At 36.9% G+C, this 72,089-nt stretch overlaps 1 protein-coding gene across 1 annotated transcript; it reads left to right on the top strand.

The window, feature by feature from the left end:
- Positions 17,881–51,449, top strand: USP38 (ubiquitin specific peptidase 38). The gene is made up of 10 exons (XM_021100666.1): positions 17,881–19,140; positions 20,719–20,854; positions 28,020–28,149; positions 29,968–30,069; positions 34,499–34,657; positions 36,511–36,704; positions 39,214–39,307; positions 42,087–42,193; positions 43,564–44,923; positions 50,213–51,449. The coding sequence occupies exons 1-10, from the start codon at positions 18,459–18,461 to the stop codon at positions 50,372–50,374; spliced, it is 3,126 nt and encodes a 1,041-aa protein (XP_020956325.1). The 5' UTR covers positions 17,881–18,458; the 3' UTR covers positions 50,375–51,449.

Here is a 72,089-nt window from a genome sequence, read left to right as displayed (position 1 = left end):
ATCAAATAGGAAGCAATTTTTCCTGCCAAAGAAGGTAGAGCACAGCCTTGCATAAAACAGGGCATGGCAAAGAGAGCAAGGTGCACAGCAGTCATATGAGGAAAAGACCATATTTAAAGTAAGCTCTAAGAATTGCAGATGCATAGGTTAAAAAAAAATCTGCAAATAGTAATAAAAGTTTTGATACAAAAAAGTCACTATTCCATAGAAGATTTGAATGGAACCCTCCAAAGGAAGATCTGGAGGACTTGGAAGAAAATAAGTCTTAGATTGGACCAGAACAGGTAAGAATGCTTACTAAGAAGGAAATGGAAATTGATATCAGTATCCCATTCATGAAGAATTCATATTTAACTTTACATACCTTATGCAAGTCAACTGTTTCTGAAAATGCAAGAGATCCTAGTAGGAAAATTTTCTTTCCCTAAGTGTTATTGGAGATACCACAACTGAGAGTACCTGTTGGAAGAGGCAATCTGCCACAGACAGTTAGCATCCTGCACATTTTTGCAGGGTGTGCCAAGAATGCAAAGCTCTGACCACTCTCTGCCCAAGCCATTTCTCAAAGTTGTGTTTGCAGAGAGCAATGTTGGGAGATAAGGTAATGCACTCATCCCAAATAAAGAGCAGGCTTGCTTACTGCCTACTATAAAAACAGTGGATTCCCAAGTTCAGTTATAACTGACTGCATGTGCAGGCTCCCAGATAGGCCCTCTGTGTGTCCCTACGTGAATGCAGGGCAAGGGGAACCAAGGCAAACATACCAAGGCTCATGCAGTGATGAAAGAATAACAGGCTAACTTACTGGCCTGTAAGCATGGTAAAATCAAATCCCAGAACCTCCAAACCCTGCATGACCTTATAATAAAGACTCCAGGGCCCAGAATAACTTATTGTGTCTGGGTTTGGGAGTTTATTTATTTTCATTTTTAAAAATTTTATCTACATATAGTTGATTTAGATGTGTTTATTGTTTTAGAGAAGTTTTAGGTTTAGAGAAAAATTCTCAAGAAACTTCAAAGGATTTTCATATTCTTCCACGCAATTTTACCCTATTATTAGTAATTTACATTAGTGTGGTACATTTGTTACAATTGATGAAACAATATTGATACACAAGGGGCTTCCTCTTGTGTCCTACATTTTGTGGGTTTAATAACTGCATAAAGTTGTGTGTCCATTATTATAGTATCATGTAAAATAGTTTTACTGCTATAAAAATTCCTTGTGCTCTACCTATTCATTCCTTCTTCCTCCTAACCCCTGGAAACCACTGATTTTTTTTTTCACTCTCTCTTTAGTTTTCCAGAATGTCATATAGTGGGGATCATAAAATATGTAGCCTTTTAAGACTCACTTCTTTCACCTAGCAATATGTATTTTTCTCCATGTCTTTCCATGACTTGATAGCTTCTTTCGTTTTAATTTCATCCCTTTGTGATCAGATATTTGTATGATATCTCATTAAAACTACTGAGACTTAATGTGTTGTCTAACATCATCTATCCTGGAAAATATTCCATGCGACTTGAGAAGAATGTGTGTGCTATTGCTGCTGGGTAAGTGTTCTGTATATATCTATTAGATCTAGTTTGTGTGTTGTTTAAGTCTTCTATTCCTCCACTTATTTGCTGTCTATTTTATCCATTACTGAGAGTGTATTGTTTTTCAAATGTTGTTAAAGAACTGTTTCTCCCTTTATTTTTTTCTGCTTTTATAATTGACACGTCACATTGCATTAGTTTAGGGTATTCGACATAATGATTTGACATATATATTGCCGCAAAGTTATTACTGCAATTAAGTTTAATCCATCACTTCATATATAGTTACAATTTTTCCTTGTGACCAAGATTCACTCTTAGCAACTTTCAAATATACAATATAGTGTTGTTAACCATGCTGTATATTACATCGCCAGAACTTACATTGGAAGTTTGTACCTTCTGACCACCTTTTCCCATTTCCCCTACCCCTTACCTCTGGCAACTACCAGCCCATTCCGTTTCTAGAAGTCTGCTTTTTTTAGATTCCACATATAAATGGAATCATACAGTGTTTGTCTTTCTCAGATTTATTCCACTTAGCATTATGTATAGCTCACTGTAATTCTGTCCAGTTTTGCTTCAAATATTTTAATGATAACATTAAGTTCATAAATGTTTTATCTTCTTGCTGTATTGAAACTTATAAATGTTGTCTCTTACAACCTTTTTTGATTTAATGTCTATTTTGTCTGATGTAAGTATAGCAACCCCTGCTCTTTGGGTTACTATCTTCATAGAATACCTTTTCTCATTCCTTTACTTTCAATCTATTTGTACCCCTGGATCTAAAGTGAACCTCTTAGAGACCGTATAGTTGGATCATGTGTTTTTAATCCATTCCTCTAATATCCTTTGCTTACCATTCACATATAATCACTAATAAGGAGGGAATTCGGTCTTTTTTTCCCCAGCTTTATTGAGATATAACTGACATACATTGTGTAGATTTTAAGGTGTACAATGTGATCGTTTTATAACATATATTGTGAAATATTTACCACAGTAAGATTGTTACAACATTCTTCATCTCACATAATTACCTCTGCTATTTTGTTGTTGTTGTTAGGATCAGAATGCATTAAAACTCTGCTCTCATAGCACTTTGTAGTATATGATACAATAATGTGAGCTATAGTCATCAAGCAGTACCTTAGATCCCCAGAATTTATTCATCTTCCAACTGAAAGTTTGTACTATTTGACCAATACCTCCCCATTTCCCCCAGCCCTCAACCCCTGGCAAATATCATTCTACTTTATGTTTCTGTATATAGAGTTTGATGGGTTTGATATTTTTAGAATCCAAGTGTGAGATATTAAAGCATTTGTCTTTCTCTGTCTGGCTAATTTCACTTAGCAAATTATCTTCAAGATCCATCCATGTTGTCACAAATGGCAGAATTTCCTTCTTTTATATGGATAAATAATATTCCATTCTATAAATATACCTCATTTTCTTTATCCATTCATCTGTCAGTGGACACTTAGGTTATTTCCATGTCTTGACTGTTGTCAAGTATGTTATAGTGAATACAGGAGTACAGATATATCTTTGAGATAGTGATTTTATTTCCTTTTAATATATACCCATAAGTAGGATTACTGAATAGTTGCGTTATTTTTTGAGAAACCTAGATACTTTTCCATTGTGGCTATACCACTTTACATCCCCCCAATAGTGCACCAAGATTTCCTTTTCTACACATCCTTGCCAGCATCTGTTATCAATTTGCATTTCCCTGGATTATTGGTGACATACAGCTCCATCTCATGTACTTGTCAGCCTTTGGTATGTCTTCTTCACAAAAAAATGTCTATCCATTTCCTCTGCCCATTTTTTAACTGGATTTAATTGGATTTTTTTTTTTTTTTTGCTGTTAAGTTCCTTATATATTTTAGATAATTAATTTATCAGATACAAGGTTTGCAAATATTTTCACCCATTCCATAGGTTGCCTTTTCATTTTTTTTTTTTTCTGATGTGCAGAAGAGTTTTAGTTTGACGTAGTAACATTTGCAGATTTTTGCTTTTGCTGCTTGTGTTTTGGGATTCATATCCAAAAAAAAAAAAAAAAAAATCATTGCCAAGGCATATGTGAAGGAGCTTTTTCCCTATGTTTTATTTCTAAAAGCTTTATAGTTTCAGGTCTTATGCTGAGGTCCTTAATTCATTTTGAGTTACATTTTTGGAGTGCTAAGATAGTCTAGTTTCATTCTTTTGTATGTGAATATCTAGTTTTCTCAACATCATTTACTGAAGAAATTATTCTTTCCACATTAAGTGTTCATGGCTCCCTTGTCAAATATCAGTTGGCCATATACGCATGGGTTTATTTCTGGGTTCTCAATTCTGTTTCGGTTTTCTATGTGTATGTTTTATGCCAAGCCATATGAAATAGTAATACTATTTATTACAAAATATTAATAGTAATAGAAATACTATTACTACAGCTTTGTAATATAGTTTGAAATAAGGACGTATGATGCCTCCAGCTACGTAAGATTGCTTTGGCTATTTGAGGTCTTTGTGATTCCATATGAAATTTAGGATAGTTTCTTCTATTTCTTTGAAAAATGCCATTGGAATTTTAATAGAGATGACACTGGCTCCATAGATGACTGAGGTGTTACAGCCATTTTGAGAATATTAACTCTTCAGATCCATGAGCATGGGATATCATTCCATTTACTTACATGTTCTACAGTTTATTTCATTAATGTCTTATAGTTTTCAGTACATAGATCTTTCATTCCCCAGATAAATTTATTCCTAAGTATTTCACTGTTTTTGATGCCATCATAAATAGGATCTCTTTCAGATAGATCGTTATTAGTGTACAGAATCGCAACTAAGTTTTGTATGTTGATTTTGTATTCTGAAACTTTATTGAATTCATTCATTCATTCTAAGTTTTCTGGTGAAGTCTTTTTGATATACAAGATCATGGCACCAGCAAACAGTCAACTTTATTTCTTCCTTCTCAATATGGATTCCTTTTATTTCTTTTTCTTGCCTAATTTCTCTGGCTAGGAGTGTAAATACTATGTTGAATAGGAATTGTGACAGTGGGCAACTTTGTTTTGTTCCTAATTTTAGCGGGAAATTTTTCAGTCTTTCACTATTTATACAATGTAGCTATAGGTTTGTCATATATGGCCTTTATTATGTTGAGGTATGTTCCTTCTATATTCAGAGTTTTTATCATGAAAAAATGAATTTTGTCAAATACTCTTTCTGCATGTATTGGGACATGATTTTTGTCTTTCATTCTATTAATGTGGTGTATTATATTGATTAGTTTGTGGATACTGAGCCATACTTTCATCCCAGAGTTATAAACTACTTGATCATGGTGTATGACCCTTCTAATATGTTAACTCTGTTATTTTTTGAGAACTGTTGCTTTTATAATCTTCAGAAATACTGACATGGAATTTTATTTTTTTTGGCTTTGACATCAGGGTAATGCTGTCCTCATAAAATGAGTTTGGGAGCGTTTGTTCCTGTTCAATTTTCTGCAAGACTTTGAAAAGGACTGGCACTAGTTCCTCTTTAAATATTTGGTAGAATTCATCAGTGAAGCCATCTTGGGCTTTGATCAAGAGGTGATTACTGACTGATTCAATCTCCTTACTAGTCTGTTCAAATTTTCTATTTCTTCATAATTCATATTTGGAAGGTTGTACTTCTGTTGTTATTTGTTTTCTATATATCTTATAGCTTTTGTGTTCCCCATTTCATGTACTACTGTCTTCTTTGTGTTTAGTTGGGGTTTTTTTTTTTAATAGTGAAATGCTCAAGTTCCTTTCCCATTTCCTTTTGTGTATATTCTATACTTATATTATGGTTTACCATGGATATTACATTTAACATCCTAAAGTTATAACCCTCTAATTTGAATTTACATCAACTTAACTTCAATAACATACACAACTCTGCTCCTTTACAACTCCATTCTTATCTCTTTGGGTTACTGTAAAAAATTACTTTTTCATACATTATGTGTCCCAAAACATAAATTAATAGTTCTTTTAAAAGCATTAGTCTGTGAAATTATGTAGAAAACAATATGTGGAATTACAAACCAATGTCTATCTTTTAGACTAATAATCTCAATGTATTGGTTTCTTAAATCATGTAGGAAACAAAAAAAAAATGGATTTACAAACTGTTGTTACAATGATACATTCATAATTATCCATGTATTTACCTTTTTTAAGATTATTATTTCTTCACATGGCTTTGAGTTGCTGTCTAGTATCCTTTTATTTCACTCTGCAGGACTTCCTTGAGCATTTCTTGCAGGGCAGGCCTGGTGGTAATGAACTCCCTCAGTGTTTGTTTTATTTATCTGAGAATGTCTTAATGTATCCTTAACTCAGGGAGTTTTGCCAGATATAAAATTTTTGGTTGACAGGCATTTTGTTTTTCTTTTAGCACTCTGGATATAACAGCCCACTGCCTCCTGGTCCCCAAGATTTCTGATGATAAATAATCTTACTGTACATCTTTGTATGTGACAAGTTGCTTTTCTCTTGCTGCTTTCAAGATTCTCTCATTGTCTTTGGATTTTGAAAGTTTGATTATAATGTGTCTCATTGTAGGCTTATTGAGTTCATCTTACTTTGAGCTCCTTGAGCTTCTTAGATGTTTAATTTCTTTCATCAAAGTTGGGACATTTTTAGCCATTATTTCTTCAAATATTCTGTTTGTTCTCTCTTCTCCAGCTGGTATTCCTACAGTGGCTATGTAATCCACTTGATCATGTCCCACAGGTACCTTAGGTTCTGCTTACTTCTCTTTAATCTTTTTCCTTCTGTTCCTCAGTTACAATAATTGCCACTATTCTGTCTTCAAGTCTGCTGATTATTCTGCCTGCCAAATCTGTCTCTGAATCCCTTTATTGAATTCTTCATTTTAATAATTGTACTTTTCAGGTCCAGAATTTTTCTTTAGGTTTTCTATGTTTTCATTGATTTTTCCATTTTGTTCATATGCCATTTTCCTGATTTTCTCTGTATCTTAGTTATTTAGTTATTTGAACATCCTTAGCTTTGGTTTTTGTTTTTGTTTTTGTTTTTTTCAAGTCTTTGCTTAGTAGATTTGCCATTAGGTACTTTTCAGGGAAGTTTCTGTTGATTTACTTTTTCCTTTGAATGGGTCATATTTTCCTGTTTCTTTGTATGCAGTGTGATTTTTTTATTGTTGAAAACTAAATATTTTAATCTAATAATGTGGTAATTCTTATTGGGGTAAATCCAATTCTCCCCACTCAGGGTTTGCTGTCTCATTGTTATTGTTTTTGTTATCTTAATTATTGCAGGTTGTCTCCATGCCAAGAGTCAGTCTTAAGTGTAAATATAAGGTCTTCCTAAGTCTTTTCTGAACCTGTCCCTGAGCAGACATAGTCATTTACTAACTTTCCCTATATATACAGTTGCTTCTGAATGTTCTAGCTTTTAGTGTCTGGCTTCCAAAAATGTAAAAAGAGATAAATGGGTGGGAAAGAAAAAAGGCATCAGTCCTTTAAATCCTCTGCAAGTCACTTAGAGAAGGAGGAGCTTACAAAAATGGGGGGAGGTAAACAATGACCACTCACCTCTTTTTCTGCACTACTGCAATTAGACCTCCACATATGGAGGACAGAGTCTTTTTTAAACTCATTTTGACTCCCACAAGCTGTATGCAAGGTTCTCCAGGAACATGTGCACAGTTTCCTGCCATGCAGCTGCGCGTGGGGAATAGGTAATTGATACTGGGCTAAGAGCTGAAAATTAACAGCAATTTACCATCTAGTATTTCCCCTAGAAACTGCAAGGCGTCAATAGACTTCAGAGTTCCAAAACAGTTACCAGATAGATTCTTCAAGTACAGCTATTGTCTAGATGGAGAGACAAATTACTGGCACTTCTGACTCCACCATCTTCCCAGAATCCTCAATGTGTATTCAATATTTAATAATTTTATATACTTTCTTCCACAAAAAGGCCTCAAACAATAATACAAAATATATTCAAAATTTAACATTAATGTGTTTGATTTGAATTTTATTACAATATATTTTCTGTACATTAATTTCTCTAACTTTTGAAAGTATACATTTATGTACAAATATAATTACTATCTGGTTCTATAGAATGATGCTGTTTCCATATATCAATAGATGGCCCTTGGTAATAATGCTTTGTTGACTGTATTAGTGATGTATCTTAATAATTAACAGTTTTGTTAAACAAATATAATCTCATGAGACATGAGAAGAAAGATATTTCTGCCATGTAATGAAAACAGTTACTTGGCTCTTTCATACATCACAGTGGTATTGAAAAGTGATGTGAGCAACTTGAGGGTTTTTCTAAAAATTTGTTTTCATAAGATTATACTGATTTTCTTTACAGATTTGGTAGGGTAGGGTTGGCCTTTATTAGTTCCTGGGACACCAAAGTATTTCAGTAGATAGATAACTAAAAAATAGTCACTGAAATAATGAGAGTGATCTTCAAGGTAGAAAATATAAACCCAGAAAGACACAAAGTACCCATGAGGAGGTATTCTCACAGCAAGAATAATGATACCCAATTTTTTCCTGGTAAATGATGTAATCTCTATAAAATACGAATATAGGAAAATAATTTTGATGTTCAATTACTAAAATTATATGATACTTCTGGTCATATAAGTAATTAATAAAGCACTTTTATAATAATTTTAAAGTATGTATGCCAAAGTGAACCACATCATTAAGGTGAGTTTCACTGGTAATTCTTACTGATGTTCACTAAGGCAACACTCCTGAGCTAAAAGAATCAAAGAACATTCTTTTACACACAGTTTAAACAATGTAAGCCTTCTGTTTCTTTATAAAGTATTACTAAATATGTGAATTACTAAAGGGCAAACAGATAATAAGATTGAAGAAAGGAACGGTGTCTGTCTTTTAAGGGAAAGCAATGGACTGATGATATGAGGATGTAATAGATAAAGCAAAACATCACAAAAAGGTGAGAAAGGATGGAAGGAATGAGCATCAAAATTAAAAAGGAGGCAGACATTTTCTTCTCTGAGATTAGAAGTAAACTGGGAAATGTGTGTTAATATACAAAAAAAAAAAATTATTTCCATGCAGAGGGAAATTAAGGGATTTGATGTGATATTCCTAAATTGTTTCAGTGGAGTTGGAATGAAAGATGTTACCAAGTAGAGAGGCAGGGATAGGATACTCGGGTTCTGGAAGGATATGAAATATATAAAGATGAATATGAAACTTGATTAACATGAGTGAGGGCACCACTGTGGGTGGATAACAAGAATTAGCAGTACAATCGAGTGTAGTTTCCTGACTCACTCTTAATAATATTTCAGCAATTGGGGAGCTGGAGTAGGAGAACTAAATTATAGAGTTGACCCAGCATTTGAATCCAACTATAAAAATTTAACTGAATTAGGTAATGTCTGTGGCCTGTGACTACTGATTAGTTGAAACTCGTTCCTTTCTATAAGATGACCTTTTACTAATCTTACCAAAAAAATCTATAGGGAGTTAAAGCTACTGTGTGGTACATATCATTGGTAAAAAAATCAAGAAACACTGGAGTAGAATACATGAATCATTTAAATAACTATAACTTGCATCTGCTATAAGAAAAATTGGATAGATTAGATTGGTTAATTTATCCTTGTGATCTATCACTCCCAGATGATTTGACCAGAATCATAATATGGGACCTAATTATGAAATACATTAAGACAGAAAAAATGAGGTTAAACAAGTACAATAGCACTGACTTTACCCTATAAATGACACTAAAAGAGAACAGGCTTTCTTTAGCTTTGGGACAACATTCTTGTGGATTACATTCCAAGTTATCATTAAAAGTGCCTTGCTATTCTTTCATTACAAACAGATCAATAAACAGCCAAAAACAACTTCTAGCTTTCCCATCAACCCCCACCCCTCTTTTTTTATGGGCTCCTTTGTAATACAGAAACTCTACAAACAGTACTGTATCTATATTATGAGATCAAGAATAATAAATATATTTAATAATCCTTTACCTAGTTTCTTCAATGTTTCTCTTAGATATTTTCTTTCCAATAAACTTACTACAACTCCCCGGTTTTCTGAGCTTTCTAACCCAATACAAGAACCAGACATGGGCAGGTGAAAACGCTTATACCCTCCACTCTCATTTCCTAAAGACCTTCATCATAATTAAATGAAAATTCAAATTACAAACTTTACCTTTTCAGACAGGAAGAAAAAAAAAGGAAAGAAAATAGGAAGGGAAGGAAAGAGGGGCCTAGTTTGAAGTGTCAAAGGATACGGTTCAATAAAACCCTAATGCTGTTTTTTCTCAGCCTAACAACTGTTAAAAAGCAAAAATTTGACCAAATACATGTGAAGATCTGATTAGCTTTCTTAGGCAAGTCAGGAACCAGGCAGCATCCCATCTAGCAGCCAGAAGGCTTCTGAGCACTTGTACAAAATGGAAGGTTTTCATAGGAAGAAGCGTGGGACAAGGGAACTATTAGCAAAAGAAAGGAAAGGATTTTTCAGGCCAGGTTTGTATCATAGACTTTAGCATAAGTGATGCATTAAGGGCCTATGATTGTTCTCTTTAAGACCACCAACTGATAAAGGAAGGATTTGCTGTGTGCCATTATATGTGAGACACCTGGTATAGAGTAGATTATTTAGTTCACAGAACATCCTTTGCAAGAAAGCAATGCCCTTACTTTGCAGATGGAAAAGCTGAGGTCTAACTATATAATTTACCAAAGGCCACAATATAAAAGAAGGGGTACAATCTACTTAGGTCTGTTTTAAAAACTTGTAATACTTCTTCTTCACTAATCTGTAACTAAAAATTAAAAGTAGACAACATATCAAGAAACAGAAAGATTATATGACCTATTTTAAGTCTCTGGTTCTTTGTTTGCCACCACAACAGTCTACTTTTTAGAGCTAAAATGGACACTTCAAATAAACAATGAATTGCTCTTCACATGAAAGTGCTTTATAACTAAAGCTGACTTAAGCACCACTTTCCTAAAATACAAATAATTTCTTCTACATTGAAGCCTGTAACAGACTATCACAACTTGTTTCATCTAAGAAATAAAGCTCCCTGCTGATACATCCTTGAGAAAGAATATGTACAAAGCCTCAGAATGAAATCAATAAAACATTACTTGAAACATTTAAACCAACATGTTGGCAATGTCCCTTCAACAGATATATAAAGATACAGAGATAGATATGAATATAGATAGATAGATTCCAGAATCCCTAAAGATTTATAATACTGGAGTTCCCGTCGTGGCACAGTGGAAACGAACACGACTAGGAACCATGAGGTTGTGGGTTCGATCCTTGGCCCTGCTCAGTGGGTTAAGGATCCAACTTTGCCAGGAGCTGTGGTGTAGATTGCAGATGCGGCTCAGATCTGATGTTGCTGCGGCTGTGGTGTAGGCTGGCGGCTGTAGCTCCGATTAGACCCCTAGCCTGGGAACCTCCATATGCCGTGGGAGCGCCCCAAGAAATGGCAAAAAAGCCAAAAAAGCCAAAAGAAAAAAAAAGATTTATAATACCACTGAAAACTAACATCCAGAATCCCTAAAGATTTAAAATACCACTGAAGAACTTATTTTCTATCAAATTTCTCTTTAAAAATATTGATATATGCCAAAAATAATGATATATACCAAATGACTCAAAAGGATTTTTACTAAAACCCAGATTATTTAATAATTATTGAGTGCTAAGTACTGGGAGAGAGTGCACTGGGTAATGGAGCAGGAAGAAGGATAACCATAATCCCTATTCTCATAGAATTTACCTTCTAGAGTAGAAAAAAGAAACTCAAAAATTAGAGAAAAAATAATTATCATTGTGAGAAGTACTAGAGAGGAATACAGGATGCTCTGAAGATATTTTATAGAATATTTGATCTATATTTTGAAGCTAGGTCAGACCTTCCCTGGAAATGTGATGTTTAAAGTGAGATTTAAAAGAATGAGTTAGTGTTACTTGAGAAAAGGGACCACAGCAAAGAAAATCTATTACGATTAAACACACACAAACACACACACACATGCATGTATAGCCAGCACAACATTAAAGAGCTTATCTAAATAACTAGAGGGTTTTTACAACCAGAAGTCTTTATTTCTGTAAAACATTCCAAAACTATTGACATAATTCCAGAAAACTTTTAAGAAAGGAGATGCAACTGAAGCCAAGCACTGGGCTCTGCTGCCTAAATATTTCACTTATTTTACTCTTTCAACAAAACGACGAGGTGGCTATTTGTAGACTCTGGTTTTATTCTTTCTGTAACTTGTCATGCTGAAGTGCATCTTGCACAGTGATTATCATACAGAAACAAAAGAAAGAACCTAAACAGTAAACGTTTAGGTTTTAACGTTTTGCCTTCTATCTAAATCTTCAAAACCTTTCACAAAGAGTGCATAATTACCCATTCCAGCCCTCTCCCTGTCTTAGCAAACACGAGCTCTCAGACTGTACCAACACCCTAATCACATAAGTAAAACTGCAGCCATGCCATTGCCATCTGCTTTCTTGCTCTCCACCTCATTCCTACTCACAGCATCCTGTGATTACATGGCCCTGCCTGAGTCAGTCAAAGCCGTTGTTGTCTCCAACCAGAAAATGTTTCACCTTTCAACACAGAAAAGTAGCAATGACAGTTCTGAGTTCCTGTTATAAACAGGTAAAGAGACAACACAGGCCTAATTTTAAGAAGATAAGCATGTTGACCAAAACAAGAATTAGACAAAAATTAATATTCCCATCCACTGTTTTTTCCTGTTATCGTATGTTGATTATTTTAGGCAGAATAGGGAGAACTGTTATAGTTTTTTATGTGCCTATAAACATTTATGTTCGTTTTCTAAGTTTAAAATCTCGTCCCGGTTTCTTTATTTCAAATTCATGTTCAGCCAGTTACGACCGTTTTGACCTTTTGAGATTTTTTTAAAAAATCAAATTTCAAGGTTCAAATTTTGTTTGAACGTAATAACAGGTAAAATGTCTATAAATCAATAAGACAACTACTGCTATTCAAACTCCTCTCTGGCTAGAGAGCAGAAACTTACTGCCCAGCTTTTGCAAAAGATCTCTTATGATAATGAAAGTCTCTGAGATAGCAGCAATAATTGCCGTATGAAGAAACTGAAGGTAATGAATAATGAACCTTATCTCTAAAACTTTCAGATTCCTTCATAACCCTGTACACCACCCTGCACCCTTTATAAGGCAGACATTTTGCCCACAGGCATTCTATTCATGACTAATCTAGGCCCACGTTTGACCTTGACTAGGCATTGAAGCTGTACATTTGTTTCATTTTAGCTTCCATTCTGAACTTAAAGCTTTTTTTTTTTTTTTTTTTTTTGCCTTTTCAGGGCCACACCTACAGCATTGGAGGTTCCCAGTCTAGGGGTCAAATCGGAGCTGTAGGCCGCTGGCCTACGTCACAGCACAGCAACACCAGATCCGAGTCTTGTCTGTGACCTACACCACAGCTCACAGCAATGCCAGATCCTTAACCACTGAGCAAGGCCAGGCATCAAACCTGCGTCCTCATGGATGCTAGTCAGATTTGTTTTCCACTGAGCCATGACAGGAACTCCCATTCTGAACTTAAAGCTTTTATCAAATCTTTTATCAAGATGAATTTCATTCTGCCCTTTATGCCTGGTGATTTTAGTTGTCACAAAAAAAGCCAAAGTCAACTCTCAACCTTCAGGACTCTAATTCTGATAAGGCTCTGAACATCTCCTTTCCTGACTCATTTCTTATCCCTGTCTGACACCTGACATCTTTCCACTGGGCCCTCTAAGACTCAGCAAAAACACCTTCATTAAACATTTCCTTCACTTCTTGCTTTAAAATCTGATCAACCTAACAGCCCTCTCCTCTGCAGCCCCACTACAAACTTTCGCACTACTAGACCTGGAGGTGGGGAAGATGACATTCCTGCTCCTTGTTGCTCCTTCCAGGCCACCCTACCCTCCCCTCCCTCCCCCATAACACTGCCCATTTAAATTTCATGACATAAAATGACAGCGCTAACCCCCTTTTCATGTTGATGCTCAAACAATTCCAGTCCTTCTTCACCCCATTTCTTGGGAATTTTAGTTCCTAATTCCCTGACATTGTCCCAAACCCTATTCCTGTCATACTCTCAGTAGATGACCTATCCACTACACTGTCACTCAGTGCCTTGACCTCCTCTCCTCCAAGGATTTTATCCTCTACCCTACTCTGGGGACTTACTCTCAGGGCCATACCTCAATCCTTGTCTTTCCTATTAACTACTTTCAGCCCTTCATATCTTTGGGTTCCACATCCTCGAATTCAACCAACTGTGGATCAAAAAAATTCAGGGAAAAAAAATTCAAAGTTTCAAAAAACAGAACGAATTTACTCTGCACTGGCAACTATTTACATAGCATTTACATTGTACTTACAACAGTTTACAAAACATTTACAGTTAACCCTTGAACATGAATTTGAGCCATGTAGGTCCACTTACACGTGGGTTTTTTTTTTTTTTTTTCTTTTCACTAAGTACTATGGTACTACATGATCCATGGTTGGTTGAATCTGTGAAGGTGGAACCAAAGATACAGAGGGCTGTAAAGTTATACATGGATATTCCACTGCACAAAGGGTCAGTACCCCTAATTTCCACATTGCTTAAGGGTCAACTGTACATTGATTCAAAGCATATAGGAGGCCATGCATAGGATACATGCAAATCATAGGCTATTTTATATGAGGGACTGAGCATCCGTGGATTTTGATTATCTGAGGGGTCCTGAAACCAATCCTTGAAGGTACTAAAGGATGAGTGTATTGCCTCTCATCATCTCAATTTGAGGTATCTCATTTTCTGACTACCATCTCCTATTTTTCCAGCTCACCACCTCTACTGGAAGCTGGACCCCACCAGAACCTGCAAATTCACTGATCCTAACATCTTTTTCTTGTCTCTCACCCTCCATACCTTCCCTGGTGTACAGATGATTTTGGACAATATGCAAGCACCACCCAAAAGTGGAAGGCCATAACACTAGTGCCCTTCATTCTGGGACATCCCTGAAGGACAGTGGTGAAGGAAATCCTTCTGATGAGCAGACTAACAGCAGTAGATGTGGTTGTTCACTTTGATTGGAAGGAGAAATGATGAGACATATGGTTATGTACTGATTCCTGGTCTGTGGCCAATCACTTTACCCCCAGCACCTCCCACCCCGGCATCACTCAGTGTGCTCATGAACAAAGTTGCCATGATGACAGGGACAGAGATTATGTGTGGGTCCAGCAACATGGACTTCCACTCACCAAGGCCAACCTAGCTATGGCCACTGCTGAGAGCCCAACAGCAGGGACCAACACTGAGTCCCTGATGTGGCATCATTCCTCAGGTACTAGCCAGCTACCTGGTGGCAGGTTGATCACACTGGCTGATTCCATCAGAGAAGGGGGTAAGGTTTTGTTCTTACTGAATAAACATTTACTTTGGATATAAATTTGCCTTCCCTGTACACAATGCTTCTGCCAAAACTACCACCTGTGAACTTACAGAATACTTTATTAACCATCTTAGTACTCTACATGACATTGTTTCTGATCAAGGAACTCACTTCACAGCAAATGAAGTGAGGTAGTGGACCTACACTCATGGAACTTACACTGATCTTACCATGTTTCCCGTCACCCTGAAGCAGGTGGCTTAACAGAACGGTAGAACTGCCTTTTGAAGGCTCAGTTACAGTGCTAGCTAGGTGACTAGAACTTGCAGAAGTGGGGCAAAGTGCTCACAATGCTGTGTATGCTCTGAATCAGCATTGATACATAGTGCTGTTTCTCATGGCCAGGATTCATAGGTCTAGAAAACAAGCAGTAGAAATGGGAATGGTACCACTATTTCTACTAGTGACTTATTAGCAAAATGCCTGCTCTCTGTTCCTGTGACCTTACGCTCTGCTAGCTTAGAAGTCTTAGTTCCAAAAGAAAGATGCTACCACGAGGAAATGCAACAATGATTCCACTGAAATGAGAGTTAAGAATGCCACTAGGCCACCGTGGACTCCTCATACCTAGGAATCAACAAGTAAAGAAGGAGTTACTCTGCCGGCAGGGGTGACTCATCTTGACTATCAAGAAGAAATTGGACAGCAACTCCACAATGGAGATAAGGAATTCATTCAGTCTGGAATAGAAGAGATTAATGCATCTCTTAGTATGACCATGCTGTGTTATTAAAGTCAATGGAAATCTACAATAATCAATCCAGGCAGGACTACTAATGGTTGAAACTCTTCAGGAATGAAGGTTTGGGTCACCCCACCATGCAAAGAACCACAACCATCTGAGGCACTTGTTGACAGAAAAGAGAAGACAGAATAGATAGTTGGAAAAGGTTGTTATAAATACCAATTATAACCACATGACTAGTTATAGGAACTGGGCTGCAACTGACATAAGCATTTCCTGCTTATTTCATTATGAATGTGTAATAATTTGCTTAGATTATATATCAATATATATAAAACTAACATTCTGTTTCCTTTCCCTTATCACATAACACAGGATGTAAAGCAGAGTATTTTTCACTTTTACACCTTAGTATATAAGTTACAGGATATCAACAAATCCACAGAGGAATTCATCCATAATACTTTGCTTTCTACCTTATTTTTGTCTTCCAGTATTGGCACCATTCCCAGCAAAGCCAAACTTTTCTCCGTAGTTCTATCTTCCATCTATTGGAAAAGAAAAAGTTCCAAAGCTATTCCTGTGTTGTAGCAAGATTGCTTTTTAGATCCATCAATTATCTTTTATCTTCTATCTCTTTCTGAAAACTCGGTCTCAGGTTTTCTCTACCCAGGTCTTACCTCCTCTAAACTGCTATTCTTTTTAAGATTACCCTAATTGCTGTGTTAAATATACTAGTATAACCATTTTATAAATTGGTAAAAACCAAAACACTATTTAGCAAAGTAAATAGCTTACAATTTGTTCATTTTTCCACTGGATACTTTAAATGAACCATTTTTTAAAGTTTGTCAGTATCACAGGCCACTAATGATTTCACAATTACATTGGTGAAGACTTAACAGGGCTATAATTAGGCAATATTTTCCAAATTAAAGGCCTCTGATTAAAGACTAAATTCTTACTGTGAATCTTTGCAGTTTAACTTGAAAGACTACAAGGAGGATGACTTCATCTGTTCTTCATTATAAACCATCTTCAGTGTTAGCATACATATAAACATTATGAAAATTTAAGCTTGTATTTTATTTTTCAAAATACTCTTTCGTTCTTTCTCACCTATCATTTACCTTACTCTACACCCATTTTCTGGACAACTTACAAATTTTCCATATGCCATAAAAGCTCATTTAAAAGAGATTTGCTGGAGTTCCCCATCTGGCTCAGTGGTAAAGAACCTTTGAACCCGACTGGGCTCCATGAGGATGCAGGTTCCATCCCTGGCCTCTTCAGTGGGTTAAGATACCCCGTTGCAGCGAGCTGTGGTGTAAGTCACAGACATAGCTCAGATCCAACTCAACGCCTAGACTGGGAACTTCCATATGCCACGGGTGTAGCCCTACAAATAAAAAAAAGAGAGAGAGAGAAAGAGATTTGCTAAAAGCTTGCTAAAGCAAACCTCTATTGACAACTGTTTCCAAATGTATACTGCCGCCAACACATCCCTTACCACAATGTAAGAGTAAAGCACTGGCATTTAAGAACCCTAGCTCATTTACTGATGAAAGATCTAAGACCTTAAACGATTTGCCTTCAATCCGAATTCTGAGTTCTTTTCCTTACTTTCTCCCCAAATGCTTTTCTACTCCTGCTTCCAAAACTTTCTCATTAACAAGATTTTACATAAATAAACTTTTATCAGCCTATCACAAGCAACCTGACCGGGACAGAACGGACAGAGATCCAGAGATCGGAAGGTGGGAATCCTAGAATCGCAGCCACTTCTAACACTTCCGCTCCTTGGCCGCTCCTCCAGAAAAGCCGCCTACCACTTACAAAGGATCCCCTGCGATGGGGGCGTCGCCGCGCGACTCCAAGAGAGGCGGCCGCGCTTGCGTAGCACCGAAGGGGCGGGGCGGGCCCCCGAGCGCAGCCCGGGAGTGTGTAAACGAGCTGGGGCGGAGAAGGAGGGTGAAGGGTGGGGCGGAGGGGCGGAGGGGCGGAGGGGCGGAGGGGCGGAGGGGCGGAGGGGCGGAGGGGCGGAGGGCGGAGGGGCGGAGGGGCGGAGGGGCGGAGGGGCGGAGGGGCGGAGGGGCGGGCCTTTCCGAAGTTCCGATTTCCTTCACTTCCTGTTTGCTGCACTTCTGCATCCGGGTCAAGGGTGTCCACCTCCACTTCTCCCCGGCAGATCCGGCACCCTCCGTGACAGCAGCTCTTGACTCTACCCAGGGCGGGTTTTATCCCGCGACCTGTTGGAGTCCGGACTCCCACATCTGCCACGGGTCGCGGAGGCGCACTTCCTCATCTTCCCGCTCTCAGCCCCGGGGCCTGAACGTCCGCCGCCTCCGGGGGGCCCCGCTGGCCTCTCCGCGCTGATGCTGAAGGGGACCGCGGGCCCGGGGCAGCGGCGGAGTGTGGGCCTCTGGCTTCTTAGGCCCACCGCTGACGGTGCCGGTTCTTACGCGCCCCAGGCTTGCCAACTCCCGCCCGGGCTTGGATGGCCCTCTCTGCCCGATAAATGAGGCTACTGAGCAGGCAGTGGCGGTGGTCGGTCCAGCTGCTGCTCTCCAAATTCACCTCCGTCCCGGGTTTCTCCAGGCACACCTCGGGGTTGTGGCTGCCCGCTCCTTACCACCTGGCCCTGGCTTTGCAGCGTGGCGACAATGGACAAGATCCTGGAGGGCCTGGTGAGCTCTTCGCACCCCCTGCCCCTAAAACGGGTGATTGTGAGGAAGGTGGTGGAGTCGGCGGAGAATTGGCTGGACGAGGCGCAGTGCGAGGCCATGTTTGACCTGACGACCCGGCTTATCTTGGAGGGCCAGGACCCCTTTCAGCGGCAAGTGGGCCACCAAGTGCTGGAGGCCTACGCGCGGTACCACCGGCCAGAATTCGAGTCCTTCTTCAATAAGACTTTCGTGCTGGGCCTCCTTCAGCAGGGCTACCACTCGCTGGACAGGAAGGACGTAGCCATCCTGGACTACATTCACAACGGCTTGAAACTGATCATGAGCTGCCCCTCGGTGCTGGACCTCTTCAGCCTGCTGCAGGTGGAGGTGCATCGGATGGTGTGTGAGAGGCCCGAGCCGCACCTGTGCGCCCGACTCAGCGACCTCCTGAGCGACTTCGTGCAGTGCATCCCCAAGGGGAAGTTGTCCATCACTTTTTGTCAACAGCTGGTTCGAACGATAGGCCACTTCCAGTGCGTGTCCACCCAGGAGAAAGAGCTGCGGGAATATGTCTCGCAGGTGACAAAAGTGAGTAACTTGCTGCAGAATATCTGGAAGGGGGAGCCCTCCACCCTGCTGCCTTCCCTGCAAGAAGTTTTTGCAAGCATTTCTTCCACAGGTAAGGGTCCTTCCACCCCAAGAAAATCTCTCTTGGAAATTTAATATGTGCCTCTCATGTACACACCGCGTTTGCTTCCCTGCTCTGAAAACATCTTAATGGGAGAACATTCTTAATACTCTCATCCATATTCCCATCCACTGCCCTATTCTGGCTGTCACGTTGGACCTTAAAAAACAGTCAGTGTTTTTGTTTTAAAGGTTGAGAACGTCAGTCTTAGACCTTTGGAGCAAAACAGGTTGCTTAATTACCCAGCCTTTGCTCAAGTTATGGAATGCTTTGCCAATGACAGCTACTATATAAAGCTCCTATTCATTAGTGACTAATAGCCGCATTAAAAATGTTTACCATATTATTACTGTGCTATGACTCTGTCACCTTGTTGGAATGAGTTGTTCCTTAGTTTCTGAATTCTCTGATTTTTTTTAATTCATGGAGGATGCCATTTGTTTTATTACTGATTATCCTATTTAACTATGTAGTTCTTGCATATTGCCATTTTCTACCTACAGTAGTTTGTGAGAGTGGATACAGGTGGAGTGAGGGAAGGGAAAGTAAGTGAAGGCTTAAATAGGTGTTTTTGAGTTCCAGGTGTAAATAGCCCATCAGCTGTGTCATTAGAAATCCGGGAGGGGTTAAGTACTTAGCAGGAAAGAGCTTTATTGCCAGGAATTTAACATGTGCGTTGACATTCCTTGTTCAGACATGGCACTTCCAGCTCTGTAAGTTGTGAAACAGTAGATCCAAAACTGTGTTCCTCCCCTCCCTCTTTGCTTGGTACAGCTATTCTCTGGCTGTTGTTCAAAACTGAACTTGTAAAGGAAGTATCCTCCTTTTATCTTGAGAATCAGAAACAAGAGTAGAGTTTTAACAGGCTCCATGCTTTTTGATAGATTGAATATTTTAATGAAAGAATTGCCAATTATATATTTGCAGTATCCAAGTTGGTTTATATTTTAATTCTAATTGATCTTGTATTGTCTGTGTTGCTAGAACAGATTTCTCCAGAACCTTTTCAGCTGTAACAGTAAAGGTGCTCACCTTGGATTTCCTTAATCTTTATGTAGTTTAAGCAAAGTCCCCCTAAAATTCACCTCAATTTCTACATCTTTAAGAGATTTTAAAAATTTTTCCCTTAATGTGATGATTATTGTAACTAAGATGTAAATTATTTTGGAAGGTCTAAAATGGGAGTTTAAATGAATTTAAATACCTTGCACTTCTTTTCTGACTACTGCCTTAGAAATGAGTATTTTAGCACGAAAATAATGATATTAAATACTGCAAGAAAGTAAAGTAACTTGTGAGCTAAACATGGTGATAGTGAAGAATAGTTTTTATATTGAAGCATTTGTGTCTGTGGAATGAGCACTGCTCACTCTTAATCTCTCATTTCTGCAGTTTAACATTCCTTGTGTGTTAGAGTTTACCCATGAGGTGGAAAGTAACAGCTGCTTTCTGATTAACACTTTTGCTCCAGTTACATTTTGGGAGGTGGGTGGTAAATTGTTGTTTTCTCTAAACACTTCACTTGAACCTTCTTGCTATTTTCCTTTTCCTTTTTCATTAAAAAAACAGATGCATCATTTGAACCATCTGTAGCGTTGGCAAGCCTTGTGCAGCACATTCCTCTTCAGATGATTACAGTTCTCATCAGGAGCCTTACCACGGATCCAAATGTAAAAGATGCAAGTATGACCCAAGCTCTTTGCAGGTACTTCTTTATAACACCGTAGACAGTAATTGTAGATTGGAGAAGAGGAGAAATTTTCCTGTATTTTGTGGATAATGGAAACCTTGGAGAAACATTTAAATCTGAAATCATGGAATCGAATATAAAGATTTGCTAAATTAGTTGAAAGATTTGTTTACCTTACTATAGGCTTGATAGGCATCCCAGTAGTTCATAAATCTATTTTCAGTTCAGCTTTTTTAATTCCCAAAACATAACAGATATATACACTTTTTGTACAGTCAAGAGTTGGTTGGATTAGCAGTACATTTTACTAGTTGCTTTGCTCATTATTGTTTCCTGCAACCTATCTCTTCCCTCTGGGTCTTTTTTTTCTCCAGCTAAAGTATATACTTTTACTTACTTTCACTTTCTTCAGCCAGGACCTCTGGGGTAATAGTTTCATAGCCTTTGTTTGAAATGTGTATTTTCTTGCTTATTCTCAAATAGATGATTGGCAAGGTACAGAATTCTAATTTGATAGTCATTTTCTTTTAGCATTTTGAATATAATACTGCATTATCGTCTGACATCTATTGTTGTTGATGTGGGTCTGCTATCAATCTGATTATCATTTCTTTGTATAGTAGTTAGGCTCTTCTGGTAATGTTTATGCCTTTTCCTTTATCCTTGATGTTTTACAGTTTTATTATATTTCTAGGTGTAAATTTAATTTTTTTTTGGTCTTTTTGCCATTTCTTGGGCCGCTCCCGCGGCATATGGAGGTTCCCAGGCTAGGGGTCGAATCGGAGCTGTAGCCACCTGCCTACGCCAGAGCCACAGCAACGCGGGATCCGAGCTGAGTCTGCGACCTACACCACAGCTCATGGCAATGCCAGATCCTTAACCCTCTGAGCAAGGCCAGGGTTCAAATCCGCAATCTCATGGTTCCTAGTCGGATTTGTTAACCACTGTGCCACGACGGGAACTCCGTAAATTTAATTTTTTTTGTACTTCTTAAAACTCTCGTGTTTTTATTAATTCAGTCATTCGGTCATTCAGCTATTCAGATCTCACTTATTGGGCACTTACTGTGAGTACCAAGCAGTGTTTAAAAACTCATTGAACAAATGGGTAGAAATAACTTTCCTTGTGGGCTTACTTTCTAGTTGAGAAGGCAGATAGTACCTAATCACATATTTCATTGATTACAAGGTGCATCCTGACTTCAGAGATGTTAAAATGTGGAAATGCATAGTCATTGGTATTCTAATTTAAATGGCAGGACTTTTCTTGCCTAATTGTACACCCTAAAATTGATGTTGTTTTAGGTTTGATTAAATATAAGTAAAAATCATTTAGTATTGTAGATAATTATAGTGTTTTTGGCAAAAAAAAAAAAAAGTAGATAGGAAAAGGGATGAAGCATGGGGAATGGGGTTTGAAATTTTAAATGAGATAGATGAGGAAGGCCTTACTGAGAAGGTAACCATGAAGTAAAGACATAGAGGAAACAAGAATTCAAACCTTGTGGAGATCTAAGGGGAAGAGCCTCAATACTGTCTTAGAATTTACTATTTTTTCCTTTAAAAATTAAGGTGCTCATTTATAGAGATTGTTCCAGTTCTGAATTTCTTCATTCCAATGACTGTATTTTTCTCATTAATCTTCATCCACCTATTCTTGTTTCATAACTATGTTTTTATTTTGTAATTTTTTCGGTGTGTGTATGTGTGTATTGATAACATTTAAATTGAGGATTTGTAACAGAGGGTTTCTATGCACCTGTTATAAATTGCTGTCATGAGGTAACATATAAATTCAAGTATTATAGATTCTCAGAAAGCTACATGTGTGCAAATCTCACTCTCTATAACACAAACTTTGGAGACGTTGATCTTCTGTAGCTTCTTCCCTTTTCCAGTGTTTAAAAAGCCCTTTCTTGGACTTTCCGTTGTGGTTCACTGGTAACGAACCTAACTAGAATCCATGAGGATTCAGGTTCGATCACTGGTCCCACTCATTGGGTTAAGGATCAGGCGTTGCCATGAGCTGTGGTGTAGGTAAGACACGGCTCAGATCCTGAGTCACTGTGACATAGGCTGGCAGCTGCAGCTCCAATTAGATCCCTAGCCTGGGAACATCTATATGCCACAGGTGCAGCCCTAAAAAGACCAAAAAAAAAAAAAAAAAAGACTAAAAGGCCTTTCTCTTCTGGTTTATCTTCTTTCTTCTTTGTTGTCTTCAATGTAATTGAATCAATTTGCCTGAAACTTTTACTTCCAATTTCTTTTTGCTCATTCTCTCTTTAAATTCATTAGGTTTGTGAAAATGTTTTCTGTATTGGCGAAAACTCTGTGTAAATATTATTCCTGTTGTGTGGTCTCTATCCCACTGCTTTCAATTTAGGGTGCTCTCCTTGCCATATTTGGTGATCTGTATTTTATTCCCATCTTCTTGTATCTTTGTATTCATAGTTCTTGCAATTCTAAAAGTCCTGTTACATCAAAGTTAAGATTCTCTTCCTTTTATCTGTTTTTTTCCTTTTCTTTTATCAGTTCTCATCTATATGTAATTAATTTCCAAATTTCTATGTAAAGTTCTCATTGTTAATTTCCTTTGGGGGGGGCATGGCTACAGCATATGGAAGTTCCCAGGCTAGGGGTCGAATCAGAGCTACAACTGCCAGCCTACACCACAGCAACATGGGATCCAAGCCACATCTGAGACATAGACCACAGCTCACAGCAACACCAGATTCCTGACCCACTGAGCGAGGCAAGGGATCAAACCCAAATTCTCATGGATACTAGTCAGATTCATTTCCACTGAGCCACAGCGGGAACTCCTATTCATTTGCTTTTAAGAAACACTCTTTATCTCATCCATCCTCTCTGTAATGAGACAGCCATGTCCTGTTAGTCCACAGCATTCCTTTGTCAGTATGATTGCAGCAGCACTAAAATTTCTCTTTGAGATGAAGTTATCATAAACTATGTTGTCCTCTTAAGTAAAATAGGAAGATTCAAAGAATTAGATTTCACAGCTGAAAGTAAAATTAGACATCAGTTGGTCCATTACCTTCATTGCCTAAATAATAATGGAAGACATTATTTTATTACCTGCCATGAGTCATTGCAACAGCGCCTTCTAGTTGGTCTTCTTGTCAGCAGTGACTTCTCTCTCTTCTCTAAGTCATCCTCATCTACTCGTTTTTCCCTTCTGATCAGAAAACAGCAATGACTTGCATCACTTAATTAAATGCAAATTCCGCCTCTGGGTATCAGGCACTCTTAATCTTTTTTTCCTCTTTTTTTTCTTAGTTGATTTACAATGCTGCATATGGCAATCTTAATATTTCAACATTTTCAAAACAACCATAGTATCCAACTTATGAATTTTTTTATCTTTAAGATGTATTTGGAAATGAATTTTTACCTATTTGTTTCTGTGGGAAGTTGTGCCCCAGTTTTTTGTATTGCTTTTCCAATTTATTGCAAATGTAATTGAAAAGTATAGTAATGTTCACTCTTATCGTATTTCCACCTTATACTTCCCCATGCTCTGTACTTCTCCACACACATCACTTAAGCTTTACTGTCATTTTCTGTAATCCGAAGAAATGCAAATGCAGGTGTGGTACCAGAACCAGATAAGTAACATTAAAGTATGAAATCGGCCAGGTGTAACTGAAATAATAGGGAATGAGGTACAAAGTACCTTTTAAAACAGAAAACTCATTCTCAACTCTAGTGATCTTGTTGTCAGAGGGAAATTTGAGTTCAGTGTTGCTAATCTTATTTTTCCAAAGAAACCTGAAATCCAATTTTTTATATGATGTGTTCTAATTTGTAAAACATTGGAACAAATAAAACGGAAGGCTGGACCTAGTCTTTAAGCTGCCATCTAAACGTGAAAATTGGCTCTATTCTCTACAAATTAAGAACTAATCTATTTTGTGGCCTTTCATAATAAATTGCCATTCTTAATTTAAGATTTTCAAGTTGCATGTATTTTTTTAGCTATAGAGAGAAATGGTTTCATTTAGTCAGCAAATTTGAGCTCCATTTCAGTGCAGATCAAAGATTAAAGATTAAAAAACAAAACAAGGTCTCTGTTCTTAAGCCCACAATCTGATGGAGGAAACAAGATTTATTACAACTGCAGCTAAATGTTCTTTAAATAGTAAGAAATTAAATCGGCATATCAGGGTTAAGTGTCCTTAAAATTCAAATTGTAACCAATACGTGGTGGATAAGATTACCATAGTAATCATAAAAATAACCCATTCTACACTGCCTATGCCTGAGAGGATTTGAGCATATGCAAATCCAATCAAATTGAAGCAAGACTGGAATGTAATTGACATGTAGCTTATAAATATTGTATTATACGCCAGCAGAGCGTAGTTCAGATACCGGTATTCCTACTTACTATGTGACTGTTGACAAATTTCCTAACTTTCCTTATCAATTTGAGGGCAGAAACCATATCTTGACTCTGATATTCCTAGCACTTAACAGTACCTGTTAGGTAATAGACACTCAAATACTTTTTGAATGAATGGCTTCTAATTCATGTAACTTCTGACTGAAGTATCTTTAGAGTAGTCAGGAGATTGGATACACATGGGGTAAGGTAAAGATTAGAGGCTTATGAGAATGGCAGGGTGGAAACGGGGAGGATAGAAGCTGATTAGGACATTGGGGAGAATGAAAAGCCTTGACCAAGTGGAATTTCCTACTCTGTCCCCTCACTCTTTACTAATATTCCCCTTAGACCTGAACTGCAGGGAGTTCTGGCCTTGGGCCCCGAGTGCCAGGAAGCCCAGTCTGGTTCTGCTCTAGGGCTTGCTCCCCACGGGGCAAAGTCCATAGAGCCAAAGAGATGTGCTCACATAATATTCCATCTCTAAACCACCGCTTTTGTGTGTGTACCTGTTTACGCTAAAACAACAACAATATGTAGTCACATGTTTTCTTTTAAACAACAGCAACAACAAAAGACACAGTTTTAAAAAGATTTACTGGGGAGTTCCCCTGGCTCAGCGATATTGAACCCAACTAGAATCCCTAAGGACTCGGGTTCAATACCTGGCCTTGTTCAGTGGGTTAATGATCTGGCATTGCCATGAGCTCTGGTGTAGGTCACAGACGCAGCTCAAATCTCTTGTTGCTGTGGCTGTGGCGTAGGCCAGCGGCTACAGCTCTGATTCAACCCGTAGCCTGGTAACTTCCACATGCAGCAAGTGCAGCCTAAAAAAAAGAGAAAAAAAAAAACAAAAAGATTACTGGGAGTTTTTTCCTTTTTAAATCAGCATTATCTCAGATCTATGTTAGATCCTGTTCATACTGATCTATTCTCATTCTTTAAAACGCTACATAATGTTCCATAGTTTATTTAGCATATCTTTATGATGGACATTGAGATAATTCGCATTTTTTTCCAGTATCATAAACAGTGTTGCAGTAATTATACTCTTTGTACACAAAGACAAATTTTTCTGCTTTCTGCTCCATGTATGTAGAGTGGCCCCAGTCTTATAAAAAGCAGACTAACAGCAGTTGACAGTGGAATGGCTGTCAGGGACTACTTTAATGACTTAAAACTATCATTATTGGAAGAAGATGGCCAGAAAAACAAAAAAGGGCAATAAAATGTATGTAGGGACCAGAAGGAACATACAGATAAGTTGTAATAAAATGCCTTTGGACTTTGGAGCCACTTTGGACTTAATGTCTGATGGAACATTTTAATCTTAAGAGCAAAAACCTAAGTAACAATAACACTTCATTGTTCATGTAGATAGTTTATAATGTCAATATAAAAATCAGTGCTTTTAAAGTGTTAGGTATTCTTTTGGTAATGTGTTTATATACTTAGTTTTTATATTTGACCTTTTGTGCAATCAAGGTATTTATTTATTGCCACATGTGTTAGTATTTGGTGGAAGAGAGATACTCACAGTGAGCATTTCCAGTGTCATATGTTAACTCATTTAACCTTCACTTCAGCCCTATAAAATAAGCATGTTTATCTATCTACAGATGAGAAACTGAGACACAAAGAAGCTACCTAAATTATATAGGTATTTAGGGTCACCTAGCTAATAAATGGTAAATTGAGATTTTTAAACCAAGTCACTCTGACTTTAAACACCTGGTTTATTTTACTCTTTTTTTTTAAATTACACATTCCTCCAAATTGGATTGCTAGATGAAATAATATGAACATTTGGCCCAATTACTTTCCACAAATCTTGTACCGGTTTTCTTCATTATGATTGATGTCTAACACACTATAATCTCCATCATACCCCATATTACTTAAACTTTATTACCATTAAATTGGGCTGATACTCAAAAACACTGGAGTTCTCATCGTGGCTCATCAGTTAATGAACTCTAACAAACTCGACTGGTATCCATGAGAACTCGGGTTCAATCCTTGGCCTTGCTCGGTGAGTTAAGGATCCAGCGTTGTTGTGAGCTGTGGTGTGGATCACAAATGCGGCTCAGATCCCTCGTTGGCTGTGGCTGTGGTGTAGGCCAGCGGCTACTGCTCTGATTCGACCTCTAGCCTGGGAACCTCCATATGCCATAGGTGTGGCCGGAAAAAAAAAAAAGAAAAACACTCATTAATACAAAATGAGGCCATTTCAATATTTACACATTTAGTACCCTTTTATCTGTTCGGAGTTTCTTTTCATTGTCTTTATATAATAGGATTTTGAAAGGAATGAAGAGACCTGTTTCACAGTTCAATAGTCTTTTTTAAGAGTGTACTTTCATATTTAGACTGTAATCACCAGAAAGGAGAAATGTTGGTTCATATCCATATGTCTTAGTTCACATAGCTATATTTGAACTGTTCTTCCTAGAGTAAATTTGCCTAATAAATTCTTGATATATTAGGCCACTGTATAGCACAAATTTAAAACTTGAATTTATGCAAAATGGTAGTTTGTCAGAAATTCTGTCTATGCAAATATGTTATATAGGACACTATCAGCTTACAAGATTAGAAACTTCTTGAGTAAACCCCCCCATTATATTCATTTCTACATCTTAAATAGTGCTATTCACAAAAAAGCCCAGTAAATATTGAATCACAAAGTGAGTGATTGTCTACAACTCTTGTTTTTCCTAACTCAGTAATGTTGAAGATATTTTCAATACTGATAGTTTTGTTTTCCTTCAATTTTCAGAATGATTGACTGGCTGTCCTGGCCATTGGCTCAGCATGTAGACACATGGGTGATTGCACTCTTGAAAGGACTGGCAGCTGTCCAGAAGTTTACTATTTTGATAGATGTTACTTTACTGAAAATAGAGCTGGTAAGTGGTGGTATATAGATCTATTATTAGAAGGTATGGATTCATATAATCAGTCTTTTTATCTTTGGGTTGAACCCTTTTGAATATGATCTTATTTTTAGTTTTCTTTTGAATAATAATTTTGAATGGAGTTTAGAAATTTAAATTGCCGCTTAAGATTAGGTAATTAAATAATTTTGCTGTTTTCGAATATTTAATATGAGGACATATTCCTCCCATTATCTCTTGAATCCCAACTAATCAGGCTTTTACCACCATTTTTCTGCCAAAACTATCTTTGACACCAATGCTTTCCAGTATTGCTTAACTCAGGAGTTATTTCTCAAGCCTCCTCTCATTTGACCCGTTAGTCATTTGACATAGTTGATACTCCCTCTTGAAACACTTTCCTCCCTTAGTTTCCAGGACATTATACTCTCTTGATTTTTGTCCTAGTTCACTGGCTTCTCAGTCTCCTCTAGTGGATCTTTCTAACTTTAGAGTGCCTTAGGGTTTCATCTCTGGTTCACTTGCTTCTCAGTCCATACTCACAGCCACCCATGGCTAAGTTAATGACTGCTGGGTTTATATTTCTAGTTAATTATTTTCCCATGAACCCCATATTTATGTATCAACTTTCTACACTTGGATCTCAAACTCGACTTATCCACAATTTAACCCCTGATTTTTCTCCTCGGATCTGGTCCTCCCCATCTTAAATGACTATTTCATCCTTCCATGTGCTCATGCCAAAAACCTTGTACTTATTTTGGTCTCTTTTCATTCTCTCTCAGCCCATATCTTACAAATCTGTTGACTCCACCTTTAAAATATACCCCACGTTCTACCGCTTTTAACCAGCTGCATCACTACCATCTTGGTCCAAAATCCTCCTCACCCGTTGCTGTACTGATTGCAGTAGCCTGCTGCATCTGCCCTTGATCCCCTTCAGGTGTCAGACGAAGTCCTCCCTGATTTGGCCCACTGCTCCTTCTCTCACCCAGCCTCCCACTATTGATGCCTCAGTCCCTGTGCTTTACTTACACTGCCCTCATTGTTATAGCTCCACTTCACCAGGCTGGAGGCCTCAGGGCCTTTGCCCTGCTTTATTACACTCTTCTCCCAGCTGATCTGCCAGATTTCCTCCTTTCAGTTTTTTTGTACTCAGGTGTCACCTTTTTAATGAGGCTTTTTTTTTAATTCCTTATATAAAATAACAGACTTCATTTGCCACTCAGCATTCCTTATTCAACATACCCCGCTCTTATAGCATTTCTCTCCCATGTTACCTTTTTTTCATGTGTGAGTTCCCTGGGCCAGAGTTTAAACCCATGCTGCAGCAGTAACCAGAGCCACAGCAATGACCATGCCAGATCCTTAACCTGCTGAGCCAGGAGGAAACTCTTCCCACTTTTATTTTACTTTTTATTGCCCTACCTACCCTGTAGACAGTAAGCCCTGTAAGGTCAGAGATTTCTTTTTTTTAATTTGCTGTTACAGAGTAGTACAGAAAACAGTACATAGAACACTGCCAAGCATAGTAGATGCTCAATAAATGTTTGTTGAATGAACCCAGTGAATAATGACCAAGGAGCTACCACCTTGTAAACATGGTTTGATGGCGGGGGATTATGAGTTAGCTAGGTCCTTATATTCCCTTGATCTCTGTCATATTATTTCCCAGCTTTCTCCCTCTGCTAGAGTTTAATAACATGTATTACTTGTTAATTAGGAAGGGAGGTAGTCACAAAATAATTTTGGGCCCTAGGAAAATAACCACCAATTGAATTAATGATTTCCCTACCAACCCTTAAAGTGGATGTCTTCTCTTTTCTGAAGGTTTTTAATCGCCTTTGGTTTCCTCTTGTGAGACCCGGTGCTCTTGCAGTTCTTTCTCACATGCTACTTAGTTTTCAGCATTCTCCAGAGGCGTTTCATTTGGTAAGTTACGACACAAGCTTTCTACACTAAAAAACTTGTTTTAAAATTTCAGTTTAGTATTGAGGCATATTTGCATATTGTGAAAAGATTGTAGTTAAGTTCTATATCAGTTGTTTTCATGTAACTGTATGATTTCTTTTAAAATTGAAATTGTGAGATTTCCTTCCAAAGAATACATTTTCAGAATGTTTGGGTCTCACCAAAACTCTCCACTTGCAGTCACAACCAGCCATTGAAAATTACTGTTGTACATGAGTGATGTCACATGTCAGTGTCACTGATGGTTGTCTGTTGCACGGGGGAACAGTATAGAAGGAGAAAAGTGGTTGAAAACCCCTGGCTGCTTTGGGAGTTCAGCCCAGAATTAGGGCTTTTCATTCTCTCTCAATCCATATCCTACAAATTCTGTTGATTCTACCTTTAAAATATATCCAGAATCCTACCACTTTTAACAAGCTACATCCCTGGTTTTGATTTGACTTGATTTTGCGTACTTGATTATCAGTTATTGCAGGTAAGAAACAACAAAATGTTATTTTGGGAACCTATGTTTCTCTCCAGGGCATCACAGAAAAGCAGTTCTTTATGTGGTTGCTCACTTCCTCCAAGGTCTGATTCTCAGTTTTACAGGACTAGAAACTCATTATCAACACACCCACAGTGTTAAAATCTTAGGAATACTGACTCACCACAAGCAAATTCATAGGAGACTGATGAAGTGCAGAATTTCCGTTGTTGCTTGTTAGCTAGAAATAGAACTAGCCTCAGAGAATTTTATACTCAGATAGGCTATTCAGTGCCGAGTTTCCACTGAGGGAAAATCTACAGGTTTAATAGAAATAAACCTAACTAACGAGTAATTATGTTATACATTATCACTTAGGATGGGTGATTACTGCAGTTACTTGCCCTCATTGGTGAGCTTGATCATCAGTTGGTAACTTTATATCCATTACACAAGCAGAACTCAAACTGAGCTAAAATAGCAGGTATACCAGCAAAATATTCCATGAGTAGAAAAAAAACACCAACGGTATGTCCTTGTTCTCAGGCACAATCATGTGGAGGATGTGTGAGAAAAGATTTATTTTCAGAATTTCTGGGAAGGCAATCATCCATTCTAATGTTTATTGCCCTCCACACTGAGGACGTTCCTTAATCTCTCTGATAAGTCACTTATGCTATACTCTAAACCTATTTCTTTGCTCAATTTTTTAAGTGATGGAGGAGATCTTACCTCATACTGCTTTTTTTCTGAAAAAAGTAATTGAAATGGCAAATGGTTGACTTTGAAATATTTGGCTACTGAAATAAGTAAATATGACATCATTTAAGAAACAGATCTAAAATTGAAAATTGTGATCTGGCTTATTAGTAAGGTCTAAAAACAAAGACCTAACTACTGTCTATATACTATGTATAGGCTGACCCGCTACTCAATTAAAATTAACTTGGGCATCTAGAGGTGGGCCATGTGGTAGTTAAATCACCTATAACTCTAAATAACTCAGCAAAGGACTCAGATTTAAGAGTTGAAGTATGAGCAATAATTTGGAATCACCAGCACTGTTATTTATTATATGTTTAGAATATTTTAGAGCAAACCAAGATCAGTGTTATATCATGTGATATTATGTACCAAAGTGCTTTTTATAAGTGGAAAGAATGCTTTAAACAGAAGAAGAAATACCGAACTTTCTAATTAAGAAAGTTATATGTATCTTCTCAAATAGTAACTTAATTTTAATGAGTATCACAGTGATGTCTACAAATATTTAGATTTGCTCATTCAGGAAAAAAAATCAACTTTCAGGCATTAGAAGGTGATAGTCTACTTGGACGTCTGTATATATGCTTGTGAACAACAGTCTTATTTCTGCATCGGTGATAATTATTACAATTTAAGATGTAATAGTAGACAACTATGTATATTATCTGACTGCAAGGATCCAATCTATACTAGGAAAGCTTTTAGAAGATTTGGAATTGTAAATTAAATAATCATTTTAAAAATTCCCTCCTTTTCTCTTCCATCTGTTTTTCCTATCACCTCTGAGGAAACAGTAATTTTGGATTTCTGACTATTTTAGCAATAGAGTATCATATAGATAGGGCTTTATGGAACAAAATTATTATTCAGATTTACTTTGAAATGTGGAAATGATAGCAATAGATCGAACCATTAGGAACTGGTGGTTTTATGGTCACATTAATATATTCAGTGGAGGTAAGATTAAAGAAAGTAGTACAAAAGCTAAAATGTGATTTAAGACTTCAAAGCATGAGAGTAAAACCAGACACAGCAGAATTAGAATAGCAGTGTTAATTTAAGAATATGATTTTCTTTTTATAGCAAGGGAGGAAGTTGAGTGGGATTTAACTATAATTGTTGTTATTGCTGTTTGATGATAAGACCATAGAGCTGTAACTTAGCTTTTATCATGAGTTAGCAACCAAAAAGAATGTCCTATACTATTTTTTATTTGGTTTGACTACTTTGAAAAAAGTCTGAAGAAGGGCAAGGGTAGAAGCAGGGAGACCAGTTGGGAGGGGCGTGAACTGAGGCAAGAGATGATTGTTAATTGAAATAAGGAAAGTTCTAGGCAGTATATATGGTATGGTTCCATATGTATAAAAAAGAACACCCACCTATGGTATATAATGTTTCATGTTGTGTTACATGATGTGATACATAGCAAGCAGTGTTTTTCACAGGAGAGTGGGACAGAGACTTTCTTTTTACTTCATACATATTTGTATTGTTAGATTTTTTTCCTTTACAATAAGCATGTAATTCATTTACAACAAAATTAAACTTTCACAGAAAGGTAATATAACAATACAGGAAGTTAGGGCAATATGTCATGAAATTGCCCATAATTTCACACTATAATTTTTATGTTTTCCATTCTTTTTTTTTTCCCCTATGTATTTTAAGAAGGTTGTATATACATTTGGAATCTATATGCAGTTTTGGAATCCTTCTTTTAAAATTTACCATTACATAATATTTTCCCATGTTGCTATGCACACACATAAACACACACATACAAAGACAAGTTCTACAAATAAAAAAGACAGTTTTTACATGTGAAATGTAGGTATGTAGTATCAGATTATAATTAATAGTTAAAACAAGTATAACACTGTACCAATGAAATGAGCCACTTCTGTTAAATTGATTTTATTTTGTTTATAACCTCTTAGATATTGTGATTGGCTCTCTGTATTGACTTTTTTTTTTTTTTTTTTGCTTTGCCTATGACATTCCTAGTCTAGGAATCAAACCAGAGCTGCAGCAGTAACAGTGCTGGATCTTTAACCCCCTGAGCTGCCAAATCCCTGTATTGATTTTAGTTTAATTTTATAATGAAAGGACATTGTTGTGCTTATTATCAATGTTAATAGTTTTCTACATATTAATAAGCAATGAGCACTTTTGATTTCTCTTTCATTTTTAACCCTGATTCCTTCAAAATAATAAAAGTTTCTGATTGATTTTTTTTTTTTTTTTTTTTCTTTTTAGGGCCACTCTTGCTGCATATGGAAGTTCCCAGGCTAGGGGTTGAATCGGAGCTACTGTTGCCGGCCTACTCACAGGTACAGCAAGCCGGCCTACTCACAGGTACAGCAAGGCGGGATCCGAGCCGTGTCTGCAACCTACGCCATAGCTCACAGCAATGCCGTATCCTTAACCCAATGAACAAGGCCAGGGATCGAACCCACATCCTCAAGGATACTTGTTGGGTTCGTTACTGCTGATCCACGATAGGAATTCCTAATTCACTTCATTTTTAGAACTGTCTCCTCTTTTCAGAGGTGGGGAATGGAGGTTGTTAGTAAGGATAGCCATTCTAATATAGGACACTGTCTCTAAAATAGACCTTAGTCCCTTATCTAAAATAGAGGTAGTGCTATAGCCTGAGCGGTAATTTTAGTTACATGCTTAAGTAATGTTGAAGATTTTCGTGAAACAGTTTAATGTGCAGAGTTTAATTCTTTCAAGTAAAAAATCTAAAATTCACACTAGATGGAGCTCTTTCATTAATTCTAGACTTTTTTTTTTTTTTAATTTGTCCCTATTAAGTAATCTGGTAACTAGAATAGCCCTAACATTTTTCAACTAAAGCCATTTTTTAGAATGGCAGCAGTGATGAAAGCTTCTATTTTGTACCTTAGTTTGTTTCTACCTTTTAGATGGAGTATAAGAATGAGAAGGTTTTGTGTGGAATTAAAATTGTATGTATTAAAAATTAGATTTACCCTGATATTCTAGAAATTTTTAACTTAATAACTTTTTTAGAAAAAGACAGTGACAACATACAGAAAAATACTTGCCGATGGTGTACCATTTGCATTACATTTGTAGGCTAGAGAATTGTTACCAATCTGTATAAACTGAGGAATGTTTGTCTTTTTCTCTATTTAGATTGTTCCTCATGTAGTTAATTTGGTTCACTCCTTCAGAAGTGATGGTCTGCCTTCCAGTACAGCCTTCCTAGTGCAGTTAACAGAACTGATACACTGTATGATGTATCATTATTCTGGATTTCCAGATCTCTATGAACCTATCCTGGAAGCAATAAAGGTATGATGATTGTTGCACCGGTATTTATGGAGCTGCAGCCATAAATAGATGAATGTGAAGAAATAGCCCTGTAACCAGCTATTCAATATACTATTTTATGGAAATATGCTTTTTGTTTGAAAAATGCAGTTGGAATCAGGGTTCACTGATTTGGGGGGGCATAATCTCTCTCATATTTTTACGACTAAATTAATAACCATTTTTCTTCAGTTCTGCAATACCAACAGTTATAAGGCATATCTTTAAATTCATAACAGCTTTTGAGGGAAATTTGCTTTAAAAAATGCCACATTAAGTTAATACATCAGAGGTGCATTCTAATATCAGAAATGTTAAGATACATCTTAGAAACAAGGAAAGAGAGTTTAATTAAATATTTGACATCCATATCTTTTTAATTTCATTTTTGCTAGGGATTATTCGTGAATGTCCATATTTCATAGAATCTTTACTTGAATTATTTGTGAAGTTACTGTTTTTCAATCTAAGAAGCACTGATTCTGTTAGTCTTGAAAAATGAGTCACAATAAGCACACTTTCCTCTTAGTAAATGTACTGCATAATCAGGATTTAGCAAAAGAGTTGGAGAACTTGCCTCAGCTTAGATGTTCTCAGAAGTTACTAGAAATCAGTTCTATTAATTATGTTCCTTTTTGCAGTTTGAAATAAAATATAAGGTCTCATTATCTTTACTTCTCCTGTATCTGAAATGAATACACAAAACATGTTCTTTTTACTGTATAGTTAGCTAATTTTGATTCAGTCCATAACATAAGACTGTTCAGCAACTAATGTGTACTACCGGTGTGACACTTCGACGTTTGAGAAGTAAAAGTCTTTATGTATAAAAGGTTTTTGTCATGGATTTGATCATGTTAATCTCTTTCTACAGTGTTGCTGTGTCCGTAGATGAAAGCTGTTGCTGTTGTTAAATGTCATTCTTCACTGCTTTACATGTTGAAAATTCTGCTCACTAAAATAGGCTCAGAAGAAGCCAGGATCTCCCTCTTAAACCAAGGGAAGCACTTTGTATTAGTTGTTAGCAACAACAGCAGCCAAATCAGAAGATTAAAATTCCTTCCCAAAATGTTTGTTTTCTGAAATCTAAGTACCTTAGATGTGACTAGCAGTTTTAAAAAGCCTTAGTGATTTTTAGCAACTTTCCTTATCCTCCAGCGATTAGTTACTCATGCTTGAAATCACTTGCACTTAAAATTTTACCACATATGTCGCAAAGTGCAGAAGAAACTTGTAATACGTTTCTATATTGTTTAGACATGAGGTCGAGTTTTATTTTTCAAAGTCAGAGGTAACTGTGCTTAGATGCTTTCCTTTATTGTTTACTGATTACTTTGAACTTTTATTTCTAAGGGTTAATACTGGGTAAATATTAGTAGTGAATGAAAAGGAGATATTTCTTACTTTCATTACAAAATTTGAAAGCAAATTGTTTAGCTTATTCAGTTGTGTGCTAATTTAAGTCCTCATCCTATTGCCTGTGAATAGGACTGCAATATACTCCCTGATCTCAGAGTTTAATTTTGAAAACATTTTGCTGGCAAGTAGGAAATATAAATAGTTCAAATGAGACTTGAATTCTTGGTTCTTGAGTATTGCTCAGATTAATAAACTCTACAATTAAGAGATATTTATTCATTTTAGGAGACAGTTATTTTTGCCTTGTAGCATAACCCAATTTTTTGATGACTGGTCAGGTACTAATAAGTAATTCCAAAATTAAGTGCGAGAAAAGAAAGTTAAATGTCAGCGGAAGAATCTTCTTTATGGTATTAATTTAATGCCAAAAAAATAGTGTATATTTTTACACTGTTTTTCCTCTTTATGATCTATAGGATTTTCCTAAGCCCAGTGAAGAGAAGATTAAATTGATTCTCAATCAAAGTGCCTGGACTTCTCAATCCAATTCTTTGGCATCTTGCTTGTCTAGAGTTTCTGGAAAATCTGAAACTGGGAAAACTGGTCTTATTAACCTAGGGAATACATGTTATATGAACAGTGTTATACAAGCATTGTTTATGGCCACAGAGTAAGTTTAAATATGAACTTTTTTTAAATTTTAACTGTAGAAATTGACACATGCTGATGAAATGTAAGGTAGTGGTATTGCCTTCACATTATTGTACATAGCAGAAATATCAATATTTTCATATAGTTGCCTTAAGAAATTATTCTTGATGCTTAGGAACTTTTAAAATGTTAACTTATAAAATTCTACTTCATATTTATATTATATATTACATTTTGAATCATTTGAATTACTCTGACCTGGATATTTGTTAATATAACAGAGGAATTGATTGAGCTTATTTGAGAGTTTAAGGGTCTTCAAGTACTAATTTATTACCCTATAAGACAGTGTGTTTTTTTTTTTTTTTTTTTCTTTTTTAACCTGTATATCTCTTGAGGTGGACGTGTATTTTTCTGCTTAGAGATATTTTGCTGTTTATCAGATCAGTAATGTCTTTGTTGCTACTAAGGAAATGTAAGCTCTGCATCCCCACCCCAGGTTGAAGGATACTGAACAAATATATAAACAGACATGTTTCTTTGCCATCTTATAGACTTTCTTTCAAATTTATTTTCTTTTGCAGCCAAGCAAATAGGAAATCAGAGTTGTTAGCTATGTGAATACAATTGGTAAAGGTACAAAATAATGGTAAACTTTTCCTGAACACAAAAATACAGTTGAATTTTTCTCTTCTGTACCAATACATGGAACTTGACCAAAGGTGTTTTTAAAATGAGTTCCAAGCCTGTGTAAGTTTTTATGCCTCCCTTCATAAACTGAAAGTTTAGCTTTATTTTATTTCCTAGCCTCAGAATATACTATCAATAAGGTGCTTTTCATTTGGTTTAGTGTTTTGTCTTTTGATTTGTTTGTACTTGGGATTTTTTGTTTTTTAATAAAATGTAAATATTCTTAGACACAAGTGATACTAGGCATAAAACTAAAATAATCCATGTCTCACCCCCAGAGGTCATCTAATCCAGCCCTCTCATTTTACAGATGTGAGAGAAGGCAGAGACCCAAAGCAGTTAGAACTGGCAGCTGCAGTTAGAAGAGCACATCTTATTGTACAGTGGCCAATAATACTATCTCAGAATAGACAGCGTATTTTATTTCTTTAGTAATATGTAAATTCTTTGTGGTTAAAAAAAACTATAACTAAATAAAATAAAAATCAGACATTCTCATTCCCAAAGGTACTTTAATAGTTTTGCCTGCATTGTTCCAGACTTGTTTTTTGTACTATGATAAGATTTATCTAGTACAAAAACAAATGCATTTTTTAAATATGTTTATAAAGAATCTTATTTATATATTATTTTCCAGCCACTTACTTTTTTTTTTTAATGATTTGTGTGGAAATAGTCCCATGTTAGGGCAATGACAGAACTGTGTCATGCTGAATAAATAGGGGTACCATAATTTATTTAACCAAATTCATGTTGATGAATATTAGGTTGTTTTGCTTATAATTAACATCTCTGCCAATACAGAGGATATTCTTTGAATAGAGTGTCCAAATCGCTCTCCAGAAAGGCTATAGCATTTATCACATTTAAACTTGCATACTAATACATGATTGTACCTATGACCCCATACGTTTAGCAGTACTTGATACAATCAGTCTTTAAAATTTTTTCCAATCTGGAGGAAAATGTCTTTTCATTTTAATTTGCTTTTTGCTGACCTTTACAGAATTTTCCCTCTCTAGTTTTCTTTGCTCATTTGTGTTTCTTTTCTGAATAACCTATTCTTTCCATTGTGCACCTATCAGTTGGGCCTTTTTCTTTTTCATGCTGATTTATATGTACTCCAGATGGTAATACAATATTACTTACATTCTTTTAGTCAGTACAATTCAAATTTGTAGAGTGTTTTGTTTGCAATTTTTTTATTTTATGTAGTCAAATCTATCATTTCCAGTGCCTGAATTTTAGGAAGCCTTCCCCCCTCCAAACTTCCTCCCCCCTCCACCTTTTTCTTTTAAACACTTCAGTAGCTTTGTATTTTACATTTGGTTCATTACTCCTATTGCATTTGTGATGATATGAAATCTTAGCTAATTCACTCTTTTCTCGAAATGGTTACCCACTTTGTCTATATTGTTTTTTGAATAGTTTCTCCTTTTCCTCTCCAGCACTAGTACCACACTTTTTAAATCACTACCTTTATAGTAGTTTTGATGACAGCATTTTTTAAACTTCATACAAATTTGAAAAAGTGTAAAAATTGTTTATAGTTATTAGTTAATAGCTTAATCTATTTCTATTTGCTAGTTCAGAAGAGAGGAATAATGCATGACAGCATGTGGTCATTGCCAGGCCATGTAGTAAGTGTTCATTTACTGTCATTCTCTTCCTTCTTTACTACATTTATAGGCAGTGATTTTGTCAGGTAAAGGGCCTTCAGGTAAGTGAAATTTTACCTTGAGGATAATAAGTTCTTGAACTAGCTTCCTTTCGGCTTTTAAAAAATGTGTTGTGTATATACATGTATACAAAAACTATTATATTTTATTTGCTTTCAGTTTCAGGAGACAAGTCTTATCTTTAAATCTAAATGGGTGCAATTCATTAATGAAAAAATTACAGCATCTTTTTGCCTTTTTGGCTCATACACAGGTGAGTATAAGTGTGTATTGTGAATGTGTTAACTGTGTTGATAATCTTCTTTACATTTCACAGTATACCAGACTTAGTGAACCTTTTTGACTGATGAGATAATATATATCTCTTCAGCACAACAAATCCATGTAGGAGTCTAAAGAGATACTGCCTAAAATCAGGATATGTCCTGAGTTTTTGTTTCTTCCTTCTACTTTCCATTCTTATAGATGAACGTTTTCCTGACCCGTTATTCTAATTATTATGGATAAAAATCTGATTTTCTATCCAAAAAAATAAGCTCCATCATGAAGAAATCTTTTAAAGTGCATCTTTAATATTAAGCTTATTGATACTTTGGTAGATTTTTACAGTAATGAGCAATTAAAAATGAACAATTAAAATAATTTATGGCACCTTAGCTTTTTTCTGCAGCTTCTAATATATATATGTACCCTTTCATTATGACTAAACTTTTAAGCTCTAGAATTTAACAGATAAACTGTTCACCCATTAAGTTCTAGAGTTTAAAATTTTATGATGATCTTTTATGTCCACAAATTAATCCAAGGCAATGAGTTTATGTTAATGGAAAGAACATCACATATAGTAAATAGACATTTATTGAGAGACCCAATATGCAGACTGATAAGCAGTCAAAATAGAATCCCTATGCTCAAGAAGCTTATACTTTAAGTTTTGAGTAATGTGAATAATATATATCATTTATAAATAACAAATATCATTTTCTAGTTTTACTCTGATTGTCTTAGTTTCACAGAGGTCTAAAAGAGTAGATAGTTACAGCCAGAGGAGAAGATAGATTCAGAATTGGTGGAATTGAGTTGATAGGAATGCTTTGTTTCCTATCTTAAGCTAAGAAATATCTCAACTATAACTTCTTGAGTGGAAAGAATCAAGATAGGGTTGACATATGAAATGTTAGTGATGGCCTATGAGATACTCAAAGGATCATTTTGAGTATTCTTTACCTGGGGGAAATATGTTCACAAATTATATTTAACATCTCAGGACCAAGGGAGATGAAATCTCCTCCCTCCAGTCCCAGACATTGTTTTCTAATAAATGGACTTATGCTCTTGCTTTATCACTAGTCCGTATTTCCTGTATACTATATAGAGTTGGCCCTTGCACAACAGAGGTTTGAACTACGAGGGTCCACTTACACGTGGATTTTTTCAATAAATAAGTACTCTAGTACTACACAGTCCATGGTTGGTGGACACCACAGATGTGGAACCACAGATATGGAGGGCCTACTATAAAGTTATACCCAGGTCTTTGACTAAGCAGAGGGTCAGTACCCCTAACCCCTAGGTTGTTCACTGGTCAGCTGTATAACATGTGTGTATGTGTGTCTATGTGTATACCTGTAGATGTAAATACATTATATATGCTATATTAACTTAAGTCAGAGCTATTAAGGAAAAAAAACCTTAGTAGGCTTCCATATTCCTAACAAAAGAAGAAAGGAATTAATAAGAGAACCTAATCAAAGTTCTGCATAGTTGAGACCCTTTCTAATAGCAAGCCAACAAGGATCGTTTTGGACAGGTAGATTTTCCCTGCATAATTTTAAAAGCTTTTCTTGTGATTAATAAAGCTAACACTTTTTGAGCATTTAACTTTGTCTAGCTCCTGTAATAAGTGGTTTACATATATTATCTCTTAATCCTCAAAATCCATCTATGAGGTAATAGGTAGTATTCCTATTTTACAGGTGAAGAAATGGGGCTTATGTTAACTGCTTTCAAAGTCATGCAAACAAGTGCCAAGATTGGAATATGAACAAATGATTTTGAACCATGTTGAACCAGTATACTAAACTCCCTCCTTTCAAAATGCTGTAAACATTCCTATTTTTAAAAATTTTCCGTAACTGAGAAGCCTGTCATACCACAAATACTCAAAATATCAGGAGAATTCTAAATTTTCAAGTTGTAATCACAGCTTTTCAGATGCCTTTTTCAGTTCTTTTTCTGTCATAGCAAAATCTAGGATTTTATTTTATTGTATTGTTTTCATTTTTTTGCCATGTAGAAGGCATGTGATCATGGATCAAGGATCAAATTCCAGGCAAAGGATCAAACCTGTGCCACAGCAGTGACCCATGCAGCTGCAGTGACAATGTCAGATCCTTAACCTACTGTGCTAAGAGAACTCCAAAATCTAGGATTTGAACCTAGCTTGCTCTAAAGTATATGAGCAACCGCTTCACTAAACTGCCTCTGTACAAAAAATAAAATCAACAACATCTTTAACCGTATTGTTCATATCCTGTACAGTTATGACATGTACCCAGTCAAGGAAATATTCACCTAAAATAAGTATACATGGCTCTATAAAGTATGCCCCTTATTACTTTATACAAAAAAAAAAAAAAAATTCAGTAACATGTCTTTTTCAGATTTGATTTTTTTTAAACTTCTGGACTCAAGCACATAGATAATACCAGGAGCATTATACTGGTGGAGAGGCCTGGGTTCTGATATCATCCCTCAACCACTGATTCAGCTAGATGACCTTGGGCAAGTCACATGGTTTCTCCAGCTCTGAATTCTCATCTTCAGAATGAGAAGTTATGACTGAAAGTTACCTCATTTATTTCTTACTAATTTTATGTGCCCCCATGTTTGGCACTTTGTAGTAAAGGTTAAGCCAGTGTAATTTTAGTAATCTTTATTAACATTATTAGATGTTATACATTAAGATTTCATTTGTTTGGTTTATGGTATAAGAAATCTCTCCTTTGTATTTTCTCTACTGATATCAAAAGAGAGAAGCATATGCACCTCGGATATTCTTTGAGGCTTCCAGACCTCCATGGTTTACGCCCCGATCGCAGCAAGACTGTTCTGAGTACCTCAGGTTTCTACTAGACAGGTAACAAGTATTTCTAAAGCTATGATTTGAATTTATGTCTTTTCATAACAAATTTCTGTAGAACATTGTTTTTACCGTCAAAGACATATTTCAAGTGTTAATCTTTAAAATAGTTGCATTTATTGTATGTTTTAAAGTGTTCTTTTGTTTTTAGTTTGGTTTCTTTTTTAAAATTTTCTTCCTTTAGGCCACTTGTTCTCAAAGTGTGGTACAAGGACCCTTAGGGGTTCCCAAAACAATTTCATGGGCCTTCCCTTTTCCAACTACCTGTTTGTATATATGTAGTTGAGGCCAAATTTTCTTCATATACTTCATCCAAAACAACATATCACAATAGATTGAATACAGAGCAGACATGAGGATCCAGCTGTCTTCTATTGAGACACATACTTGAAATATTTGCAAAATGTAAAACATTGACATTCTTCTCACTAAATTTTTTGGGATTTAGAAAATACAACTATTTTTCATTTTAAAATGTTATGTATGTTAACGTATAATGAGCTTATTGTTTTTAAATGTATTTTACTACTTTTATTCTCAGTTTTTGAATACAGTAAATATTGATAGATATAAGCTCTTGTGTTCCTCACTCATTTCCAAGAGTATACAGCCATTCAGAAACAAAAAATGTAATAGCTGCTCCTTAGATCAATTCGTAATTGGGTTGGTTTGGTAAATTTTGTGGTCTTCTTACCACTTAGTTAATAAAACCTATTATCTTCCTTTATTTCCCTACCTCTTCCTCTCTTTATGAATGACTGGTAAAATCAGTTGAGCTTAACATGTGCAACCTTCCTTCCACTCTGCAAGCATATGTTGAGTAGTTTCTTTGCACCAGGCATTCTGTGAGATGCCAGGCAGACAAAGATATATAAGACAGTTAGTGGACATACACAGTTTACTATAATAAGTGCTATAAAGTAGCATTATGAAGGAAGTGTAATGAGAGTAGAGAGTAGGAATAATCGCAAAGAAAGTGTAATGAGAATAGAGAGTAGGAATAGTCACTGATGTCTCTTCTGATCTACGTTCTCAAACTGTTCAATATTCTTTTGGTGAGGGAGGAGAAACTTGTTTTTATATTAAGCATTATATCTGATAAAAAAAATAACTTGGCTATTTATATAAGCCACCAATAATTTTAAGTAGAAATTACATTTAAATTTAAGTGAAGTAGATCCTTCCTTGTAGCACTGGGTCTATGTCTAGTCACTTATGATGGAGGATGATAATGTGAGAAAAAAGAATGTATACATGTATGTGTAACTGGGTCACCATGCTGTACAGTAGGAAAAAAAAATAATGTATTGGGGAAATAAAAAATAAATTTAAGTGAAGTAGCCATATAATGATATACTGTCCTGCAGGCTCCATGAAGAAGAAAAGATCTTAAAAGTTCAGCCCTCACACAAGCCTTCTGAAAGTCCTGGGTGCAGTGAAACTTCTTTACAAGAAGTAGCCAATAAGGCAGCTGGACTAACAGAGACCTCTTGCACAAGTGATGGTGAGAAGACATTAATTGAAAAAATGTTCGGAGGAAAACTACAAACTCACATATGTTGTTTGAACTGCAGGAGTACCTCACAAAAAGTAGAAGCCTTTACAGATCTTTCACTTGCCTTTTGTCCTTCCTCTTCTATGGAAAACTTGTCTTTTCAAGATCCAGCATCATCAGGCAGTTCACATGATGGTGGTCTGATGCAGGGCAGGGTACCTGGTCCTTCAAAAGAACCAGGAGTCTATAATCCAGCAACAGCTGCCTTTGCCTGTGACTCAGCTGTCAGTGAAGGAATGGTGGGCAGTCCTGATGAGTTTCGCTGTGCTGAAGACATTTCTGTCCCTAATGACTCTCGCAAGATGCTTGTTAATAAAGACGTACCTCAGAAACCAGGAGGTGAAACCACACCTTCAGTAACTGACTTACTAAATTATTTTTTGGCTCCAGAGATTCTTACTGGTGACAACCAATACTATTGTGAAAACTGTGCCTCTCTGCAGAATGCTGAGAAAACTATGCAAATCACAGAGGAACCTGAATACCTTATTCTTACTCTCCTAAGATTTTCATATGATCAGAAGTACCATGTGAGAAGAAAAATTCTAGACAATGTGTCACTGCCACTGGTTTTGGAGTTGCCAGTTAAAAGAACTACTTCTTTCTCTTCGTTATCAGAAAGTTGGTCTCTAGATGTTGACTTCACTGATATTAGTGAGAATCTAGCTAAAAAATTAAAGCCTTCTGGAACTGAAGAAGCTTGCTGCCCCAAATTGGTGCCCTATCTATTGAGTTCTGTTGTGGTTCACTCTGGTGTATCCTCTGAAAGCGGGCATTACTATTCTTATGCCAGAAACATCACAGGTACCGAGTGCTCATACCAGCTGTGTCACCAGCCTGAAACTCTGGCACTAGCCTCCTCCCAGGGTCATTTACCAGGAAGAGATAGTCCCAGTGCAGTTATTGAACAGGATTTGGAAAATAAGGAAATGTCAAAAGAGTGGTTTTTATTTAATGACAGCAGAGTGACATTTACTTCATTTCAGTCAGTCCAGAAAATTACGAGTAGATTTCCAAAGGACACAGCTTATGTGCTTTTGTACAAAAAGCAGAACAGCACTAATAGTTTAGGTGGTAGTAATTCAACCACTGGACTCTGGGTAAATGGAGACCCACCTCTACAGAAAGAACTAATGGAAGCTATAACAAAAGACAATAAACTATATTTACAGGTAAGTTGGAAATATAAAAACGTCATCACTTATGGAAAATATTTCAGCATTTGGCACGTGGTTAAATGAGTTCCCTCATTTTGAAATCCAACTTTTGCATTCTCAAGGAATTTACTAAGTGGTCATTTGAAATTTGAATCTGGGTTTATATGAAATGGGTTCATCCTATATAACTAAATTTTCTTACTTTCTAATGTTATGAGTTAATTATGAAGAGGCACAATTAGATGCAGTATAGAAGACTTTGTTTTTAATTACAAAAGATGTGATCATTATTAAATCTTTCCATATGGAAACAGGAAGTTAAATAAAACGGGAGTATCTCCCCTTCCCTTAGTCCCACCTGCCAGGGAAACAGCAGCTAAATTTGATATTTATTCCTTTTAGACCTTCGTATAAATATTTTAAGAACTATTTATTGACAGTCAGAAGGATAAGATAAAGGAACTAAAAGGTGGAGTATGTAAAGAAAGTATATATATGTATTCTTCAAGGAGCTGATCAGTAAGTCCAAGGCTGTAATAGAACAATTTATAAATAAAAGCCCTGAAATAAAGTTTTATAGGAGCTGAATTTACTTGTAAATATACATTTAACAGGCAGTTAATGATTTTTCTAATTTTCTTAAAAAGCCTTACTGAGAAGTATTTTTCTTTGAAACCTGCCAACTTACTACTAACATAAAGGACCAGCAGTAAATTGTAGTTGAAATTGTAGGTTTATTAATTGAGTAGTCCTAATGATTTCATGAGTTTAAATAAGCAAGTTTCTAAAAATTTTGTGTTTGAAAGGCACGAAACTCCTAAAGGATATATAGAATAAGAGAAAAAAATGGTACTTATTTTTAGAGGGAAGTTTACTCAAAAGTTGTATTATTATAAAATTTTCAAAAAATGATACATAGTACATTTTTAAAAAGCATGGCAATGTTCCAGAGTAACACAAAGGAATACATTTTACAGAAAAAAAAATTAGACACTCAGAATATTTGTTAGAACTGTTCACTACCAAAGATTCTAGCAGCCAGTCAGAAGGCATAATCAGAGTAAAAAGGTAATAGAATGTATGCAACCATATCCTTGCTAGATGTCAAACAGACGCTAGACAGGAATCATCATGATTCTTAAAGATGGAAAGGTGCAGTGAGGGTAAGAGGCTCAGGTTGAAATAGAAATATTCTCTAATATAAAATATAATGTCCAGTGCAATAGTGATTTTTGGAAATACATAGAAACTAATTTCTACGATTAGAGTGCCAAAAGTTCTTATAACAACCACTTGTATTGCAGCCTAGCTCTAAATGATTCTGTTTTGCCATTTGCCCCATTACATTCTGATTTTACAGTGTTTGTGGGTGATAAGCCATTCTTTTATCATTGTTTTAACACTGCTATGTCACTATAAAGAAAAATCATTATGTACTTTGTTAACTCAGCAGTTGTTCTAAATTCCATCTTAAGTCTCAGATTGGCCAGTTGTTTAATGCAAAAATGATACTGCTAAATTTTATGTTAAGGTATTTATTTACCTATATGAAGACAGGCTGTTAAAGCTTCCTTATCAAAGTGCCTTTTTAAAGCAAATTACAATAACAAACCCTCAATACTTAATTAGAAACTTAAGATTAATTGATTAGTTGCTTTTAAATACAGTAATGTAATTGATAAGGTTTGAATTGTGATGTTTCTCATATTGTGTAACTGAATCATTCTGGTATTTTAAATTTGTGCCCAGAGACTATGTTGTTTCTTCTATTGTACTGATGAACATGTTCTCATAATTGCCCGGCAGTGAGAACCTGTGGTGTTGGGGTTCTGTATACAGCAGTTTTCAGCTATCGTTTTTTTAGTTTTGAACTTCTGGAACAGGAACATGTATGTTTTTGTTCTTTTTTTTTTTTTTTTCAACATTTATTGTTGAGGTATAGTTATAAGCTTGCGCCCATTTTATAGTAATAATGCTTTATAACAGATTGCTATGTCCAGGATATAATTTTAGCTTTAGGAAATAGGACAGTTGTTAAACACTTAAATCTTAGTAAGGATGTGGAATTGAATAAAGTAACAACTAGACTTAAAAGTGCTAGAAAGAAACTCTTGCCCTTTCTAGTATTGGCACATGAGTGGTTTTGAAATGCCTGGGCAAAAAATCCTGTCTCAGACCTCTTTCTATTCTGTATCACAGCCTGAGACAAAGGAGAGCAATGCAAGCTGTGGATCTTGAAGTAAATTTCGGAAAAGGGTCGTCTCCATATATCTCTCTCCCCTCAGTCCAGCTTCTGTTAGGAGTGTCTCCATTATTTTAGTGTTCAGATTACATAAATCATGCCTTTAGTTAGGACAGAGGAGAAAGGTTGTGTAAGTCACCACCTGTCCCCACTGACCCACATCAACTGCAGACACTTCTCTCCTTATGTTTCTTTCCTTTTTTTTCCCCCTTTGGAGGAGGTGGTAGTTTAATGTCTTAATTTCTTTCTTTATCAGACATGCAGAAGAGTATATATCATATCCGTGAAGTTTAAAGAAAAAAAGATGGATTGATTTAATGTTAACAGATTTACTGAATGAGAGATCTAAACTCCTCGTCACTGGACCAATAGTCCACTCCTGAAATAAGAATTAAGTTTCATACCTGACATAAAAATGGGATATAAATTACATGTTGTGACATTCATAATTTGTGACATGTACATAATGTTCTCTTCTATATTAAAAGAAATAAGATGAAAAGCAGTTTCACCTACTTTTTTCCATTGTTTAAGCTTAAATTCTGAAAACAGAATTTCATATATCCAGAGGTCAGCCATGTATTTTTATGTAAATAGGTAAGAAGGCAAAAAGGAATATTACTGTCTTGGGAAGCTCTGTGTCCTTAAATATAATATAGGTTTTAGTTGTATCTGAAGCAGTGGAGTCACTTAGTTTTCTATTTTGTATGTCTTCAACATAGCTTCTGGCAGGAAATCACTTTTTAGCAAAGTTCAGGCAAAAATCATGTATCTTTTTTTTTTTTTTTTCTCTTTTTAGGGCAGCACCTGAAGGATATGGACGTTCCCAGGCCAGGCATCGAATTCGAGGTGCAGCTGCTGGCCTACACCATAGCTCACTGCAACACCAGCCACAGCAATGCCAGATCTGAGCCACATCTGCGACCTACACCACAGTTCATGGCAGCACCAGATCCTTAACCCACTGAGTGAGGCCAGGGATCAAACCCACATCCTCATGGATACTAGTTGGCTTCGTTACTGCTGAGCCATGAGAGGAGCTCCAAAAATCACCATATCTTTTGGGAGCAGAACTTATGAACTCTACCTTGCCATATTCATTATATTTTATTTCTTTCATTAGAGAACATGATCTATACCTTAAACTAGATATTGTTTCTTAGATACAGTGATATTTTCATTGCTTTTTAAATAGCTTAATAGATTATAGAGCTAGAGCAGAGGATTTTTGTTATTTTTGTGTCTGTTTCTGACATAACTATGGCTTATATTTTCTATCTGTAAAAAAAAAAAATTGTAATTCTTTAACTTCACCAATTGAAGAATAAACTAATATACCCCTGAAAAGTATTGTGCAGTTAGACATTATACAGAGGAGCCAGCACTAATAAATATTGTAAATGATAGAGTAAGTGAAAAAATGTTTTCAAGAAATATCCTACAAATTAAGTTTTAAAAGCCTAAGCCCTGTCCCAGACAGGTTCACTAGCCCATTCTGCTAGAAGGATTTCTTATGTAAAGTCATATTCAACCATAAAAATATGTGACGCTTGATAATTTTCTGTATAGGGAATCATACAGTAGTTGCTGTATGCTACTGAGAAACAGGCTGTCCATAGTATAAGCAGTGGACATAAGGGGTTTTTTTCTCCGTAAGTAATACAAAATCAGGCATCTCATGAAGGCATAACTAAGAAATTTAGCTAGAACTTATCAAATCATATTACCTTGCCAGGAGGAGCAAAGTAATTGGGCTTTTAGTTTAAAAATTGGAAATAGTACAGTTTTTATTATTAATGTTGACCATAGTGTGAAAATTCTTCAGATGATTGTACCAGTTAACAGTTGTGCTGTTAGCAGTAGCTTTTAGACCTTGTTGACACTGCTTTTGAAAGTGATAGCCCCTTTCCCAGAAAAAATGGACATATGCCAGAATATTTTGCTTATTCCAAGGAGTTTGGGCCAGTTTTAAAAATCCAATTCTATATGTTGCCAAATGAATTTGCAGTTTATTTATAAATAAATATTTATTCAAATTTGCTCGCTTTGTGGCTAAGTCCCTAATAGTGTTCCAATCTTAGATCATTACTGTACACTGAGCACCTTTTGTACGTCTGGCACACAGGTGAATTTGGTTCCATTTAAAAGTTCTAATAACCTGGTAGGGAAAAGTTTTGAGTAATACTGTAAGGAGATGGACTCCATTTTCCTTAGCAGTGTTTCCAAGATCTCTTAATTATTGAGAAATATGTGAAGAAAGGGTAGGAAAAAAAATCAGCTTTGATTATTTATACCTTTTACAGTATCACCCATTTCCAGAACAACTCCACTCGATGGAGAATAGGTAATCCATTGTTACAACTTTTGAATTCTGTGTTCTCTGTATTAGAAAAGAAATCTATTCCTGTCTTTGTTGATGAGTCTTACAAGAACTGTAAAATTTCTGTAGGGAAATTTAAAGACTGAAGACTTCAGTTTCCTCTTCTTTAAAGTGAGGTATTGTAAAGACAAAAAAAAAAAAAAAAAAAAAAGGAGTTCCTGTCGTGGCGCAGTGGTTAACGAATCCAACTAGGAACCATGAGGTTGCGGGTTTGATCCCTGCCCTTGCTCAGTGGGTTAAGGATCCGGCATTTCCGTGAGCTGTGGTGTAGGTCACAGACACGGCTCGGATCCCACGTTGCTGTGGCTCTGGAGTAAGCTGGCAGCTACAGCTCCGATTAGACCCCTAGCCTGGGAACCTCCGTATGCCGCGGGAGTGGCCCAAGAAATGGCAAAAAGACAATCATTAAATAAATAAATAAATAAATTGAGGTATTGAAACAGAAAAACCTTTAGGATCTGTCATTCTCTAGCGTTACACCAGGATTTTGCTATCTTGTTTGCTCCATCTGTGATAAGGTACTTCACTTTAGTAAGATTTGGTAAGAATTAGTGTAATTGATATTTTTAAAGTTACTGAGGATGCTTATTAAAGATTAAGGCAGTTTAAAAATATTTATATAGTTATATTCCCATCCATTGTATTTGAATTTTAAGCTCATAAAAATTATTTTTAATTTTAGGAACAAGAGTTGAATGCTCGAGCCCGGGCCCTGCAAGCTGCATCTGCCTCCTGTTCATTTCGGCCCAATGGATTTGATGACAATGATCCACCAGGAAGCTGTGGACCAACTGGTGGTGGGGGTGGAGGAGGATTTAATACAGTTGGCAGACTCGTATTTTGATGCTGAGAGAGTCTAAAATGCAATGGTCACAAAACATGCGATACCATCTATGACTGTTAAAATGTCAGACTGTAACAAATATCATATCTATTATTTTTCTTTTCATTAGACCCTTATACTTTAAGAAAATACACTCAGTGCTTGTTTTTATTTTCTTGATAATACATTTATTAACAAAATGCATCATGGGAAAAAAATCTACCTCTTAAAATTCCATTTGCTTTTATGGTTAGACGTGCTTGACCAAAAAATTTTCAGAGGAAAATATGTACCTGGTCCCTAATTAAGCTGCATTAAATTTAGTAGAGGCATTTAAATTGTCCTGTCCTCAGTTTTACTGAAGAAAAAAAATAGATTCCATTTAGCATCCTTTATAAAAGAATTGATATTAGAGGTTAAAGAAATATTGTTTAAAAAGAAAATCTTTTATTTCTTGTGTAGTTAGCCCATTATTAAATTCAAGTCTTTAAGAATTCTAGAGATGATACAGTCTCTCATGAAGGCAATAACAAAAAATTTATCAAGCTGTAGTACTTTTCAGGTTTGTTCAGTGCTGTCTTCAACATCACTGTATCTACATTTCAAGTACAAATTTTTTTTTAAAAAAGGATTATTTATACATATGTGCTGAATTGATTTTAAGAAAGGTGCATGATCCTGTAGGAGCAATGTTTTTACCTAAAAATTGTTAACTTTGTAGTATTTCTAATTGAGGATTTTAAAAATTCTATTTCAGGGAGTATATTCTTCTGTGTGTTTCGAAGGAGGTGAGTTCTGTATGTGCCTTGCAGTACTGTAATTCAAAAATAGGAATCTTTGGCTGCGGAAAAGTTTTTTTTTAAATGAAATGTTAGGAAGTAATTTTTTGTGCTAATACTAAAATTATAACTTTTTGAAAGGTATTAGATTTTCCTGAAGTAAAATCTGATGGTTCTAAATAAATAAGTGTGATTGTTTGTTTCTAACTCTTAAAAGAATTCAGAGCAAATGAACATAGTCAAGTAAAAAAATTTTTTTGATTTTGTTATCTAATCCTCAGAATATTAAATATTGATCACGTATTTTTAGAGTTGTACATTTGGGTTTGGTTTTTTGTTCGAGTCATATGTTTTGCACAGTTGTTTCTGTTTCACAGTTTCAGATAAAATGTCAAAATGTCAGCCCCTACCAACTCATATTTTCTTTCACCAGGAAACTGGAAACAAGTCACTTCTCCAAAGTCTTGATTATACACGGAGTAATCCCACTTGTCCCCATTCCTAAAAGTTGTAACTTATCCATGGTTGTACATTGTTCTGCAGATTGGTCTCATATTTATTTTGAAAACATTTTAAGGAAAGAATGTTCTTTGGTGATTTGAGGTTTATCTTTTTCCCAAGGTTTTTAATGGCAGTGGTAAAAACAGAATGCCTCATCTTCATTCTACTTCTTCCCACTCCTAACCTGTTTCTAGTCACCAGGAAGATTAGGAAACCTGACTGGATTAGTTAAAAACTGGAAATTCTTTGCAGAATTGATAGAGATTTCTCTTTCCTACAAATCACTGAACCATAGGATTTTTTTCAACTTCCTTTCCTATGGATTTCCTGTTGTTTTAATAGTGAATGTCTGAGCTACCCTATGAGTTCAGTTATCCCCTGGCTAGATAGTGATTTGTAGTCAGATTATATGAGTCTTAGCATCCAATGAAATTGCTAAAGTCATTTAATTCTCAGTGGATTGATAATAGTCTCAGCTGCTTCTAATAGCAAATTCCCTAAAGACAGACCTACACAAAGTTTTATCTATGAATAGCAAGTCATTCGAGGATTTTTATTTGTCAGGATAATACATACTGAATTTTCAAAAATGATAACAAAAATCAAATTCTAGTTATATAATAATATTGAGCTTTTTTAGTTCTAACTTCACAGTACTATCAAATACTGGAAATTAAAGGTTTCAAGATTAAAAATACAGTAACATCAATTATTTGCTAATTTTTTTATTGAAGTAAAGTTGATTTACATCATTGTGTCAATTTCTGCTGAACAGAAAAGCGAGCCATGCCCACAGAATGTGGAAGTTCCCAGCCCAGGGACTGAATCCATGCCAGCAATGCTGGATCCTTTAACCCACTGCACTAGGCCAGGGATTGAACCCATGCCTCCACAAGTCTGTTCTCTATGTGAGTATGTATCTTAGGTTCATTTGTGTTATATTTTAAGTGATATAATATGATATTTGTCTTTTTCTTTCTGACTTACATCACCTACTATGATCTCTAGTTTATCCATGTTGTTGCAAATGGCATTATTATTTTTTATGGCTGAGTATAGTCCATTCTACATATGTATGGTATATTTATCCATACATCAGTCAATGACCATTTAGGTTGTTTCTATGTCGTCTTATGAATAGTGCTGCTGTGAACACTGTGACATGTCTTTTTTTATTATTATTTTTTAATAGCTATTTCCCCAATACAGTTTTTTTTCTACTGTACAGCATGGTGACCCAGTTACACATACATGTACACATTCTATTTTCGCACATTATCATGCTCCATCATAAGTGACTAGACATAGTTACCACACTACACAGCAGGATCTCATTGCTGATCCATTCCAAAGGCAATAGTTTGTATCTATTAACCCCAAGCCCCCCAACCAACCCACTCCCTCCCCCTCCTCCTTGGCAACCAGAAGTCTGTTCTGCAAGTCCATGATTTTCTTTTCTGTGGAAAGGTTCATTTGCGCCCTATATTATTCCAGATATAGGTGATCTTATGCGGTATTTGTCTTTCTAACTTCACTCAGTATGAGAGTCTCTAGTTCCATCCATGTTGCTGCAAATGGCATTATTTCATTCTTTTTTATGGCTGCGTAGTAATTCCGTTGTGTGTATATATACCACATCTTCCTAATCCAGTCGTCTGTCAGGGGACATTTGGGTTGTTTCCATGTCTTGGCTATTGTGAATAGAGCTGCAGTGAACATGCAGGTGCATGTGTCTTTTTCAAGGAAAGCTTTATACGGATATATGCCCAAGAGTGGGATTGCTGGGTCATGTGGTAGTTCTATGTATAGATTTCTAAGGTATCTCCATAGTGGTTGCACCAGCTTACAATCCCACCAACAGTGCAGGAAGATTCCTTTTTCTCCATACCCCTTCCAGCATTTGTTATTTGTGAACTTATTAAAGATGGCCATTCTAACTGGTGTGAGGTGGTATCTCATGGTAGTTTTGATTTGCATTTCTCTAATAATCAGTGATGTTGAGCATTTTTTCATATGCTTGTTGGCCATCTGTACGTCTTCCTTGGAAAAATGTCTATTCAGGTCTTTTGCCCACTTTTCAATTGAGTTGGCTTTTTTGTTGTTGAGTTGTATAAGTTGTTTGTATATTCTAGAGATTAAGCCCTTGTCAGTTGCATCATTTGAAACGTTTCTCCATTCTGTAAGTTGTCTTTTTGTTTTCTTTTTGGTTTCCTTTGCTGTGCAAAAGCTTGTCAATTTGATTAGGTCCCATTGGTTTATTTTTGCTTTTATTTCTGTTGATCTGGGAGACTGACCTGAGAAAATATTCATAAGGTTGATGTCAGAGAATATTTTGCCTATGTTCTCTTCCAGGAGTTTGGTGGTGTCTTGTCTTTAAGTCTTTAAGCCATTTTGAGTTTATTTTTGTGCATGGTGTGAGGGTGTGTTCTAGTTTCATTGCTTTACATGCAGCTGTCCAGGTTTCCCAGCAATGCTTGCTGAAAAGACTGTCTTTTTCCCATTTTATGTTTTTGCCTCCCTTGTCAAAGATTAATTGACCATAGGTGTCTGGGTTTATTTCTGGGTTCTCTATTGTGTTCCATTGGTCTGTCTGTTTTGATACAGTACCACACACTGTCTTGATGACTGTGGCTTTGTAATATTGCCTGAAGTTTGGGAGGGTTATGCCTCCTGCTTGGTTTTTGTTGTTCAGAATTGCTTTGGCAATTCTGGGTCTTTTGTGGTTCCATATAAATGTTTGGATTGTTTGTTCTAGTTCTGTGAAAAATGTCATGGGTAATTTGATTGCTTTGGGTAGTATGGCCATTTTTACAATATTAATTTTTCCAACCCAGGAGCATGGAATATCTTTCCATTTCTTTACATCTTCTTTAATTTCCTTGATTAATATTTTATAGTTCTTGGCATATAAGTCCTTTATTACCTCCTTGGTCAGATGTATTCCCAGGTATTTGATTTTAAATCAAAGGGGGGGTGCAATTTTAAAAGGTATTGTATTTTTGTATTCCTTTTCTAATATTTAATTGTTACTATACAGAAATGCCACTGATTTCTGAATGTTAATCTTACATCCAGCTACTTTGCTGAATTTGTTGATCAGTTCAAGTAGTTTTTGGGTTGAGTCCTTAGGATTTTCTATATATAGTATCATGTCATCTGCATACAGTGACAGTTTGATCTCTTTTCTTCCTATTTGGATGCCTTTTATTTCTTTTGTTTGTCTGATTGCTGTGGCTAGAACTTCCACTACTATGTTGAATAACAGTGGTGAGAGTGGACATCCCTGTCTTGTTCCAGATTTTAGTGGGAAGACTTTCAGCTTTTCTCCATTGAGTATTATATTTGCTGTGGGTGTGTCATAAATTGCTTTGATTATGTTAAGGTATGTTCCCTCTATACCCACTTTGGTAAGAGTTTTTATCATGAATGGATGTTGGACTTTGTCAAACGCTTTTTCTGCAACTACTGAGATGATAATGTGGTTTTTTATTTTTCTTTTGTTAATGTTGTGTATGACGTTGATTGATTTGCATATGTTGAACCATCCTTATGCACCTGGGATGAATCCCACTTGGTCGTGATGTATGATCTTTTTGATATGTTGTTAGATTTGGATGGCTGAAATTTTGTTGAGAATTTTTGTGTCTGTATTCATCAAAGATATTGGCCTATAGTTTTCTTTTTTGGTGGTATCTTTTTCTGGTTTTGGAATTAGGGTGATGGTGGCTCATAGAATGTCTTTGGGAGTGTTCCTTCTTCAGTCTTCTGAAAATGTTTAAGGAGAATGGATATAAGTTCCTCTTTGTATATTTAGTAGAATTCACCTGTGAAGCCATCTGGTCCTGGACTTTCATTTGTAGGGAGTGTTTTTATGACATATTCAATTTCATTTCTAGTGATCAGACTGTTCAGTTGATCTATTTTTTCTTGATTCAGTTTTGGCAGGCTGTAAGTCTCTAGGAAGTTGTCCATTTCTTCCAGGTTGTCAAATTTGTTGGCATACAGTTGTTCGTAGTATTCTCTCATGGTTTTTTGTATTTCTGTAGTATCCATTGTGACTTCTCCTTTTTCATTTCTGATTTTGTTTATTTGGGTTTTTTCTTTCCTCTTCTTGGTGAGTCTAGCCAGAGGTCTGTCAATTTTGCTTACCTTTTCAAAAAACCAGCTCTTGGTTTTATCGATTTCTTCAGTAGTTTTTTTAATCTCTACTTTATTGATTTCCTTTTGATCTTTATGATTTCCTTCCTTCTGCTAACTTTAGGTTTTGTTTGTTCTTCTTTTCCTAATTCATTTAGGTGTTGGGTTAAGTTGTTGATTTGAGATTTTTCATTTTTGAGGAAGGCCTTATTGCTATGAATTGCCCTCTGAGCACTGCTTTTGCAGTATCCCATAGATTTTGAGTGGATGTGTCTTCATTATCATTTGTCTCGAGGTTTTTTTTTCTTTTTTTTTGGTCTTTTTGCTATTTCTTGGGCCGCTCCCGCGGCATATGGAGGTTCCCAGGCTAGGGGTCTAATCGGAGCTGTAGCCACCAGCCTACGCCAGAGCCACAGCAACGCGGGGTCCGAGCCGCGTCTGCAACCTACACCACAGCTCACGGCAATGCTGGATCGTTAACCCACTGAGCAAGGGCAGGGACCGAACCCGCAACCTCATGGTTCCTAGTCGGATTCGTTAACCACTGCGCCACAACGGGAACACCTCGAGGTATTTTTTAATTTCCTTCTTGATTTCCTCATTGACCCATTGGTTTTTTAGTAGCCTGTTGTTTAGTCTCCATGTAGTAAGTTTTTTCTCATTTCTTTTCCTGTGGTTGATTTCTAATTTCATGCCATTGTGCTCAGAGAAGATACTTGAAATAATTTCTGTATTCTTAAGTTTGTTGAGATTAGCTTTGTGCCCCAGTATGTGATCAATTCTTGAGAATGTTCCATGTGCACTTGAGAAGAAGGTATATTCTGATTTTTTTGGTTGGAATGTCCTGAAATGTCAATTAAGTCTAACTTTTCTATTGTGTCTTTTAGGATCTCTGTTGCCTTATTGATTTTCTATCTAGAGGATCTGTCCATTGTTGTGAGTGGGGTGTTAAGGTCTCTGTGTCTTGAATTATAGTTTTGTCTGGATATATATATGCCAAGGAGTGGGATTGCTGGATCATATGTAATTCTATTTTTAGTTTTCTGAGGAACCTCCATACTGTTTACCATAGAGGCTTCACCAACTTACCTTCCCACCAATAGTATGGAAACGTTCCCTTTTCTCCAGTCTCACCAGCATCTGTTATTTGTGGACTTTTTTTTTTTTTTTTTTTTTTTTTTTGCCTTTTTAGGGCCACACCCACAGCATATGGGTTCCCAGGGTAGGGTTCGTATCAGAGCTGCTGGCTACACATCTGAGCCACATCTGCAACCTACACAATAGCTCACTGCAACACCAGATCCTTAAGCCCCTGCTCGAGTCCAGGGATTGAACCTGTGTCCTCATGTATACTAGTCAGATTCATTTCCACTGAGCCATGATGGGACCTTCAGTTGTTTGTAGACTTCTTAATAGTGGCCATTCTGACCTCTGTGAAGTGGTACCTGATTGTGGTTTTCATTTGCATTTCACTAATAATTAGTGATGTTGAGCATCTTTTCGTGTGCCTTTTGGCATCTGTAGGTCCGGAAAATGTCTATTTCAGTCTTCTGCCCATTTTTCGGTAGGGTTGTTTGCTTTTTGTTGTTGTCGAGGTGTTTGTGTATTTTGGAAATTAAGCCGTTTGCATTGTTTGCAAATATTTTCTCCCATTCCAGAGATTGTCTATCCATTTTGTCTGTAGCTTCCTTTGCTGTGCAAAAGCTCATAAGTTTTATTGGGTCCCTTTTGTTTTCATTTCTATTGCCTTTGGAGACTAACCTCAGAAAACAGTGGTATGATTTATGTCAGAGAATGTTTGCCTGTGATCTCTTCTAGGAGTTTTACGGTATCATGTCTTATGTTTAAACCTTTAAGCCTTTTTTTTTTTTTTTAATTTTTGTCTATGGTGTCAGAGTGTGGTCTGATTTCACTGAATTACATGCAGCTGTCCAACTTCCCCAGCACCACTTGCTGAAGAGATTATCTTTTTCCTATTACATATTCTTGTCTTCTTTATCAAAGATTAATTTACTGTAGACATGTAGGTTTATATCTGGGTTCTCTATTCTGTACCATTGATCCATATGTCTTTTTGTGTGTGTGCACCAATACCACACTATTTTAATTACTGTAATTTTGTAGTATTGTCTTGAGTCTGGGAGGGTTATACCTTCTGCTTTGTTCTTTTTCCTCAGGAGTGCTCTGGAAATTTTGGGTCTTTGATGGTTCCATTTAAATTGGGGGGTTATTTGTTCTAGTTATGTGGAAAATGTCATGGGTAATTTGACATGGATTGCATTAAATCTGTAGATTGCTTTGGGTAATATGGCCATTTAAACAATATTAATTCTTCCAGTGTAAGAGCATGAGATATCTTTCCATTTCTTTCAGTCATCTTCAATTTCCTTTATTAATGTTTTATAGTTTTCAGCATATAAAACAAATCTGTTCCTTCTTGGTCAGATCTATTCTTATTATGTATTTTACATTTTTTTGGTGTGATTTTAAAAGTTTTTTTGGTTTGCTTTTGGGGTTTTTTTGTTGTTGTTGTTTTTTTAACATTCCCTTTCTGACATTTCATTGTTAGTGTGAAGAAATGCAAATGATTTCTGTGTCTTATATCCTGCTACCTTGCTGAATTTGTTCATTAGTTCTAGTAGATTTTATGTGGAGTCTAGGGGTTTCTATATGCAATATCATGATATCTGCATATGACAATTTTATCTCTTCCCTTCCAATTTGGATACCTTTTATTTCTTATTGGATTGCTGTGGCTAGGACTTCCATACTATGTTGAATAGAAGTGGTAAAAGTGGGCATCCTTCTCTTTTTCCAAGTTTGAACAAGAAGGCTTTCAGCTATTAAACATTAAGTATTATATTTTGGCTGTGGGTTTGTCATAAATAGCTTTAATTATGTTGAGATATGTTCCCTCTGTACCCACTGTGGTAAGAGTTTTTATCATGAATGGATATTGAATTTTCTCAAATGCTTTTTCTGCATCTTTTTAGATGATCATATGGTCTTTGTCTTTTGTTGATGTTGTATATCACAATGATTTGCATATGTTGAACCATCCATGTGAACTTGTGATGTATCCCATTTGGTTGTAGTTTATGATCTCTTTTATGTGTTGTTAGATTCAGTTAGCTAAAATTTTATTGAAAATTTTTGCATCTGTATCCATCAAAGATATCGGCCTGTAATTTTCTTTTTTGGTGGTAACTTTGCCCTTTGGTGGTTTTGATATTAGGGTCATTATGGCTTAATAGAATGTCTTTGGGAGTATTTCCTCCTCTTCAGTCTTTTGGAAGAGTTTGAGAAGGATTGATAAAAGTTCTTCTTTGTATGTTTGGTAAAATTCACCTGTAAGCCGTTTGGCCCTGGACTGTTATTTGTAGCAACTTTTATTACAGATTGTTTCACTCCCAATGATTGGTCTGTTCAAATTAACTGTTTCTTCTTGATTCAGGTTTGATGGGCTGTATGTTTCTAGAAACTTGTCCATTTCTTCTACATTGTTGAATTTGTTGGTTTATAATTGTTCGTAGTATTCTTATGGTTTTAGTATTTCTCTGGTTTCAGTCTGTTTTGTCTGATAATGAGAGTTTTGACCTCCACTTTCGTGTTGTTTCTCTTTGCATGAAATAGTTTGTACATCCCCTCACTTTCGATCTATATGTGTCCTTTACCCTAAAGTGGGTCTCTTGTAGGCAGTATATTGTAGGCTCTTGTTTTTTTTGTTTTTTTTTGTTTTTTAATTTTTTTTTTTGTTTTATTTTCCCACTGTACAGCAAGGGGGTCAGGTTATCCTTACGTGTATACATTACAATTACAGTTTTTCCCCCACCATTTCTTCTGTTGCAACATGAGTATCTAGACAAAGTTCTCAATGCTATTCAGCAGGGTCTCCTTGTAAATCTATTCTAAGTTGTGTCTGATAAGCCCAAGCTCCCGATCCTTCCCACTCCCTCCCCCTCCCATCAGGCAGCCATAAGTCTCTTCTCCAAGTCCATGATTTTCTTTTCTGAGGAGATGTTCATTTGTGCTGGATATTAGATTCCAGTTATAAGTGATATCATATGGCATTTGTCTTTGTCTTTCTGGCTCATTTCACTCAGTATGAGATTCTCTAGTTCCATCCATGTTGCTGCAAATGGCATTATGTCATCATTCTTTTTTATGGCTGAGTAGTATTCCATTGTGTATATATACCACTTCTTCCGAATCCAATCATCTGTCGATGGACATTTGGGTTGTTTCCATGTCCTGGCTATTGTGAATAGTGCTGCAATGAACATGCGGGTGCACGTGTCTCTTTTAAGTAGAGTTTTGTCCGGATAGATGCCCAAGAGTGGGATTGTGGGGTCATATGGAAGTTCTATGTATAGATTTCTAAGGTATCTCCAAACTGTTCTCCATAGTGACTGGACCAGTTTAAATTCCCACCAACAGTGCAGGAGGGTTCGCTTTCTCCACAGCCCCTCCAGCACTTGTTATTTGTGGATTTATTAATGATGGCCATTCTGACTGGTGTGAGGTGATATCTCATGGTAGTTTTGATTTGCATTTTTCTTATAATCAGCGATGTTGAGCATTTTTTCATGTGTTTGTTGGCCATCTGTATATCTTCTTTGGAGAAATGTCTGTTCAGGTCTTTTGCCCATTTTTTCCATTGATTGATTGGTTTTTTTGCTGTTGAGTTGTATAAGTTGTTTATATATTCTAGAGATTAAGCCCTTGTCAGTTGCATCATTTGAAACTATTTTCTCCCATTCTGTAAGTTGTCTTTTTGTTTTCGTTTGAGTTTCCTTTGCTGTGCAAAAGCTTTTCAGTTTGATGAGGTCCCACGGGTTTATTTTTGCTCTAATTTCTATTGCTTTGGGAGACTGACCTGAGAAAATATTCATGATGTTGATGTCAGAGAGTGTTTTGCCTATGTTCTCTTCTAGGAGTTTGATGGTGTCCTGTTTTATATTTAAGTCTTTCAGCCATTTGGAGTTTATTTTTGTGCATGGTGTGAGGGTGTGTTCTAGTTTCATTGCTTTGCATGCAGCTGTCCATGTTTCCCAGCAATGCTTGCTGAATAGACTTTCCTTTTCCCATTTTATGTTCTTGCCTCCCTTGTCAAAGATTAATTGACCATAGGTGTCAGGGTTAATTTCCGGATTCTCTATTCTGTTCCATTGGTCTGTCTGTTTGTTTTGATACCAGTACCACACTGTTTTGATGACTGTGGCTTTGTAGTATTTCTTGAAGTCTGGGAGAGTTATGCCTCCTGCGTGGTTTTTGTTTCTCAGGATTGCTTTGGCGATTCTGGGTCTTTTGTTGTTCCATATAAATGTTTGGATTGTTTGTTCTAGTTCTGTGAAAAACGTCATGGGTAATTTGATAGGGATTGCATTGAATCTGTAGATTGCTTTGAGTAGGATGGCCATTTTTACATTATTGATTTTCCCAATCCAGGAACATGGAATATCTTTCCATTTCTTTACATCTTCTTTGATTTCTTTGATTAAAGTTTTATAGTTCTCGGCATATAGGTCCTTTACCTCCTTGGTCAGGTGTATTCCAAGGTATTTGATTTTGTGAGGTGCAATTTTAAAAGGTATCGTGTTTTTGTATTCCTTTTCTAATATTTCATTGCTGGTATACAGAAATGCAACTGACTTCTGAATGTTAATCTTATATCCTGCCACTTTGCTGAATTTATTAATCAGTTCAAGTAGTTTTGGGGTTGAGTTCTTAGGGTTTTCTAGGTATAGTATCATGTCATCTGCATACAGTGACAGTTTGATCTCTTCTCTTCCTATATGGATGCCTTTTATTTCTTTTGTTTGTCTAATTGCTGTGGCTAAGACTTCCAAAACTATGTTGAAGAGCAGAGGTGAGAGTGGCTTGTTCCAGATTTGAGTGAGAAGGCTTTCAGTTTTTCCCCATTGAGTATTATATTTGCTGTGGGTTTATCATAAATGGCTTTGATTATATTCAGGAATGTTCCCTCTATACCCACTTTGTGAGGGTCTTGATCATGAATGGATGTTGAACTTTGTCAAATGCTTTTTCTGCGTCTATTGAGATGATCATATGATTTTTGACTTTTCTTTTGTTAATGTGGTGTATGATGCTGATTGATTTGCGTATGTTGAACCATCCTTGTGAACCTGGGATGAACCCAACCTGGTCATGGTGTATAATTTTTTTGGTATGTTGTTGGATTCGGTTGGCTAAGATTTTGTTGAGAATTTTTGCATCTATATTCATCAATGATATTGGCCGATAGTTTTCTTTTTTGGTGGTATCTCTGTCTGGTTTTGGAATGAGGGTGATGGTGGCCTCATAGAATGTCTTTGGGAGTATTCCTTCTTCTTCAACCTTTTGAAAGAGTTTAAGGAGGATGGGCACCAATTCCTCTTTATATGTTTGATAGAATTCACCTGTGAAGCCATCTGGTCCTGGACTTTTATTTGTAGGGAGTGATTTTATGACCTCTTCAATTTCATTTCTAGTGATCGGTCTGTTCAGTTGGTCTGTTTCTGCTTGATTCAGTTTTGGCAGGCTGTAAGATTCTAGAAAATTGTCCATTTCTTCCAGATTGTCAAACTTGTTGCCGTATAGTTGTTCATAGTATTCTCTTATGGTTTTTTGTATTTCTGCTGTATCCGTTGTGATTTCTCCTTTTTCATTTATAATTTTGGTGATTTGGGTTCTTTCTCTCCTCTTTTTAGTGAGTCTGGCCAGGGGTTTGTCAGTTTTGTTTACCTTTTCAAAGAACCACCTCTTGGTTTCATTCATTTTCTCTATTGTTTTTTGAGTCTCTATTTTATTGATTGCTTCTTTGATCTTTATAATTTCCTTCCTTCTGCTGACTTTAGGACTTTTTTCTTCTTTTTCTAATTCATTTAGGTGGAGGGTTAAGTTGTCAATTTGGGATCTTTCTTCTTTTTTGAGAAAGGCCTGTATTGCTATAAATTTCCCTCTGAGCACTGCTTTCGCAGCATCCCATAGATTTGGAGAGGTTGTGTCTTCATTATCATTTGTTTCAAGGTAGTTTTTAATTTCCTTCTTGATTTCCTCATGGACCCATTGGTTTTTTAGTAGCATGTTGTTTAGTCTCCAGGTAGTAGGTTTCTTGTCATTTCTTTTCCCATGGTTGATTTCTAATTTCATGGCGTTGTGGTCAGAGAAGATACTTGAGATAATTTCTATGCTCCTAAATTTATTGAGATTAACTTTGTGTCCCAATATGTGGTCGATTCTTGAGAATGTTCCATGAGCATTTGAGAAGAATGTGTATTCTGCTTTTTTTGGATGTAGTGTCCTGAAGATATCAATGAAGTCTAACTTTTCTATTGTTTCCTTTAGGATCTCTGTTGCTTTATTGGTTTTCTGTCTAGAGGATCTGTCCATTGATGTGAGGGGGGTATTTAGGTCTCCCACTATGATTGTATTCTCATCAATATCTCCCTTTATGTCTGTTAATATTTGTTGTATGTATCTGGGTGCTTCTATATTTGGGGCATATATGTTGACGATAGTAACATCCTCTCCTTGGATGGATCCCTTAATCATTAAGTAGTGTCCTTCTTTGTCTTTCTTTATGTCTTTTGTTTTAAAGTCTATTTTGTCTGATATGAACATTGAGACTCCTGCTTTTCTGTCATGTCTATTGGCATGAAATATTTTTCCCCACCCTTTCACTTTCAATCTATATGTATCTTTTGTCCTAAGGTGAGTTTCTTGTAGGCAGCATATTGAAGGTTTTTGCCTTTTTATCCACTCAGCCACTCTGTGTCTTTTGATTGGGGCATTCAGTCCATTGACATTTAAGGTGATAATTGATAGATGATTATTTATTGCCATTTTGAACCTCGTGTTCCAGTTGATTCTATGGTTCTCCATTCTTCCTTTCTTTTCTTTTTTTTTTTTTTTTGGTTGGATGGTCTCCTGATATTATCTGTTTGAGTGTTTTTTTTTTTTCATTTTTTGCAAATGCAATATTTGGTTTTGGCTTGTGGTTGCCCTGTTTTTTAAGTATGCTAACCCCTTCCCATAATTGTGTGTTTTAGCCTGATGGTTCTGTAAGTTCAAACACTTCATTACTATATTAAAATTAAGAAGAGAAACACACAAACAAACGAACGAAAAGGGTTATTTACCTCCTAACATCCCTTGCCCACATTTTATGGTTTTGATGACTCTTTTTTATTCTTTTCTTTTTAATTTTATTTTGCTTGAAGCATGTTAATGATTAAATCTGTATGCTGGCTTATTTGAATGACTGCTCTCTGGTTGCAGTTTCCTCAGTCCTAGTTCTTCCTCTTCTTTTTTTTTTTTTTTTCTTTTCTTTTCCTTTTTCTTCCCTTTCCTTCCTTTCTTTTTGGTTTAGAGAAGCCCTGTCAATATTTCCTTTAACCTGGGTTTTGTGTTGCTGTATTCTTTAAGTTTTTGTTTGTTGGAAAAAAATTGTATTTCCCCTTCTATTTTAAATGATATTCTTGCTGGATAAAGTATTCTAGGTTGCATATTTTTTTCCTTTTAGCACTTTAAATATCTCTTGCCATTCCCTCCTGGCCTGTAGTGTTTCTGTAGAGAAATCAGCTGATAATCTTAGGGGGGTTCCCTTGTAGGTAACATTCTGTTTTTCTCTTGCTGCCTTTAGGATCCTCTTTATCACTAACTTTTGCCGTTTTTATTATGATGTGTCTTGGTGTGGGTCTATTTGGGTTCAGTTTGTTTGGGTCCCTCTGTGCTTCTTGTATCTTGAACCCGGTATCCTTTAGATTTGGGAAGTTTCCGTCGATAATTTCTTCAAATATATTTTCCATTCCCTTATCTCTTTCTACTCCTTCTGGAATTCCTATTATACGTAGATTGGCCCGCTTTATATTATCCCATAGGTCTCATATTGCTTTCCAGTTTTTTTATTCGGTTTTCTGTCTCCTGACCGGATTGGGTAATTTCCATTATTCTATCTTCCATATCACTGATTCGTTCTTCTGCATTATTCATTCTGGTTTTTACTGCCCTTAGTTCAGTTTGCATCTCTGCAAATGAATGTTCTAGTTTTTCTTGGCTCCTCCTTATATTTTCTAGTTCCTTTCTGAGGGTATCTGCATTACTGTTCATATCTTCTCTTAATTCCTTCAGTATTTTCACTATTTCTCTTTTGAACTCCAGGTCTGTCTGACTGCAGAGATCTGTTTCATTGTTGACTGTTTTAGGTGAGTTCTCCTGTTGGTTTGACTGGAGGTGGTTTCTCAGCTTCTTCATCTTGCTTGTTGTTTTCTTTCTCCTGAGGGAGTTATACTCTCCGTGATTGGGCAGTGTTTGCCTTGTCACTGCTGTGGAATATTTCCTGAGGGCTGGTGTTGTTGGTTAATCTTTTTTGAGGCAGTGTGGCTTTTCTGGAGTGTTGATGGGGCTAACAGTGTTTCTTTGAAGCAAAGGAGGACTTCCTGAGGGCAGACAGGACTGGGAGGTCCACCCCACGATGGTAGCAGATTTCACTTGGTCATGCAGAGCTTGCTCTGGTGTTTTTAGGCTGTGGGGTTCTTGCAGGGGGTTGGCGGTGTTGGGCAGCTGTTCCTCAGGAGTGCAGCACCCCCTGGGGGCTGGAGCAGCTATCTGGGTCACTGAGAACCTAAGAGGCTCTTCCCTAGGGCAGCCCAACTCAGAAGGATGGCCTGAGAATGTAGGCGGATCTTTTCATAGTCTGGCCAAGCTTGTTGCAGCTTTTCTGGGCTTCAGGGGCTCTTCCAGGGGGCTGGTGGTGCTGAGCAGCTATTCTGGGGGAGTGGGGCACCCCCTGAGGGCTTAGGTGCCTAGCAGGGCCACTGAAAACCCAAGAGGCTCCTCCCAGGGCAGCCCAACTCAGAAAGACCGTCTGAGATCTTTTCCCGGCTTGGCCAAGCTTCTTGCAGCTTTTCTGGGCTACAGGGGGTCCTGCCTGGAGCTGGAAGTCCTATGCAGCTGATCTGCTAGGTCTCGGCACCCCCTGGAGGCTTGGGCGGGTAGCAGGGCCGCTGGAACCCAAGAGGCTCCTCCCCAGGGCAGCCCGATTATCTGAGAAATTCTTTAGCTCTCCTTACATTCTAATGATAATCCTGCTAGGTAGAATATTCTAGGTTGCATGATTTTCCATTTTAAGACTTTGTATAGGACTTCCCATCATGGCGCAGCAGAGATGAATCCAACTAGGAACCATGAGGTTGAGTTCGATCCATGGCCTTGTTCACTGGGTGAAGTATCTGGGGTTGCCATGAGCTGTGGTGTAGGTCACAAACATGGCTCAGCTCTGGCGTTGCTGTGGCTCCAGTATAGGCCAGCGGCTACAGCTCTGATTAGACCCTTAGCCTGGGAACTTCCATATGCAGTGGGTGCAACCCTAAAAAAGGACAAAAGGGCAAAAAAAAAAAAAAGACTGTATATATTTTGCCTCTCCCTTCTTGCCTGTAGTGTTTCTTTAGAGAAATCAGCTGATAGCCTTATAGGGGTCCCTTTGTAATTAACTCTTTGTTTTTCCCTTGCTGCCTTTAGAATACTCTCTTTAACTTCTACCATTGTAACTATAGTATGTCTTGGTGTAAGTCTCTTTGGATTCGTCTTGTTTGGGTCTCTCTGTTTCTTGAACCTGGATATCTGTTTGCTTCTTTAGGTTTGGAAAGTTTTCAGCCATAATTTCTTCAAATACATTTTCAATCCCCTTTTCTCTTCTCCTTCTGGAATCCCTATTTTGCATAGATTGGCATGCTTTATATTATCCCGTAGGTCGCTTTTATTGCTTTCATTTTTTAAATTTGGCTTCTGTCTCCTGTTCTGATTGGGTGATTCCCATTATTCTATATCCCAGGTCACTTACTTGTTCTTCTGTATTACTCATTCTGCTATTCATTACCTTTAGCTCAGCTTTCCTCTGTGCAAATTAATTTTCTAATTTTTCTGGGCTCCATTTACTTTCTAGTTGCTTTTTATAGTAATCTGCTTTTCCATCAATAGCCTTTCTTAATTCCTTCAGTATTTCTGTTATTTCCTTTTTGAACTCAATGTCTATTAGACTGAAGAGGTCTGTTTCATTTGTTCTTTCAGGGGATGTCTCTTGGTCTTTCAACTTGGAGTGGTTTCTCTGCTTCTTCATTTTGCATATATTTCTCTTACTCTGTAAGTTTAAGAGAAACAGTTATCTACTGTGGCATTGGAAGGCTATTTATGTGCAGAGGTATCCCTGTGTAGTTTGTGTGGGTTTAATGTTTTTGGCATGAAGGCTGTTTTTAGTATGCATGACTGCCACCTCTTTCCTCACTGTGTGCTGGCCATTATCCCCTTGATAGGGAATGTGCAGATGCGGTGACTTTTGCGTTTCTGGAACCTGAGACAGTGGTGGCAGCAGCTGGCACACACTCCTGTAACCCACAGCACCAGCAGCAGTTAATGACTGTTACCAGGTAACTCAGCACCAGCTCACACTCATGCCCCACACTCCAAGACAGTGACATCTGGTCACCTGAGAGCATCATGCACCTGGGGGAAAGGGTGGGTCCTGCCTCTCCCCTCATGCATCCCCCAAAAAATGGCACTTCATCTGTATGGCAGGCCCAGGTTTCTTCCGCATACACCCTTGGTTGTAGCTGCACCACACTCTGACCTCTTTAGGCCATCCCTCGCAGTCAACTCCAGCCCCCTCCCCAGGTCTAACCTCTGAAGCCTGAGCTTTAGCACCCAGCCTCCACCCTCCCAGAGGATGTGTCTCAAGCTGAGGAGTGCAGCACAGCAGCACCAGCCATCTGTACAGGTCTCTCCATTTTGCCTTCCACATACCCTGTTGCTGCATTCTCCTCCAAGGCTCCAAAGTTCCCCCTCCATCCTGGCTGATCTCCCTGCCAGTGAAGGGACTTCCCATGGTGCAGGAACATTGCCTCTTTTCACAGCTCCCTCCCAGGGGTGAAGGTCCTGTCTTGATTCCTTTCACTCTCTCTCCCTCTTTTTTCTTTTTCCTCTTATCCCACCCAGTTATGTGGAGATTTTCTTACCTTTTCAGAAATCTGAGGTCTTCTGCCAGTGTTCAATAGATATTCTGTGAGAATTGTTCTACATGTAGATGTATTTTTGATGTATTTGTAGGAGGAGGTGAGCTCCATGTCCTACTACTCTAACATCTTGATTGCTCCCCTTACTTGCTGAGTTTAAAGCATTTTTATCTATGGAAGATTTAGAACCAGAGTAATCAGTCACTTTATTCAAAAACTTATCAACTTTGCCTTTTCAATAAGTTATTATTTAGGATTGCTCTGATCATTTTATTCCTCCGTAATTAGCATCCCTATTATTTACTTGAAGCTTTATTTAATCATCTTATTATGTCTTTTCTTTCTCCTATATTCCTAACCCTTTTACTTTCCTCTGCCTCTTGCCTGTGTTGTAAGATCTGACTGAATAGTAATACTACTCTTTCTCTTTAGTTCAGTCCAAGGTAATTAGTTTAAATGAAGCTGCTTACTGCTGCTGAGAAGAGGACATTAGGCCTCACTACTAACAAAAATGAAAAACCAGAAATGTAAGTCTGTTCTCTTCAAAGACCTTTAGTGACACATTGAGATAAGTAAAAATTTTTTTTCAGAGAGAAAAAATACATATAATGTGGTCAGTTATGTAAACTGTTGTAACCCATCTACTAAGCAAGTGCCTGTGCAACTGAGTCATAGCATTTACAAAGCTAAAGTTGGAGAAAGGAATATAGCTCATTCTCCAAGCATCTTCCCATCACCTCTCTTCCAGCTGAATAACCAGAAAATCAGGGAAGCACTGGGCTAGCAATACCTGACTTATCAAAGTCTCCTTTGGATGTAGAAATAATGGTCTTTCATAATGTCTAGAGAACTTTGTGACAAGTTTAGAAGACCTTTCCAACTGTGAGTTAAAAATATAATAGAACAAAAATATTCCAAAATGAATGTTTTAGGAGTTCCCATTTGGCTCAGCAGTTTACCTGACATAGCATTCGGAAGGCTACAAGTTCAATCCTTGGCCTCCTGCAGTGGGTTAAGGATTTGGTATTGGCACAAGCTGCAGTATGGGTTCCAGGTGATTTGGATTCAGCATTGGTATGGCTGTGGTGTAGGCCAGCAACTATAGCTCTGATTCAGCCTCTAGCCTAGGAACTTCCATATGCTGCAAGTGCAGCCATAAAAAGAAAAAAGAAAAAAAAAAGAATATTTCAGAGCAAATTATATTTTATATTTATATAATATCTTTTCTCATAAAAATGTACTTTGTATATATTTTTATCTTCTGTTTTTGGTAATAAGTTTAGAATTCTGAAAGTAAATATTCCTGAAGGAAAAGATAAGTAATTCAATCTAATGAAAATTTATTGGAAAATGTAAACTCTTATTAATAACTAACATAATCTATAGGAAGAAGGTTAAACCTTGGATAATGTGATCCCATAACAGTTTAAAGTGAAAGCAGGAAATCTAAAAGTTAACCCATGAACTCTCTTCCACTAGAAGGAAACCAGAAAGCATGCTGCCATTGTTGCTGCTAATGGTCTTTCAGTGGTGAAGGATGCCAATGTGAAGAGAAAACTTACACAAAAAAAGAGGATAACGGCAAAGCAAGAGAATTGTGGAGAAATAGTCCTGGAGCCCTGTTTGTACTTCACTCAGTCTTTATGACTTCTAAGTTTCCTGCTATTCCAGGAATGCAGTAAAAGCTAATTGAGAGTAACTTGGGACAAGATGGTAGAGTTGAAGGACCTTGGGCTCACCACCTCTCACAAGCACACCAAAATCACAATCAACTGCTGAGCAACCATGGATAAAAGAGTGGAATCTGCCAAAAAAGACATACTACATGCAAGGATGAAAGAAGAAACGGGGGGGGGGGGGAATCAAGATGGCAGAGGAATAGGACATGGCACTCACCTCCCACAAACACACACACAAAAAAATCTACATGTAAAATGATTTGCACAGAACATCTACTGAATGCTGGCAGAAGACTTAAACCCCCACATAACTGGGCAAAAAAAGGTGGGGGCAGAGAGAGAAGTAATCAGGATGGGACTAGCACTCCTGAGAGGGAGCTGATAAAGAGGAAAGGAACCCACACCCTGGGAAGACAGCCTAACTGATGGGGACATCAGCCGAGACGGGGGGCCTCAAAGTCGCAGAGAAAAATCACAGCAGCTGGACTGAGGAGGGCAAAGCAGAGTGAAAATCACACAAACCATTCGCACCACTGCTCCCAGACACCACAGCCTGAGACACTCAGGTGGGGGCTGGGCCCTGAGACTCAGGCTCCAGAGGTCACTTCTGGGGAGAGGACTAGGGTTGGCTGTATGGAGACAGCCTAAGGACCTAGGGAGCAGTGTGCCATGGGCTGGGGAGCTGAATACCATGGGATGGGTAGTGGAATGCCACAGCCAAGGGAACCTGGGAGGAGGTCTGGGCCTGCAGGAGCAGCAAGGCACCATTGTTGGGGCGGGCAAGAGGAGGAGTGACAGACCACCATAGGAATGTATTTCCCTGCACACATCACCTCTGGTGGAGGGTATGGGTGGCAAGCACCACCACTTGCTCAGGCTATGGATGACCTGGCACCTCTTGTGTGCATTACAAGTGGCCAGGCACCTCTTTTGTGACCTAAGAGCAGGGAGGGGCTAAGCAGTAAGCAGCACCTCTTGCATGATCTACAGGTGGCAGGGACAAACCAGAGGGGGGCAGGGCCTGCCACCACTAGGGGTCTGTGAATGGGCATCATCTGCAGCCCTGGTCAACACAGAGGTCAGCAAAGAAGAGGGCATTCCAACCAAGCACCACCCATTCTTGCTCTCACTCCTCCAGGAACACACCTGCTTTGCTGCTGCTACTGCCAAATACTCTGGGTGCTGCCTACAGCTGACTGATCACTGTCATTTCCCAAGGCCCTGCAACTAGGATCAAGGAACCTTCCCATGGGTCCTTGCCACTGTCAAAAGCCCAGCAACCAGGCACTGGCTACTAGACTTGCCCATTGCCTCCATCTCCCTGGAAGCACATGCAGCACCCTAAAAATAAGAAACCCTAATAAAATAGACAGGGGTGCTTCTGCATATAAGAAGCCCTCCAAGACTGAAGTACTTGTTTTCCCTAAACTCATAGAATAAGGAAAATATAAGCAAAAAGCAGCAGCTCAGGAACCATTCCCAGTTAAAAGAATATAATTCACCTGAAGGATGAAATAATGAAACAGATCCCCACAATCTAACAGACATCAAGTTCAAAAAGGAGATAGAGAAAATACTAAAGGAGTTAAGCACAGATATGAACAGTAATGCAGATTACTTTAGAAAGGAATTAGAAAATTCATTTTCAGAAACACAAGCTGAAGTAAAGGCATTGAAAAGCAGAATTAATAATGCAGAGAAATGAATTAGTGACTTGGAAGATAGAATAATGGAAAACACCCGGTCAGGACAGCAGAGAGAAAACCAAATGAAAAAATATGAAACCAATATAAGAGATCTATGGGATAATGTAAAGTGGGCCAATCTATGCATAATTGGGATGCCAGAAGGAGAAGAAAAAAAGCGGATTGAAAATACATTGGAAGAAATTATGGCTGAAAACTTTCCAAATCTAAAGGAAACAGATATCAAGATTCAGGAAACACAGAGGGCCCCAAACAAACAGGCCTGCACCAAGACATAATAAAAATGGCAAAAAGTTAAAGAGGATTCTAAAGGCAACAGGAGAAAAACTAAGCATTAATTATAAGGGAACCCCCATAAGACTATCAGCAGATTTCCCTACAGAAACCACTATAGGCCAGAAGATAGGGCAGGATATATTCAAAGTTCTAAGAAAAATTTGCAGCCTAGAACACTCTACCCAGTAAGAATATCATTTAAAAATAGAAGGAGAAATAATTTCTCCAACAAAAACTAAAAGGGTACAGCAATACTAAACCCATTCTAAAAGAAATACTGAAAGGTCACCTCTAAACAAAAAAGAAATAAGGAAGAATAGGATGGAGGGAGTCACAATTGGAAAGCAATGCTTAAATATGCCAGTATACAGATCTAAAAAAAAAAAAAATTATAGAAGTGATGACAACCACAAGCAACAGCAAAATGATAAACATGAAGAGGTTTACAAAAGGACATCAAAATCATAGAATATGAGCAAGGAAAGTAAGTAAATCTAGACTTTGTTTTTGTAGGTTTTTTTAGAATGTGTTTGAGCCTATGACTATCACAATAAAGCAAGCAGATATAGGAAAGAGTTAACATACTTGAAAAACAGGACAACCACAAATCAAAACCAAACACTACATTCATAAAACTAAAAAGAAAAGGA

The sequence above is a fragment of the Sus scrofa genome, chromosome 8 (assembly GCF_000003025.6).
Source record: "Sus scrofa isolate TJ Tabasco breed Duroc chromosome 8, Sscrofa11.1, whole genome shotgun sequence".
Classification (NCBI taxonomy): Eukaryota; Metazoa; Chordata; class Mammalia; order Artiodactyla; family Suidae; genus Sus; species Sus scrofa.
This window is presented reverse-complemented; position numbering and strand designations above follow the sequence as displayed.

What these genes read in the sequence shown, in the direction of transcription:
- USP38 (XM_021100666.1), top strand. Translation starts at nt 18,459, where the DNA reads ATGGACAAGATCCTGGAGGGCCTGGTGAGCTCTTCGCACCCCCTGCCC. An exon ending in CTTTACTGAAAATAGAGCTG is followed by an intron (nt 28,150 to 29,967) that starts GTAAGTGGTGGT and finishes TCTTTTCTGAAG; the next exon opens with GTTTTTAATCGCCTTTGGTT. An exon ending in ACAATAAACTATATTTACAG is followed by an intron (nt 44,924 to 50,212) that starts GTAAGTTGGAAA and finishes TTTTAATTTTAG; the next exon opens with GAACAAGAGTTGAATGCTCG.